The 61,747-nt window shown below is 47.8% G+C and overlaps 1 protein-coding gene across 1 annotated transcript; it reads right to left on the bottom strand.

The window, feature by feature from the left end:
- Window positions 1–6,664: 6,664 nt before the first annotated feature.
- LOC120024773 (b(0,+)-type amino acid transporter 1-like) lies at window positions 6,665–55,553 on the bottom strand. The gene is made up of 11 exons (XM_038969058.1): window positions 55,448–55,553; window positions 43,975–44,040; window positions 34,562–34,696; window positions 21,547–21,694; window positions 14,240–14,482; window positions 13,125–13,250; window positions 10,190–10,289; window positions 8,588–8,632; window positions 7,242–7,365; window positions 6,975–7,078; window positions 6,665–6,806 (listed from the first exon to the last, which is right to left on the bottom strand). The coding sequence occupies exons 3-11, from the start codon at window positions 34,688–34,690 to the stop codon at window positions 6,665–6,667; spliced, it is 1,161 nt and encodes a 386-aa protein (XP_038824986.1). The 5' UTR covers window positions 34,691–34,696; window positions 43,975–44,040; window positions 55,448–55,553.
- Window positions 55,554–61,747: the final 6,194 nt, after the last annotated feature.

Genomic DNA, 61,747 nt, shown 5'->3' with positions numbered 1-61,747 from the left:
AAGTTGAGTTGGAGGACAATGAGCTGGTAGAGTTGAGTTAGCAGGACAATGAGCTGGTAGAGTTGAGTTACAGTACAATGAGCTGGTAGAGTTGAGTTAGAGACAATGAGCTGGGTAGAGTTAGAGGACAATGAGCTGGGTAGAGTTGAGTTACAGTACAATGAGCTGGGTAGAGTAGAGTTAGAGAACAATGAGCTGGGTAAAGAGTTAGAGTACAATGAGCTGGGTAGAGTGAGTTACAGTACAATGAGCTGGGTAGAGTTGAGTTAGAGGTCAATGAGCTGGGTAGAGTAGAGTGCAATGACTGGTAGAGTTGAGGACAATGAGCTGGGTAGAGTTAGAGTACAATGAGCTGGGTAGAGTAGAGTTAGAGTACAATGAGCTGGTAGAGTTGAGTTACAGTACAATGAGCTGGGTAGAGTTGAGTTAGAGTACAATGAGCTGGGTAGAGTTGAGTTAGAGAACAATGCTGGGTAGAGTTGAGTTAGAGACAATGAGCTGCGTAGAGTTGAGTTACAGTACAATGAGCTGAGTAGAGTTAGAGGACAATGAGCTGAGTAGAGTTAGAGGTCAATGAGCTGGGTAGAGTAGAGTTAGAGGTCAATGAGCTGGGTAGAGTAGAGTTAGAGGACAATGGGCTGCGTAGAGTTGAGTTACAGTACAATGAGCTGGGTAGAGTTGAGTTAGAGGACAATGAGCTGGGTAGAGTTGAGGTAGAGGACAATGAGCTGAGTAGAGTTGAGTTAGAGTACAATGAGCTGGGTAGAGTTGAGTTACAGTACAATGAGCTGGGTAGAGTTGAGTTAGAGGACAATGAGCTGGGTAGAGTTGAGTTACAGTACAATGAGCTGGGTAGAGTTGAGTTAGTGTACATTGAGCTGGGTAGAGTTGAGTTGGAGGACAATGAGCTGGGTAGAGTTGAGTTAGAGGACAATGAGCTGGGTAGAGTTGAGTTACAGTACAATGAGCTGGGTAGAGTTGAGTTAGAGAACAATGAGCTGGGTAGAGTAGAGTTAGAGGACAATGAGCTGGGTAGAGTTGAGTTACAGTACAATGAGCTGGGTAGAGTTAGAGTACAATGAGCTGGGTAGAGTTGAGTTAGAGGACAATGAGCTGGGTAGAGTTGAGTTACAGGACAATGAGCTGGGTAGAGTTGAGTTACAGGACAATGAGCTGGGTAGAGTTGAGTTACAGTACAATGAGCTGGGTAGAGTTGAGTTACAGTACAATGAGCTGGGTAGAGTTGAGTTAGAGTACAATGAGCTGGGTAGAGTTGAGTTACAGTACAATGAGCTGGGTAGAGTTGAGTTAGAGAACAATGAGCTGCGTAGAGTTGAGTTACAGTACAATGAGCTGAGTAGAGTTAGAGGACAATGAGCTGAGTAGAGTTAGAGGACAATGAGCTGGGTAGAGTTGAGTTAGAGGACAATGAGCTGGGTAGAGTTGAGTTAGTGTACATTGAGCTGGGTAGAGTTGAGTTGGAGGACAATGAGCTGGGTAGAGTTGAGTTAGAGTACAATGAGCTGGGTAGAGTAGAGTTAGAGAACAATGAGCTGGGTAGAGTTACAGTACAATGAGCTGGGTAGAGTTGAGTTAGAGGACAATGAGCTGGGTAGAGTTGAGTTAGAGGTCAATGAGCTGGGTAGAGTAGAGTTAGAGTACAATGAGCTGGGTAGAGTAGAGTTAGAGGACAATGAGCTGAGTAGAGTTGAGTTACAGTACAATGAGCTGGGTAGAGTAGAGTTAGAGAACAATGAGCTGGGTAGAGTTAGAGTACAATGAGCTGGGTAGAGTTGAGTTAGAGTACAATGAGCTGGGTAGAGTTGAGTTAGAGTACAATGAGCTGGGTAGAGTAGAGTTAGAGGACAATGAGCTGAGTAGAGTTGAGTTACAGTACAATGAGCTGGGTAGAGTTGAGTTAGTGTACGTTGAGCTGGGTAGAGTTGAGTTGGAGGACAATGAGCTGGGTAGAGTTGAGTTAGAGTACAATGAGCTGGGTAGAGTTGAGTTAGAGAACAATGAGCTGGGTAGAGTAGAGTTAGAGGACAATGAGCTGCGTAGAGTTGAGTTACAGTACAATGAGCTGAGTAGAGTTAGAGGACAATGAGCTGAGTAGAGTTAGAGGACAATGAGCTGGGTAGAGTTGAGTTACAGTACAATGAGCTGGGTAGAGTTGAGTTAGAGGACAATGAGCTGGGTAGAGTTGAGTTAGAGGACAATGAGCTGGGTAGAGTTGAGTTAGAGGACAATGAGCTGGGTAGAGTAGAGTTAGAGTACAATGAGCTGGGTAGAGTAGAGTTAGAGGACAATGAGCTGAGTAGAGTTGAGTTACAGTACAATGAGCTGGGTAGAGTTGAGTTACAGTACAATGAGCTGGGTAGAGATGAGTTACAGTACAATGAGTTGAGTTACAGTACAATGAGCTGGGTAGAGTAGAGTTAGAGAACAATGAGCTGGGTAGAGTTGGAGTACAATGAGCTGGGTAGGGTTGAGTTACAGTACAATGAGCTGGGTAGAGTTGAGTTAGAGAACAATGAGCTGGGTAGAGTTACAGTACAATGAGCTGGGTAGAGTTACAGTACAATGAGCTGGGTAGAGTTGAGTTACAGTACAATGAGCTGGGTAGAGTAGAGTTAGAGAACAATGAGCTGGGTAGAGTTAGAGTACAATGAGCTGGGTAGAGTTAAGTTAGAGTACAATGAGCTGGGTAGAGTTGAGTTACAGTACAATGAGCTGGGTAGAGTTGAGTTAGAGGACAATGAGCTGGGTAGAGTTGAGTTAGAGTACAATGAGCTGGGTGAGTTGAGTTAGAGGACAATGAGCTGGGTAGAGTTGAGTTACAGTACAATGAGCTGGGTAGAGTAGAGTTAGAGAACAATGAGCTGGGTAGAGTTAGAGTACAATGAGCTGGGTAGAGTTGAGTTAGAGGACAATGAGCTGGGTAGAGCTGAGTTAGAGGACAATGAGCTGGGTAGAGTAGAGTTAGAGTACAATGAGCTGGGTAGAGTAGAGTTAGAGGACAATGAGCTGAGTAGAGTTGAGTTACAGTACAATGAGCTGGGTAGAGTTGAGTTAGTGTACATTGAGCTGGGTAGAGTTGAGTTGGAGGACAATGAGCTGGGTAGAGTTGAGTTAGAGTACAATGAGCTGGGTAGAGTTGAGTTAGAGTACAATGAGCTGGGTAGAGTAGAGTTAGAGGACAATGAGTGGCGTAGAGTTGAGTTACAGTACAATGAGCTGAGTAGAGTTAGAGGACAATGAGCTGGGTAGAGTTGAGTTACAGTTCAATGAGCTGGGTAGAGATGAGTTAGAGGACAATGAGCTGGGTAGAGTTTAGTTAGAGGACAATGAGCTGGGTAGAGTTGAGTTTGAGTACAATGAGCTGGGTAGAGTAGAGTTAGAGGACAATGAGCTGAGTAGAGTTGAGTTACAGTACAGTGAGCTGGGTAGAATTGAGTTAGTGTACAATGAGCTGGGTAGAGTAGAGTTAGAGTACAATGAGCTGGGTAGAGTAGAGTTAGAGAACAATGAGCTGGGTAGAGTTGAATTACAGTACAATGAGCTGGGTAGAGTAGAGTTAGAGGACAATGAGCTGGGTAGAGTAGAGTTAGAGGACAATGAGCTGGGTAGAGTAGAGTTAGAGTACAATGAGCTGGGTAGAGTTGAGTTACAGTACAATGAGCTGGGTAGAGTAGAGTTAGAGGACAATGAGCTGGGTAGAGTAGAGTTAGAGGACAATGAGCTGGGTAGAGTTGAGTTAGAGTACAATGAGCTGGGTAGAGTTGAATTACAGTACAATGAGCTGGGTAAAGTTGTAATGAGCTGGGTAGAGTTGAGTTAGAGGACAATGAGCTGGGTAGAGTTGAGTTACAGTACAATGAGCTGGGTAGAGTTGAGTTACAGTACAATGAGCTGGGTAGAGTAGAGTTAGAGGACAATGAGCTGGGTAGAGTTGAGTTACAGTACAATGAGCTGGGTAGAGGTAGAGTGCAATGAGCTGGGTAGAGTTGAGTTAGAGGACAATGAGCTGGGTAGAGTTGAGTTACAGTACAATGAGCTGGGTAGAGTTGAGTTACAGTACAATGAGCTGGGTAGAGTTGAGTTACAGTACAATGAGCTGCGTAGAGTTGAGTTACAGTACAATGAGCTGGGTAGAGTTGAGTTACAGTACAATGAGCTGGGTAGAGTTGAGTTACAGTACAATGAGCTGGGTAGAGTTGAGTTACAGTACAATGAGCTGGGTAGAGTAGAGTTAGAGGACAATGAGCTGGGTAGAGTTGAGTTACAGTACAATGAGCTGGGTAGAGTTAGAGTACAATGAGCTGGGTAGAGTTGAGTTAGAGAACAATGAGCTGGGTAGAGTTGAGTTACAGTACAATGAGCTGGGTAGAGTTGAGTTAGAGTACAATGAGCTGGGTAGAGTTGAGTTACAGTACAATGTGCTGGGTAGAGATGAGTTAGAGTACAATGAGCTGGGTAGAGATGAGTTAGAGTACAATGAGCTGGGTAGAGTTGAGTTACAGTACAATGAGCTGGGTAGAGTTGCGTTAGAGAACAATGAGCTGGGTAGAGTTGAGTTACAGTACAATGAGCTGGGTAGAGTTGAGTTAGAGGACAATGAGCTGGATATAGTTGAGTTACAGTACAATGAGCTGGGTAGAGTTGAGTTAGAGTACAATGAGCTGGGTAGAGATGAGTTAGAGTACAATGAGCTGGGTAGAGTTGAGTTACAGTACAATGAGCTGGGTAGAGTTGAGTTAGAGAACAATGAGCTGGGTAGAGTTGAGTTACAGTACAATGAGCTGGGTAGAGTTGAGTTAGAGGACAATGAGCTGGATATAGTTGAGTTACAGTACAATGAGCTGGGTAGAGTTGAGTTAGAGGACAATGAGCTGGGTAGAGTTGAGTTAGAGGACAATGAGCTGGGTAGAGTTGAGTTACAGTACAATGAGCTGGGTAGAGTTGAGTTACAGTACAATGAGCTGGGTAGAGTTGGAGGACAATGAGCTGGGTAGAGTTGAGTTAGAGTACAATGAGCTGGGTAGAGTTGAGTTACAGTACAATGTGCTGGGTAGAGATGAGTTAGAGTACAATGAGCTGGGTAGAGATGAGTTAGAGTACAATGAGCTGGGTAGAGTTGAGTTACAGTACAATGAGCTGGGTAGAGTTGCGTTAGAGAACAATGAGCTGGGTAGAGTTGAGTTACAGTACAATGAGCTGGGTAGAGTTGAGTTAGAGGACAATGAGCTGGATATAGTTGAGTTACAGTACAATGAGCTGGGTAGAGTTGAGTTAGAGTACAATGAGCTGGGTAGAGATGAGTTAGAGTACAATGAGCTGGGTAGAGTTGAGTTACAGTACAATGAGCTGGGTAGAGTTGAGTTAGAGAACAATGAGCTGGGTAGAGTTGAGTTACAGTACAATGAGCTGGGTAGAGTTGAGTTAGAGGACAATGAGCTGGATATAGTTGAGTTACAGTACAATGAGCTGGGTAGAGTTGAGTTAGAGGACAATGAGCTGGGTAGAGTTGAGTTAGAGGACAATGAGCTGGGTAGAGTTGAGTTACAGTACAATGAGCTGGGTAGAGTTGAGTTACAGTACAATGAGCTGGGTAGAGTTGGAGGACAATGAGCGGGGTAGAGTTGAGGTGAGGAGATCAACATAGAGACATCATGTAATACAGTGGCTTGCGAAGGTATTCATCCACCCCCTTGGCATTTTTCTAAAATGTTTTTCCTTACAACCTGGAATTAAAATAGATTTTTGTGGGATTAGTATCATTTGATTTACACAACATGCCGACCACTTTGAAGATGCTACATTTGTCTTTTTGTGAAACAAACAAGACATAAGACAAAAAAAACGGAAAACTTGAGCATGTATAACTATTCACCAACCCAAAGTCAATATATTGTAGAGCAAACGTTTGCAGCAATTACAGCTGCAAGTCTCTTGGGGCCCCAATAAGCTTGGCACTTCTAGTCACTGGGATTTCTGCCCGTTCTTCAAGGCAAAACTACTCCAGCTCCTTCAAGTTGGATGGGTTCCGCTGGTGTACAGCAATCTTTAAGTCATACCACAGATTCTCAATTGGATTGAGATCTGGGCTTTGACTAAGCCATTCCAAGACATTTAAATGTTTCCCCTTTAACCACTCAAGTGTTGCTTCAGCAGTATGTTTAGGGTCATTGTCCTGCTGGAAGGTGAACCTCCGTCCCAGTCTGAAATCTCTGGAAGACTGAAGCAGGTTTCCATCAAGAATGTCCCTGTGTTTAGCGCCATCCATCATTCCTTCAATTCTGACCAGTATCCCAGTCCCTGCCGATGAAAAACATCCCCACAGCATGATGCTGCCACCACCATGCTTATTTTTGGGGATGGTGTTCTCAGGGTGATGAAAGGTGTTGGGTTTGCGCATAGTGTTTTCCTAAAAAGCTCAATTTTAGTCTAATTTCTGCTATTTTTTTCTTGAATTTTTTGAAGCAAGTTATTTTTTCATTTCACTTCCCCAATTTAGACTATTTTGTGTTTGTCCATTACATGAAATCTAAATAATAAGCCATTTAAATTACAGGTTGTAATGCAACAAAATATGAAAAAACACCAAGAGGGATGAATACTTTTACAAGGCACTGTATCTCAGAGTACAATGAGCTGGGTAGAGTTACAGTACAATGAGCTGGATAGAGTTGTAATATCTCAGACTTACATTGAAGATGACAGCGGGGGAAGGAGTGAGACGTTTCAGACTGATATAGGACAAGATCTTTACCATGTGACCCTCTCTTCCTGCCACATAGGTCAGCCTGAGGTGGGACAGAGCACAAACACGTTAGTTCAACATAATATTGGCAATATGTTTTAACACTTTGTGACAACTGCTGATATATAAAAAACAGGCTTTATAAAATACATTTTGTTTGATTTAAATTTGATTAGCAAATAAAAACGTCTTCCTGAATTTGTCCCTTTACCTGCCGGCAGTGAAGCAGCTCCCATTGGCCGCCCCGAAGGTGGAGAAGACGACAAACACAGGGACTACCCACGACAGGGGGTACAGCACTCTGTCACCAAAAGTCTAAGGGGCACAAACAAGTCCCTCCGAGGAGACGGGGGGATACAATAAATAAAATAGAATTGTTTGTTGTTGAACGGCATCTTGTTCTTGTTAAGGGAGATATGATGAGCCAAACCAATGGCTTCCTCTGTCTCCGCCCCTATCTCCATGACGACACTCTTACCACAGCGACAGCAGGAGACTGCAGTAGTTCCGTAGCGGTCATGGCACTGAAGTAGGCAATGTTGACCAGCACATAGCACACAGACACCAAGGGAATACCAATGATAATGGCCAGGGGAAGGTTTCTGTTAGAGAGAGAGAGAGAGAGAGAGACAGGGAGAGAGACACAGAGAGACAGAGAGAGAGAGAGAGTGTTAGTGTGAGATAGAGAGACTACAACCAACACATGGTACACAGACACCAAGGGAATACCAATGATAATGGCCAGGGGAAGGTTTCTGTTAGAGAGAGAGAGAGAGAGAGAGAGTGTGAGATAGAGAGACTACAACCAACACATGGTACACAGACACCAGTGTTAGAGGATCATGTAGCACACAGATGGAGAGAGAGACAGAGAGTTGAGAAATCTCTTGTCATCGTCCAACCAGTAAAGGCAGTGGCGCGTGAATGCCAAGGGAAGCCAAGCTTCCACGAAAATCATACCAATAAAACAAATACAATTATTAAACAATTTATCTTTTGTCTCTGTGTTTTCATAATTTTCCTTCAATTCTCAAGTGGCTGAATCAATTGAAGTGACTGAATCAATTGAAGTGGCTGAATCAATTCTCAAGTGGCTGAATCAATTGAAGTGGCTGAATCAATTCTCCAGTGGCTGAATCAATTCTCAAGTGGCTGAATCAATTCTCCAGTGGCTGAATCAATTGAAGTGGCTGAATCAATTGAAGTGGCTGAATCAATTGAAGTGGCTGAATCAATTCTCAAGTGGCTGAATCAATCTCATCAGAGAAATCATATTAGCGAGGGAAACAGCGCCCCTCTGTCTCAGTATGTGTAGCAGATGTATCTGATGCTGTCTGGCCAAAATGAGTATGACATGTTGCCGCCGTAGCATTTGATTGACAGATGCCAGCGAGCATTTGACCTCCCTTGATATTTTTTTAAATAAAATAATTAGCCGATGAGCTCAACTGTGGGTAGTCCTGGTGCACCAAACCCACCCGCAAGGGAGGCCACTTTGAATTTGGCTTCACACCAATCAAATCACATCCTAGGCAAAACGTCATCATTGTCAGAAAAACTTGTCTGTTTCTGGTCTGCTTGTGTTGATGCAGTAGCTAGCTAGCTAAATCGGCCCTTTCCTAAACCATGGATGGATGGACACGGATATTCCCCAGTGATAAGACCCTAGTCTCTGATGAATGACAGTGGAAATCCAGTCTAAGTAAGACTGCGTCCCATATGGCACCCTGTTCCTTACATAGTGCACTACTGTTGACCAGGGCCCGTCGGGGAACAGGGAGCCATTTTGGACGCACCCTAAATGTCAGTTGTATGGACACTCACCTGTATGGGTTTTTCAGCTCCTCTGTTATAAAGTTCAGCTGATTCCTGAGAGACAAACACGTGTTTATAGAACCACGTTTTAACAGGTTGGGTCGACATTCAAAACAGGAATCTCAAAACCATAAAACTGTTTTATTGAGGAAGTGATAAGAACAGAGAGATAGGATACATCCCCAATGGTACCCGATCCCCTACTTAGTGGACTACTTTAGACTAGAGCACTACGGGCCCTGACTAGACCGCCACGGGCCCCCCTGACTAGAGTGCTACGGACCCCCCTGACTAGAGCGCCACGGACCCCCCTGACTAGAGCGCCACGGACCCCCCTGACTAGAGCGCTACGGGCCCCGCTGACTAGAGCGCTATGGGCCCCCCTGACTAGAGCGCTATGGGCCCCCCTGACTAGAGTGCTACGGGCCCCCCTGACTAGAGCACTATGGGCCCCCCTGACTAGAGCGCTACGGGCCCCCCTGACTAGAGCGCTACGCGCCCCGCTGACTAGAGCGCTATGGGCCCCCCAGACTAGAGCGCTACGGACCCCCCTGACTAGAGCGCCACGGACCCCCCTGACTAGAGCGCCACGGACCCCCCTGACTAGAGCGCTACGGGCCCCCCTTGACTAGAGCGCTACGGGCCCCCCTGACTAGAGCGCTACGGGCCCCCCAGACTAGAGCGCTACGGGCCCCCCTGACTAGAGCACTACGGGCCCCGCTGACTAGAGCACTACGGGCCCCGCTGACTAGAGCACTACGGGCCCCCCTGACTAGAGCGCTACGGGCCCCCCTGACTAGAGCACTATGGGCCCCCCTGACTAGAGCACTACGGGCCCCCCTGACTAGAGCGCTACGGGCCCCCCTGACTAGAGCGCTATGGGCCCCGCTGACTAGAGCACTACGGGCCCTGACTAGAGCGCTACGGGCCCCCCTGACTAGAGCGCCACGGGCCCTGACTAGAGCGCTATGGGCCCCCCTGACTAGAGCACTACGGGCCCCCCTGACTAGAGCGCTATGGGCCCCCCTGACTAGAGCGCTACGGGCCCCCCTGACTAGAGCGCTACGGGCCCCCCTGACTAGAGCGCTACGGGCCCCCTGACTAGAGCGCTACGGGCCCCCTGACTAGAGCATAAAAGTAGTGACCTATATAGGAAGTAGGGTGCCATTTGGGATGCAGGTGTAGTCTTACCACCCATCGTAGGCCTAACCCTAACCCTGACTAGAGCGCTACGGACCCTGACTAGAGCACTACAGGCCCCCCCTGACTAGAGCGCTACGGGCCCTGACTAGAGCGCTATGGGCCCCCCTGACTAGAGCGCTACGGGCCCTGACTAGAGCGCTATGGGCCCCCCTGACTAGAGCGCTACGGGCCCTGACTAGAGCGCTACGGGCCCTGACTAGAGCGCTACGGGCCCCCCTGACTAGAGCGCTACGGGCCCCCCTGACTAGAGCGCTACGGGCCCTGACTAGAGCGCTACGGGCCCTGACTAGAGCGCTACGGGCCCTGACTAGAGCGCTACGGGCCCTGACTAGAGCGCTACGGGCCCTGGTCAAAGTAGTGACCTATATAGGAAGTAGGGTGCCACCTGGGATGCAGGTGTAGTCTTACCACCCATCGTAGGCCCAGAGCCCGTTGTAAAACGCCAGTCCAATGGATCCAAAGGAGGTTGAGGCTCCTTCAAATGGGTTGGACAGATTCTCAGTGTTTCCTGGACACAAACGTGACAATATATACATTTTAATATTCATTATTTTGACCAGGGCAGCTGACCCACTGTTCCTAAGCTGTCATTGAAAATAAGAATTTGTTCTTAACTGACTTACCTAGTTAAATAAAGGTAAAATAAAAATAAATATACGGCTCTGAGGGATCTGTAGGGCTCTGCGGGATGTCTGGGTTCTGGGGAATCTTACTGGGATCTGTAGGGCTCTGAGGGATGTCTGGGTTCTGGGGAATCTTACTGGGATCTGTAGGGCTCTGAGGGATGTCTGGGTTCTGGGGAATCTTACTGGGATCTGTAGGGCTCTGAGGGATGTCTGGGCTCTGGGGAATCTTACTGGGATCTGTAGGGCTCTGAGGGATGTCTGGGTTCTGGGGAATCTTACTGGGATCTGTAGGGCTCTGAGGGATGTCTGGGGTCTGGGGAATCTTACTGGGATCTGTAGGGCTCTGAGGGATGTCTGGGTTCTGGGGAATCTTACTGGGATCTGTAGGGCTCTGAGGGATGTCTGGGTTCTGGGGAATCTTACAGGGCTCTGAGGGATGTCTGGGTTCTGGGGAATCTTACTGGGATCTGTAGGGCTCTGAGGGATGTCTGGGTTCTGGGGAATCTTACAGGGATCTGAGGGATGTCTGGGGTCTGGGGAATCTTACTGGGATCTGTAGGGCTCTGAGGGATGTCTGGGTTCTGGGGAATCTTACAGGGATCTGTAGGGCTCTGAGGGATGTCTGGGTTCTGGGGAATCTTACTGGGATCTGTAGGGCTCTGAGGGATGTCTGGGTTCTGGGGAATCTTACTGGGATCTGTAGGGCTCTGAGGGATGTCTGGGTTCTGGGGAATCTTACAGGGATCTGTAGGGCTCTGAGGGATGTCTGGGTTCTGGGGAATCTTACTGGGATCTGTAGGGCTCTGAGGGATGTCTGGGTTCTGGGGAATCTTACTGGGATCTGTAGGGCTCTGCGGGATGTCTGGGTTCTGGGGAATCTTACAGGGATCTGTAGGGCTCTGCGGGATGTCTGGGTTCTGGGGAATCTTACTGGGATCTGTAGGGCTCTGAGGGATGTCTGGGTTCTGGGGAATCTTACAGGGATCTGTAGGGCTCTGAGGGATGTCTGGGTTCTGGGGAATCTTACTGGGATCTGTAGGGCTCTGAGGGATGTCTGGGTTCTGGGGAATCTTACTGGGATCTGTAGGGCTCTGAGGGATGTCTGGGTTCTGGGGAATCTTACAGGGATCTGTAGGGCTCTGAGGGATGTCTGGGTTCTGGGGAATCTTACTGGGATCTGTAGGGCTCTGAGGGATGTCTGGGTTCTGGGGAATCTTACTGGGATCTGTAGGGCTCTGCGGGATGTCTGGGTTCTGGGGAATCTTACTGGGATCTGTAGGGCTCTGAGGGATGTCTGGGTTCTGGGGAATCTTACTGGGATCTGTAGGGCTCTGAGGGATGTCTGGGTTCTGGGGAATCTTACTGGGATCTGTAGGGCTCTGAGGGATGTCTGGGTTCTGGGGAATCTTACAGGGCTCTGAGGGATGTCTGGGTTCTGGGGAATCTTACCGGGATCAGGGGGATCTACAGGGCTCTGATAAATCTGAGGGATGTATAGGGCTCTGGGGGATCCGTTGGGATCTACAGGGCTCTGGGGGATCCGTTGGGATCTACAGGGCTCTGGGGGATCCGTTGGGATCTACAGGGCTCTGGGGGATCCGTTGGGATCTACAGGGCTCTGGGGGATCCGTTGGGATCTACAGGGCTCTGGGGGATCCGTTGGGATCTACAGGGCTCTGGGGGATCCGTAGGGCTCTGGGGGATCTGAGGGATGTATAGAGCTCTGATGGATTTATTGGGCTCTGATGGATCTATAGGGCTCAGAGATCTGAGGGAAGTATAGGGCTCTGAGGGATGTATAGGGGTCCGTAGGGCTCTGAGGGATGTATAGGGAAATAGAAATAATGGGGTGCAAAGGAGCAAAATAAATAAGTAAATAAATACAGTAGGGGAAGAGGTAGTTGTTTGGGCTAAATTATAGATGGGCTATGTACAGGTGCAGTAATCTGTGAGCTGCTCTGACAGCTGGTGCTTAAAGCTAGTGAGGGAGATAAGTGTTTCCAGTTTCAGAGATTTTTGTAGTTCGTTCCAGTCATTGGCAGCAGAGAACTGGAAGGAGAGGCGGCCAAAGGAGGAATTGGCTTTGGGAGTGACCAGTGAAATATACCTGCTGGAGCGCGTGCTACAGGTAGGTGCTGCTATGGTGACCAGTGAGCTGAGATAAGGGGGACTTTACCTAGCAGGGTCTTGTAGATGACCTGGAGCCAGTGGGTTTGGCGACGAGTATGAAGCGAGGGCCAGCCAACGAGAGCGTACAGGTCGCAGTGGTGGGTAGTATATGTGGCTTTGGTGACAAAACGGATGGCACTGTGATAGACTGCATCCAATTTGTTGAGTAGAGTGTTGGAGGCTATTTTGTAAATGACATCACCGAAGTCGAGGATCGGTAGGATGGTCAGTTTTACGAGGGTATGTTTGGCAGCATGAGTGAAGGATGCTTTGTTGCAAAATAGGAAGCCAATTCTAGATTTAACTTTGGATTGGAGATGTTTGATGTGAGTCTGGAAGGAGAGTTTACAGTCTAACCAGACACCTAGGTATTTGTAGTTGTCCACATATTCTAAGTCAGAACCGGGGAATAGGGTGTCATAGGGCTCTGGTCTAAAGTAGTGCACTATATAGGGAATAGAGTGCCATAGGGCTCTGGTCTAAAGTAGTGCACTATGTAGGGAATAGGGTGCCATTTGGCAGACAGACAGAATGTGTAAAGTACCAACCTTGTGCCAAGAGGACGATGCCCGCCACTATGATGACCAGGATGATGAGAAGCTTGGCTGCAGTGAAGAAGTTCTGGACATAGCTGGCTAGCTTCACACTGAGACAGTTCACCAACACTATCAGAACTGGAGGAGGAGGAAGGGGAGGAAGAGGAAGGAAGGAGAGGAGGAATATTTTTATTAATCCATACGAGACAGAAGTTGGTCCTCTGCTGTAGTCAACCCCTCCGATATACACACACACACAGAGACACACACACACACAGAGACACACACACACACAGAGACACACACACACGAGGCTGGAACAATGGGCAGCTACGAGTGTACTGCTAGTGTAGTGCCTGGTGAGCAGTTTAGGGGTTAAGAGTCTGGTGAGCAGTTTAGGGGTTAAGAGTCTGGTGAGCAGTTTAGGGGTTAAGAGTCTGGGGAACAGTTTAGGGGTTAAGAGTCTGGGGAACAGTTTAGGGGTTAAGAGTCTGGGGAACAGTTTAGGGGTTAAGAGTCTGGGGAACAGTTTAGGGGTTAAGAGTCTGGTGAGCAGTTTAGGGGTTAAGAGCTCAAGAGAACAACAACAGTTGATGGTATCTAGGATACTAGAGGAGCAGGAGGCGGGGGCAGGAGGTGGGAGGAAGAGAAGGAGGAGACGAGGAAGAGGAGAAGAAAAGAGGAAGAGGAGGAGGAGACGGGGAAGAGTAGAAGAAAAGAGGAAGAGGAGGAGGAGGAGAACACAAGGCAGGAAGAGGAGGAGGAGGAGAACACAATGCAGAGGAAGAGGAGGAGAACACAAGGCAGGAAGAGGAAGAGGAGGAGGAGGAGAACACAAGGCAGGAAGAGGAAGAGGAGGAGAACACAAGGCAGGAAGAGGACGGTGGGGGTCAAGTCATGGCTTTTTTTAATTCATCTTTACTCGATCCCAGGCATCCTCTCTTCTCAAAAGGCATTGGAGAAGAAGGTCAGAGGGGAGGGACCTTGGATCTTCTCCTCCAATATGATTGGATGCAAGGAAAGAACATTTAGATAGCGCCATGGTTTTAATTCAGTCCATTCAGGAAGTGCATGCCAATTTGTTTTCTATTACGATTTGTCATAATTCTACAAGTATTTACACTCACATATGCACGCTGCAGCCAGGCACTTGGTGACCACAATGGGAGGAGTGCATCCTGGGTAGAATGGCGTGGAGGCGTACTCTGCGAAGCTTAGGGCGATGATGGCGAAGGAGGAGGGCTTTAAGACCATGATTGTGCTCCATGAGTAGAGGTAGGCCATCACTGACCCAAAGGCCTCCATCAGGTACGGGTATTCCCCTCCAGACTTCGTGATCATGGTGCCCAGCTCCGCATAGCACAGCGCCCCTGCAGGCAGACAGGCAGGCTCAGAGACAGGCAGTTAGTTGACACTAGTCCTACTGTTGCTTCAGGGGATTTCCTTCAGGGGATTTCCTTTCACCTGGTTGTCTAGGTCTTAATTGACTAGTTAGGAACTCACCTGGTTGTCTAGGTCTTAATTGACTAGTTAGGAACTCACCTGGTTGTCTAGGTCTTAATTGACTAGTTAGGAACTCACCTGGTTGTCTAGGTCTTAATTGACTAGTTAGGAACTCACCTGGTTGTCTAGGTCTTAATTGATCAATCAAATCAAATGTTATTAGTCACAACTGCAGTGAAATCTTTACTTACGAGCCCCTAATCAACAGTGCAATTTCAAAAAATATGGATAAGAATAAGAGATAAAAGTAACAAGTAATTAAAGAGGAGCAGTAAAAAATAACAATATATACAGGGGGGTGCCGGTACAGAGTCAATGTGCGGGGGCACCGGTTAGTTGAGGTAGTATGTACATGTAGGTAGAGTTAATTAAAGTGACTATGCATAGATGATAACAGAGAGTGGCAGTGGTGGGGAGGGGGGGTCAATGTGAATAGTCTGGGTAGCCATTTGACTAGATGTTCAGGAGTCTTATGGCTAGGGGGTAGAAGCTGTTTAGAAGTCTCTTGGACCTAGACTTGGTGCTCCGGTACCGCTTGCCGTGCGGCAGCAGAGAGAACAGTCTATGACTAGGGTGGCTGGAGTCTGTGACAATTTTCAGGGCCTTCCTCTGACACCGCCTGGTATAGAGGTCCTGGATGGCACTACCCTCTGTAGCGCCTTGCGGTCGGAGGCCGAGCAGTTGCCATACCAGGCAGTGATGCAACCAGTCAGGATGCTCTCGATGGTGCAGATGTAGAACTTTTTGAGGATCTGAGGACCCATGCCAAATCTTTTCAGTCCACTGAGGGGGAATGGATTTTGTCATGCCCGCTTCACGACTGTCATGGTGTACTTGGACCATGTTAGTTTGTTGGCAATGTGGACGCCAAGGAACTTGAAGCTCTCAACCTGCTCAACTGCAGCCCCGTCGATGAGAATGGGGGCATGCTCGGCCCTCTTTTTCCTGTAGTCCACAATCATCTCCATCTCCTTGATCACGTTGAGGGAGAGGTTGTTGTCCTGGCACCACACGGCCAGGTCTCTGACCTCCTCCCTATAGGCTGTCTCGTTGTTGTCGGTGATCAGGCCTACCACTGTTGTGTCATCGGCAAATGTAATGATGGTATTGGAGTTGTGCCTGGCCATGCAGTCATGAGTGAACAGGGAGTACAGGAGGGTACCCTGTGTTGAGGATCAGCGTGGCGGATGTGTTGTTACCTACCCTTACCACCTGGGTGGCGGCCCGTCAGGAAGTCCAAGATCCAGTTGCAAAGGGAGGTGTTTAGTCCCAGGGTCCTTAGCTTATTGATGAGCTTTGAGGGCACTATGGTGTTGAACGCTGAGCTGTAGTCAATGAATAGCATTCTCACATAGGTGTTCCTTTTGTCCAGGTGGGAAAGGGCAGTGTGGAGTGCAATAGAGACTGCATCATCTGTGGATCTGTTGGGGCGGTATGCAAATTGGAGTGGGTCTAGGGTTTCTGGGATGATGGTATTGATGTGAGCCATGACCAGACTTTCAAAGAACTTCATGGCTACAGACGTAAGTGCTACGGGTCGGTAGTCATTTAGGCAGGTTACCTTAGTGTTCTTGGGCACAGGCACTATGGTGGTCTACTTAAAACATGTTGGTATTACAGACTCGGACAGGGAGAGGTTGAACATGTCAGTGAAGACACTTGCTAGTTGATCAGCACATGCTCGCAGTACATGTCCTGGTAGTCCATCTGGCCCTGCGGCCAAGTGAATGTTGACCTGTCTAAAGGTCTTACTCACATCAGCTGCGAAGAGTGTGATCACAGAGTCTTCCGGTACAGCTGGTGCTCTCATGCATGTTTCAGTGTTATTTGCCTCGAAGCGAGCATAGAAGTAGTTTAGCTCGTCCGGTAGGCTTGTGTCACTGTCTCGGCTGTGCTTCCCTTTGTAGTCTGTAATGGTTTGCAGGCCCTGCCACATCCGACGAGCGTCAGAGCCGATGTAGTAGGACTCAATCTTAGTACTGTATTGACGCTTTGCCTGTTTGATGGTTCTTTGGAGGGTATAGCAGGATTTCTTATAAGCTTCCGGGTTAGAGTCCCGCTCCTTGAAAGCGGCAGCTCTACCCTTTAGCTCAATGCGGATGCTGCCTGTAATTCTTGGTTTCTGGTTGGGGTATGTACGTACTGTCACTGTGGGGACGACGTCATCGATGCACTTATTGATGAAGCCAATGATGTAGCCAATTGCACATTTAACATGTTGTTAGAAATGAGGTAAAATTGATTTAAGTTTCCCTGCATTAAAGCCTCTGACTGTGGTGATAAACAGCTACAAAGAATATAGACGAAAACTCTCTCAGTAGGTAGTGTGGTCTGCAGCTTATCATGAGAAACTCCACCTCAGGTGAGCAATGGCTCGAGACGTCCTTAGATATCGTGCACCAGCTGTTGTTTACAAAAATACATAGACCGCCGCCCCTTGTTTTACCAGACGCCGCTGGTCTATCCTGCCGGTGCAGCGTATAACCAGCCAGCTGTATGTTGATATGGTCGTCGTTCAGCCACGACTCCGTGAAGCATAAGATGTTACAGTTTTTAATGTCCTGTTGGTAGTTTAATCTTCCCAATAACTCGTCCATTTTATTGGCCAAAGATTGCATGTTAGCGAGCAGAATTGAGAGGAGTGGGGGTTTATTCAATCGCCTCCTACTCCTCAGAAGGCAGCCCGCCCTCCGGCCTCTCTCCGCCTCCTCTTCATGTGGGTCGGGGCCTGTTCCCGAGGGAGCCGTATATCCTCCGCCTCGTCAGAGTCGTGAAAGAAGAAAAAGGATTCTGCTAGTCCTTGGTGAGTAATCACAGTTCTGATGTCTAGAAGTTATTTTCGGTCATAAGAGACGGTAGCGGCAACATTATGTACAAAAATAAGTTACAAACAACGCAGATAAACAAACAAGAAAACTATCAGTTTGGGGCACGTAAAACATCTGCCTTCAGTTCGGGTGCCATTTTTGGCACATGGAAAGAATGAAAACCCATAGACACTGCGCTCTGGGAATTGGGAATAACAGCCCTGCACTAGTGACAGACGTTAACCAGTAGCTGGTCAGAGCCCTGCACTAGTGACAGACGTTAACCAGTAGCTGGTCAGAACCCTGCACTAGTGACAGACGTTAACCAGTAGCTGGTCAGAGCCCTGCACTAGTGACAGACGTTAACCAGTAGCTGGTCAGAGCCCTGCACTAGTGACAGACGTTAACCAGTAGCTGGTCAGAGCCCTGCACTAGTGACAGACGTTAACCAGTAGCTGGTCAGAGCCCTGCACTAGTGACAGACGTTAACCAGTAGCTGGTCAGAGCCCTGCACTAGTGACAGACGTTAACCAGTAGCTGGTCAGAGCCCTGCACTAGTGACAGACGTTAACCAGTAGCTGGTCAGAGCCCTGCACTAGTGACAGACGTTAACCAGTAGCTGGTCAGAAATTTGTTTCTGGCTGCTGAGATTAGCTGACCCAGACTGGGAGAGGAATTCCCTCCAAGCCTCTTAATAAATCAGCAGGGTTCATGTTGGGAGAGGAATTCCCTCCTAGACTCTTAATAACTCAGCAGGGTTCATGTTGGGAGAGGAATTCCCTCCTAGACTCTTAATAACTCAGCAGGGTTCATGTTGGGAGAGGAATTCCCTCCTAGACTCTTAATAAATCAGCAGGGTTCATGTTGGGAGAGGAATTCCCTCCTAGACTCTTAATAAATCAGCAGGGTTCATGTTGGGAGAGGAATTCCCTCCTAGTCTCTTAATAACTCAGCAGGGTTCATGTTGGGAGAGGAATTCCCTCCTAGACTCTTAATAAATCAGCAGGGTTCATGTTGGGAGAGGAATTCCCTCCTAGACTCTTAATAAATCAGCAGGGTTCATGTCGGGAGAGGAATTCCCTCCTAGACTCTTAATAAATCAGCAGGATTCATGTCGGGAGAGGAATTCCCTCCTAGACTCTTAATAAATCAGCAGGATTCATGTTGGGAGAGGAATTCCCTCCTAGACTCTTAATAAATGAGCAGGGTTCATGTTGGGAGAGGCATTCCCTCCTAGACTCTTAATAAATCAGCAGGGTTCATGTTGGGAGAGGAATTCCCTCCTAGACTCTTAATAAATCAGCAGGGTTCATGTTAGGAGAGGAATTCCCTCCTAGACTCTTAATAACTCAGCAGGGTTCATGTTAGGAGAGGAATTCCCTCCTAGACTCTTAATAAATCAGCAGGGTTCATGTTGGGAGAGGAATTCCCTCCTAGACTCTTAATAAATCAGCAGGGTTCATGTTGGGAGAGGAATTCCCTCCTAGACTCTTAATAAATCAGCAGGGTTCATGTTGGGAGAGGAATTCCCTCCTAGACTCTTAATAAATCAGCAGGGTTCATGTTGGGAGAGGAATTCCCTCCTAGACTTAATAAATCAGGAGGGTTCATGTTAGGTGCACTATGTCCATGTTCCTGTTTCCTGGTGTGGGGGGATTGAACACACCGACACAATCCTTCTCACAGTCAGCATGCCTCCCAAATGGAACCCTATTCCCTAATAGTGCACTACTTTAGACCAGAGCCCTATAGAACCCTATTCTCTATATATAGTGCACTACTATAGACCAGAGCCCTATGGAACCCTATTCCCTATTTATAGTGCACTACTTTAGACCAGAGCCCTATGGAACCCTATTCCCTATATAGTGCACTACTTTAGACCAGAGCCCTATGGGGTAGTAGGACCAGACCCATAGGATTAGGGTGCCATCTGGGATGAAGCTCCAGTCCTTCTCACACGGAGCCCTTCTCACACGGAGCCCTTCTCACACGGAGCCCTTCTCACACGGGGCCCTTCTCACACGGGGCCCTTCTCACACGGGGCCCTTCTCACACGGGGCCCTTCTCACACGGGGCCCTTCTCACACGGAGCCCTTCTCACACAGAGCCCTTCTCACACAGAGCCCTTCTCACACAGAGCCCTTCTCACACCGAGTCCTTCTCACACAGAGCCCTTCTCACACAGAGTCCTTCTCACACGGAGCCCTTCTCACACGGAGCCCTTCTCACACCGAGCCCTTCTCAAACCGAGCCCTTCTCACACAGAGCCCTTCTCACACAGAGCCCTTCTCACACCGAGCCCTTCTCACACGGAGCCCTTCTCACACAGAGCCCTTCTCACACCGAGCCCTTCTCACACGGAGCCCTTCTCACACCGAGCCCTTCTCACACAGAGCCCTTCTCACACAGAGCCCTTCTCACACCGAGCCCTTCTCACACGGAGCCCTTCTCACACAGAGCCCTTCTCACACAGAGCCCTTCTCACACAGAGCCCTTCTCACACAGAGCCCTTCTCACACAGAGCCCTTCTCACACCGAGCCCTTCTCACACGGAGCCCTTCTCACACGGAGTCCTTCTCACACGGAGCCCTTCTCACACCGAGCCCTTCTCACACCGAGCCCTTCTCAAACCGAGCCCTTCTCACACGGAGCCCTTCTCACACCGAGCCCTTCTCACACAGAGCCCTTCTCACACAGAGCCCTTCTCACACCGAGCCCTTCTCACACGGAGCCCTTCTCACACGGAGCCCTTCTCACACGGAGTCCTTCTCACACAGAGCCCTTCTCACACCGAGCCCTTCTCACACAGAGCCCTTCTCACACCGAGCCCTTCTCACACCGAGCCCTTCTCACACGGAGCCCTTCTCACACGGAGCCCTTCTCACACGGAGCCCTTCTCACACGGAGCCCTTCTCACACCGAGCCCTTCTCACACCGAGCCCTTCTCACACCGAGCCCTTCTCACACGGAGCCCTTCTCACACGGAGCCCTTCTCACACGGAGCCCTTCTCACACGGAGCCCTTCTCACACAGAGCCCTTCTCACACGGAGCCCTTCTCACACAGAGCCCTTCTCACACCGAGCCCTTCTCACACCGAGCCCTTCTCACACAGAGCCCTTCTCACACAGAGCCCTTCTCACACGGAGCCCTTCTCACACGGAGCCCTTCTCACACGGAGCCCTTCTCACACAGAGTCCTTCTCACACAGGGCCCTTCTCACACGGAGCCCTTCTCACACGGGGCCCTTCTCACACAGAGTCCTTCTCACACGGAGCCCTTCTCACACGGAGCCCTTCTCACACGGGGCCCTTCTCACACGGGGCCCTTCTCACACAGGGCCCTTCTCACACAGAGCCCTTCTCACACAGGGCCCTTCTCACACAGAGCCCTTCTCACACAGGGCCCTTCTCACACGGGGCCCTTCTCACACGGGGCCCTTCTCACACCGAGCCCTTCTCACACCGAGCCCTTCTCACACCGAGCCCTTCTCACACGGAGCCCTTCTCACTTTGATCATTCCTGATTTAAGAGATTCCTATCATTCTTTCCCACCACTAGTGACTGGTTAGAGATTACCCAGGACAGGGTTAGTCAGGTAATCTATCTCAGTTTATGGTGTCATTTAGTGTCTGGTTAGAGATTACCCAGGACAGGTCAGGTCAGGTAATGTGTGCGTGTGTGTGTGTGTGTGTGTGTGTGTGTGTGTGTGTGTGTGTGTGTGTGTGTGTGTGTGTGTGTGTGTGTGTGTGTGTGTGTGTGTGTGTGTGTGTGTGTGTGTGTCTGTGTGTGTGTGTCTGTGTGTGTCTGTGTGTGTGTGTCTGTGTCCTCACCCAGTGTAGCCTGTGTGTGTGTGTGTGTGTGTGTGTGTGTGTGTGTGTGTGTGTGTGTGTGTGTGTGTGTGTGTGTGTGTGTGTGTGTGTGTGTGTGTGTGTGTGTGTGTGTGTGTCCTCACCCAGTGTAGCCTGTGTGTGTGTGTGTGTGTGTGTGTGTGTGTGTGTGTGTGTGTGTGTGTGTGTGTGTGTGTGTGTGTGTGTGTGTGTGTGTGTGTGTGTGTGTGTGTGTGTGTGTGTGTGTGTCCTCACCCAGTGTAGCCTGTGTGTGTGTGTGTGTGTGTCCTCACCCAGTGTAGCCAGCACCCCGCAGGCGGCCCAGACACACAGACATGGTCCTACGGCTCCCGTTTCCAGCAGCACTGCCTTCGGGGAGATGAAGATGCCAGAGCCGATCATGGTTCCTACGATCAGACAGATCCCACTCAAAAGGCCCACCTGCAGAGAGAGACAGGAAGTGGTTATGACAACTTCCTGAGAGGGTGATACAGGCGGTAGAACCAGCGAATAAACCCTCGTCTCCTGTTGGGGAGCTTTGTATATGTGAATGTTTTACCACTCAACCACGTCTCTTAATGTGTACAGTTTGTTTTGACATGTAATTCCCCTGTCTACATTACGTTTATGTAGTCGTCTGTTTATTGCATTTTGTGTTATTGATTGATAGAGATATATATATTATTTTTCTGGAATAAAATATGTCCTGTGTCACCACTCAATCAATGACAGACTGGCACATGACAGTGTTGAAACACAGTGTAGTGTGAGTTAATGAGTAGTTAACCCAATGAGTCCCACTGTCACACCGGCGTGATTTCGGACTTCTAAACCTGGTGTGTTTCTTCTGCGTCCGTAGATACCAACCAGTTGTCTGTGTGGTTAACGGGGAAGGAGCTAGAGCGGGGTTTGTAAGAAAAGCACAGATCCCTAAATGGCTCAGGGGACGTATTTCTTTCAGAATCGTCTGTAGAGTCAGAATGACGCACACAAGCAACAAAAAAAGGGGAAAATGTGACAATTAATCTACATATCACTGGAAAATTCCTCAATAAACTACAGAATGAAGCAGTAGTTGTATTGAGAGGTACCGACCCTGGTTTCCTGAGAGCCTCACGGTGTAAACTACAGAATGAAGCAGTAGTTCTATTGAGAGGTACCGACCCGGGTTTCCTGAGAGCCTCACGGTGTAAACTACAGAATGATGCAGTAGTTCTATTGAGAGGTACCGACCCGGGTTTCCTGAGAGCCTCACGGTGTAAACTACAGAATGAAGCAGTAGTTCTATTGAGAGGTACCGACCCTGGTTTCCTGAGAGCCTCACGATGTAAACTACAGAATGATTCAGTAGTTCTATTGAGAGGTACCGACCCGTAAACAGCTTTCTAACATTCCTCAGTCAGTCAGCTACTGTTGTCAGAGTCACTCAGTAACCCTGTGCACTGTACAGGACTATTCATTTACAGCTACCATACAGAGGCCTTGTACACAAGCCAGGATGATTGATGTTGGTCACTCGAGTAGCTTATGTACTTGTAGCAAGCGAGAACATGAATGGAACAAGAATGCCATGTCATACTTGGTCAGATATCACATGAATGGAACCAGAATACCATGTCATACTTGGTCAGATATCACATGAATGGAACCAGAATACCACGTCATACTTGGTCAGTTATCACACGAATGGAACCAGAATACCATGTCATACTTGGTCAGTTATCACACGAATGGAACCAGAATGCAGAGTCATACTTGGTCAGTTATCACACGAATGGAACCAGAATACCATGTCATACTTGGTCAGTTATCACACGAATGGAACCAGAATGCAAAGTCATACTTGGTCAGTTATCACAGGAATGGAACCAGAATGCAGAGTCATACTTGGTCAGTTATCACACGAATGGAACCAGAATGCCATGTCATACTTGGTCAGTTATCACACGAATGGAACCAGAATGCAGAGTCATACTTGGTCAGTTATCACACGAATGGAACCAGAATACCATGTCATACTTGGTCAGTTATCACACGAATGGAACCAGAATGCCATGTCATACTTGGTCAGTTATCACACGAATGGAACCAGAATGCCATGTCATACTTGGTCAGTTATCACACGAATGGAACCAGAATGCAGTGTCATACTTGGTCAGTTATCACACGAATGGAACCAGAATACCATGTCATACTTGGTCAGTTATCACACGAATGGAACCAGAATGCAGAGTCATACTTGGTCAGTTATCACACGAATGGAACCAGAATGCCATGTCATACTTGGTCAGTTATCACACGAATGGAACCAGAATGCCATGTCATACTTGGTCAGTTATCACACGAATGGAACCAGAATACCGTGTCATACTTGGTCAGTTATCACACGAATGGAACCAGAATGCAGAGTCATACTTGGTCAGTTATCACACGAATGGAACCAGAATGCCATGTCATACTTGGTCAGTTATCACACGAATGGAACCAGAATGCCATGTCATACTTGGTCAGTTATCACACGAATGGAACCAGAATGCAGTGTCATACTTGGTCAGTTATCACACGAATGGAACCAGAATACCATGTCATACTTGGTCAGTTATCACACGAATGGAACCAGAATGCAGAGTCATACTTGGTCAGTTATCACACGAATGGAACCAGAATGCAGAGTCATACTTGGTCAGTTATCACACGAATGGAACCAGAATGCCATGTCATACTTGGTCAGTTATCACACGAATGGAACCAGAATACCGTGTCATACTTGGTCAGTTATCACACGAATGGAACCAGAATGCAGAGTCATACTTGGTCAGTTATCACACGAATGGAACCAGAATGCCATGTCATACTTGGTCAGTTATCACACGAATGGAACCAGAATGCAATGTCATACTTGGTCAGTTATCACACGAATGGAACCAGAATGCAGAGTCATACTTGGTCAGTTATCACCCGAATGGAACCAGAATGCAATGTCATACTTGGTCAGTTATCACACGAATGGAACCAGAATGCAGTGTCATACTTGGTCAGTTATCACACGAATGGAACCAGAATGCAATGTCATACTTGGTCAGTTATCACACGAATGGAACCAGAATGCAAAGTCATACTTGGTCAGTTATCACACGAATGGAACCAGAATGCAATGTCATACTTGGTCAGTTATCACACGAATGGAACCAGAATGCCATGTCATACTTGGTCAGTTATCACACGAATGGAACCAGAATGCAGAGTCATACTTGGTCAGTTATCACACGAATGGAACCAGAATGCAATGTCATACTTGGTCAGTTATCACACGAATGGAACCAGAATGCAGAGTCATACTTGGTCAGTTATCACACGAATGGAACCAGAATGCAATGTCATACTTGGTCAGTTATCACACGAATGGAACCAGAATGCAGAGTCATACTTGCTCAGTTATCACACGAATGGAACCAGAATGCAGAGTCATACTTGGTCAGTTATCACATGAATGGAACCAGAATGCCATGTCATACTTGGTCAGTTATCACATGAATGGAACCAGAATGCAAAGTCATACTTGGTCAGTTATCACACGAATGGAACCAGAATGCAAAGTCATACTTGGTCAGTTATCACACGAATGGAACCAGAATGCCATGTCATACTTGGTCAGTTATCACACGAATGGAACCAGAATGCAAAGTCATACTTGGTCAGTTATCACACGAATGGAACCAGAATGCCATGTCATACTTGGTCAGTTATCACACGAATGGAACCAGAATGCAAAGTCATACTTGGTCAGTTATCACACGAATGGAACCAGAATGCAGAGTCATACTTGGTCAGTTATCACAAGAATGGAACCAGAATGCAAAGTCATACTTGGTCAGTTATCACACGAATGGAACCAGAATGCCACGTCATACTTCATTTGTAGTATTGTTATATTTGAAGAGCAAAATAATGGTTCTACTTCACGTCCAAAGATTTATCAAACAGACAATTGGGATACATGGTCCCAGATTGATCTAGTCTGGTTTATTATTATCTGATGTGGTAAAGGTCCCAGATTGATCTTGTCTGGTGTACTATTATCCCAAATTGCAGTTCTGAGAGGAATAATTTTGATAGAGAGAGCCAGTGAGACAGAGTCTGCGTATGAAATGGCACCCTATTTTTTTATACAGGGATTAGGGTACCATTTGGGACACACTGGGAACAGTGAGTGTGGAACAGACTACAGCAGGGTTAATACAGGGATTAGGGTACCATTTGGGACACACTGGGAACAGTGAGTTCAGTGAGAGTGGAGCAGACTACAGCAGGGTTAATACAGGGGGGGGATAGAGGTTGGTTCCGGCTGACACCGTAGTAAAAGCTGTCTGCTCTGGGCTGGCTGGCTGGCTGGCTGGCTGGCTGGCGGGCGGATTACATTAATGATCGTGAGAGCCACTGGAGATCCTATGCTGTGAACATCCACTCAGGCTCTCTCTCTCAGACATTAGGGTGAACACGTAAAAATAAATTACAATGTTGAAGTTCATTTACTGTGTTTCTATACAATTTAAAATCTCTAAAATGCTATTTGGAGAACAGCAGAAAAAGACAAAATGACCCCGGCCCTTATCACCTCAGTCCTTCTACTAACACATAGCCTGTTAGCTGTACAATGACCCCAGCCATTATCACCTCAGTCCTTCTACTAACACATAGCCTGTTAGCTGTACAATGACCCCAGCCATTATCACCTCAGTCCATCTACTAACACATAGCCTGTTAGCTGTACAATGACCCCAGCCATTATCACCTCAGTCCTTCTACTAACACATAGCCTGTTAGCCTGTTAGCTGTACAATGACCCCAGCCATTATCACCTCAGTCCTTCTACTAACACATAGCCTGTTAGCTGTACAATGACCCCAGCCATTATCACCTCAGTCCTTCTACTAACACATAGCCTGTTAGCTGTACAATGACCCCAGCCATTATCACCTCAGTCCTTCTACTAACACATAGCCTGTTAGCTGTACAATGACCCCAGCCATTATTACCTCAGTCCTTCTACTAACACATAGCCTGTTAGCTGTACAATGACCCCAGCCATTATCACCTTGGCTGCTGTAGGTTCATTCACGTAGCCTATTAGTTATATACAGCGCATTCGAAGTGTTCCGACCCCTTTGACTTTTTTCTACGTGATGTAGAAACCACCGTGTTGCTGGAGCAGGACGTGATGTAGAAACCACCGTGTTGCTGGAGCAGGACGTGATGTAGAAACCACCGTGTTGCTGGAGCAGGACGTGATGTAGAAACCACCGTGTTGCTGGAGAGTGGCGTGATGTAAAAACCACCGGGTTGCTGGAGCAGGACGTGATGTAGAAACCACCGTGTTGCTGGAGAAGGACGTGATGTAGAAACCACCGTGTTGCTGGAGCAGGACGTGATGTAGAAACCACCGTGTTGCTGGAGCAGGACGTGATGTAGAAACCACTGTGTTGCTGGAGCAGGACGTGATGTAGAAACCACTGTGTTGCTGGAGCAGGACGTGATGTAGAAACCACCGTGTTGCTGGAGAAGGACGTGATGTAGAAACCACCGTGTTGCTGGAGCAAGACGTGATGTAGAAACCACCGTGTTGCTGGAGCAGGACGTGATGTAGAAACCACTGTGTTGCTGGAGCAGGACGTGATGTAGAAACCACTGTGTTGCTGGAGAAGGACGTGATGTAGAAACCACCGTGTTGCTGGAGCAGGACGTGAAGTAGAAACCACCGTGTTGCTGGAGAAGGACGTGAAGTAGAAACCACTGTGTTGCTGGAGCAGGACGTGAAGTAGAAACCACCGTGTTGCTGGAGAAGGACGTGAAGTAGAAACCACCGTGTTGCTGGAAGAGGACGTGATGTAGAAACCACCCTGTTGCTGGAGCAGGACGTGATGTAGAAACCACCGTGTTGCTGGAGCAGGACGTGAAGTAGAAACAACCGTGTTGCTGGAGAAGGACGTGATGTAGAAACCACTGTGTTGCTCTTCAAACATAAAAATACGACATATTTACAGCAACACCACGACACAGACGCCGGGTATAGTTTAAAGACGTGGGCTTTTCTCTATCGTGTTAAATGTCACTAAAGCCTGGTTTACAAACCACTGTGGTACTCTGAAAAAACTGTCTCTTTAAACTACTTCACTTTATTTTGTTCCCGGTCACCTCTTGAAAAAACATTTATACTTTGTCGTTCAGGGATATTAAAACAAGTGTGTGACTGTGGCCCAGATTGACCTAGTCTGGTTTATTGTTATCTGATGTGGTAAAGGTCCCAGATTGATCTAGTCTGGTTTATTATTATCTGATGTGGTAAAGGTCCCAGATTGATCTAGTCTGGTTTATTATTATCTGATGTGGTAAAGGTCCCAGATTGATCTAGTCTGGTTTATTATTATCTGATGTGGTAAAGGTCCCAGATTGATCTAGTCTGGTTTATTATTATCTGATGTGGTAAAGGTCCCAGATTGATCTAGTCTGGTTTATTATTATCTGATGTGGTAAGGTCCCAGATACAGTGGTTGTATTTCAATGTCAGTCTATAGGGAGGATAGGTCCTGTAGAGATGTTCATATTGAAACATACAGTGGTTGTATTTTAATGTAGGTCTATAGGGAGGATAGGTCCTGTGGAGATGTTACAGTGGGGCAAAAAAGTATTTAGTCAGCCACCAATTGTGCATGTTCTCCCACTTAAAAAGATGAGAGAGGCCTGTAATTTTCATCATAGGTACACTTCAACTATGACAGACAAAATGAGAAAAAAAAATCCAGAAAATCACATTGTAGGATTTTTAATGAATTTATTTGCAAATTATGGTGGAAAATAAGTATTTGGTCACCTACAAACAAGCAAGATTTCTGTCTCTCACAGACCTGTAACTTCTTCTTTAAGAGGCTCCTCTGTCCTCCACTCGTTACCTGTATTAATGGCACCTGTTTGAACTTGTTAACAGTATAAAAGACACCTGTCCACAACCTCAAACAGTCACACTCCAAACTCCACTATGGCCAAAACCAAAGAGCTGTCAAAGGACACCAGAAACAAAATTGTAGACCTGCACCAGGCTGGGAAGACTGAATCTGCAATAGGTAAGCAGCTTGGTTTGAAGAAATCAACTATGGGAGCAATTATTAGGAAATGGAAGACATACAAGACCACTGATAATCTCCCTCGATCTGGGGCTCCACGCAAGATCTCACCCCGTGGGGTCAAAATGATCACAAGAACAGTGAGCAAAAATCCCAGAACCACACGGGGGGACCTAGTGAATGACCTGCAGAGAGCTGGGACCAAAGTAACAAAGCCTACCATCAGTAACACACTACGCCGCCAGGGACTCAAACCCTGCAGTGGCAGACGTGTCCCCCTGCTTAAGCCAGTACATGTCCAGGCCCGTCTGAAGTTTGCTAGAGAGCATTTGGATGATCCAGAAGAAGATTGGGAGAATGTCATATGGTCAGATGAAACCAAAATATAACTTTTTGGTAAAAACTCAACTCGTCGTGTTTGGAGGACAAAGAATGCTGAGTTGCATCCAAAGAACACCATACCTACTGTGAAGCATGGGGGTGGAAACATCATGCTTTGAGGCTGTTTTTCTGCAAAGGGACCAGGACGACTGATCCGTGTTAAGGAAAGAATGAATGGGGCCATGTATCGTGAGATTTTGAGTGAAAACCTCCTTCCATCAGCAAGGGCATTGAAGATGAAACGTGGCTGGGTCTTTCAGCATGACAATGATCCCAAACACACCACCCGGGCAACGAAGGAGTGGCTTCGTAAGAAGCATTTCAAGGTCCTGGAGTGGCCTAGCCAGTCTCCAGATCTCAACCCCATAGAAAATCTTTGGAGGGAGTTGAAAGTCCGTGATGCCCAGCAACAGCCCCAAAACATCACTGCTCTAGAGGAGATCTGCATGGAGGAATGGGCCAAAATACCAGCAACAGTGTGTGAAAACCTTGTGAAGACTTACAGAAAATGTTTGACCTCTGTCATTGCCCACAAAGGGTATATAACAAAGTATTGAGATAAACTTTTGTTATTGACCAAATACTTATTTTCCACCATAATTTGCAAATAAATTAATAAAAAATCCTACAATGTGATTTTCTGGATTTTTTTTCTCATTTTGTCTGTCATAGTTGAAGTGTACCTATGATGAAAATTACAGGCCTCTCTCATCTTTTTAAGTGGGAGAACTTGCACAATTGGTGGCTGACTAAATACTTTTTTGCCCCACAATATATATAAACATACAGTGGTTGTATTTTAATGTAGGTCTATAGGGAGGATAGGTCCTGTTGAGATGTTCATATTGAAACATACAGTGGTTGTATTTTAATGTAGGTCTATAGGGAGGATAGGTCCTGTTGAGATGTTCATATTGAAACATACAGTGGTTGTATTTTAATGTTGGTCTATAGGGAGGATAGGTCCTGTAGAGATGTTCATATTGAAACATACAGTGGTTGTATTTTAATGTAGGTCTATAGGGAGGATAGGTCCTGTGGAGATGTTATATTGAAACATACAGTGGTTGTATTTTAATGTAGGTCTATAGGGAGGATAGGTCCTGTTGAGATGTTTATATTGAAACATACAGTGGTTGTATTTTAATGTAGGTGTAACGGGTGTCCTCCTCCTCTTCGGAAGAAGAGGAGGAGTAGGGATTGGACCAAAGCGCAGCGTGATAATTTGACATAATGAAGTTTATTAAAGTAAGGACGAAAACCGAAATAACACTTCAACAAACTACAAAATAACAAACGAACGTAGACTGACCTAAAACATGTGAACTTACATATAACGAAGAACGCACGAACAGGTACAGACTACAAACAAACGATACAGTCCCGTGTGGTAACATATACGGACACAGGAGACAATCACCCACAAACAAACAGTGTGAACAGCCTACCTTTATATGGTTCTCAATCAGAGGAAACGTCAAACACCTGTCCCTGATTGAGAACCATATAAGGCTAATTACACCTGACCTAAACATAGAAACACTGTACTAACCTCTCTCTGTCTCCTCTGCTTCCTCCTGTATTACAGTCTGCCTCAGCCTCACCACTGTATGAACCTCTCTCTGTCTCCTCTGCTTCCTCCTGCATGCATTACAGTCTGCCTCAGCCTCACCACTGTATGAACCTCTCTCTGTCTCCTCTGCTTCCTCCTGCATGCATTACAGTCTGCCTCAGCCTCACCACTGTATGAACCTCTCTCTGTCTCCTCTGCTTCCTCCTGTATGCATTACAGTCTGCCTCAGCCTCACCACTGTATGAACCTCTCTCTGTCTCCTCTGCTTCCTCCTGCATTACAGTCTGCCTCAGCCTCACCACTGTACTAACCTCTCTCTGTCTCCTCTGCTTCCTCCTGTATGCATTACAGTCTGCCTCAGCCTCACCACTGTACTAACCTCTCTCTGTCTCCTCTGCTTCCTCCTGTATGCATTACAGTCTGCCTCAGCCTCACCACTGTACTAACCTCTCTCTGTCTCCTCTGCTTCCTCCTGTATGCATTACAGTCTGCCTCAGCCTCACCACTGTATGAACCTCTCTCTGTCTCCTCTGCTTCCTCCTGCATTACAGTCTGCCTCAGCCTCACCACTGTACTAACCTCTCTCTGTCTCCTCTGCTTCCTCCTGTATGCATTACAGTCTACCTCACCCTCACCACTGTACTAACCTCTCTCTGTCTCCTCTGCTTCCTCCTGTATGCATTACAGTCTGCCTCAGCCTCACCACTGTACTAACCTCTCTCGGTCTCCTCTGCTTCCTCCTGTATGCATTACAGTCTGCCTCAGCCTCACCACTGTACTAACCTCTCTCGGTCTCCTCTGCTTCCTCCTGTATGCATTACAGTCTGCCTCAGCCTCACCACTGTACTAACCTCTCTCTGTCTCCTCTGCTTCCTCCTGTATGCATTACAGTCTGCCTCAGCCTCACCACTGTACTAACCTCTCTCGGTCTCCTCTGCTTCCTCCTGTATGCATTACAGTCTGCCTCAGCCTCACCACTGTACTAACCTCTCTCGGTCTCCTCTGCTTCCTCCTGCATTACAGTCTGCCTCAGCCTCACCACTGTACTAACCTCTCTCTGTCTCCTCTGCTTCCTCCTGTATGCATTACAGTCTACCTCACCCTCACCACTGTACTAACCTCTCTCTGTCTCCTCTGCTTCCTCCTGTATGCATTACAGTCTGCCTCAGCCTCACCACTGTACTAACCTCTCTCTGTCTCCTCTGCTTCCTCCTGTATGCATTACAGTCTGCCTCAGCCTCACCACTGTACTAACCTCTCTCTGTCTCCTCTGCTTCCTCCTGTATGCATTACAGTCTGCCTCAGCCTCACCACTGTACTAACCTCTCTCGGTCTCCTCTGCTTCCTCCTGTATGCATTACAGTCTGCCTCAGCCTCACCACTGTACTAACCTCTCTCGGTCTCCTCTGCTTCCTCCTGTATGCATTACAGTCTGCCTCAGCCTCACCACTGTACTAACCTCTCTCTGTCTTCTCTGCTTCCTCCTGTATGCATTACAGTCTGCCTCAGCCTCACCACTGTACTAACCTCTCTCGGTCTCCTCTGCTTCCTCCTGTATGCATTACAGTCTGCCTCAGCCTCACCACTGTACTAACCTCTCTCGGTCTCCTCTGCTTCCTCCTGCATGCATTACAGTCTGCCTCAGCCTCACCACTGTACTAACCTCTCTCGGTCTCCTCTGCTTCCTCCTGTATGCATTACAGTCTGCCTCAGCCTCACCACTGAGCACCACATCACTGTCTGTCAAAGTAGCCTACTTTCTGTAAAGTCAGTGGTGGAAAGAACTTAAGTAAAAATACTTTAAAAGTACTACCTAAGTGGTTTTTGGGGTATCTGTAATTTTTGACTACTTTTACATCACTACATTCCTAAAGAAAATAATGTACTTTTTACCCCATATATTTTCCCTGACACCCAGAAGTAATCGTTACATTTTGAATGCTTAGCAGGACAGGAAAATGGTCCAATTCACACACATATCAAGAGAACATCCCTGGTCATCCCTACTGTCTCTGATCTGGTGGACTCACTAAACAGAGAACATCCCTGGTCATCCCTACTGCCTCTGATCTGGAGGACTCACTAAACAGAGAACATCCCTGGTCATCCCTACTGCCTCTGATCTGGAGGACTCACTAAACAGAGAACATCCCTGGTCATCCCTACTGCCTCTGATCTGGAGGACTCACTAAACAGAGAACATCCCTGGTCATCCCTACTGCCTCTGATCTGGAGGACACACTAAACAGAGAACATCCCTGGTCATCTCTACTGTCTCTGATCTGGAGGACTCACTAAACAGAGAACATCCCTGGTCATCCCTACTGCCTCTGATCTGGAGGACTCACTAAACAGAGAACATCCCTGGTCATCACTACTGCCTCTGATCTGGAGGACTCACTAAACAGAGAACATCCCTGGTCATCTCTACTGTCTCTGATCTGGAGGACTCACTAAACAGAGAACATCCCTGGTCATCTCTACTGTCTCTGATCTGGAGGACTCACTAAACAGAGAACATCCCTGGTCATCACTACTGCCTCTGATCTGGAGGACTCACTAAACAGAGAACATCCCTGGTCATCTCTACTGTCTCTGATCTGGAGGACTCACTAAACAGAGAACATCCCTGGTCATCACTACTGCCTCTGATCTGGAGGACACACTAAACAGAGAACATCCCTGGTCATCTCTACTGTCTCTGATCTGGAGGACTCACTAAACAGAGAACATCCCTGGTCATCACTACTGCCTCTGATCTGGAGGACTCACTAAACAGAGAACATCCCTGGTCATCTCTACTGTCTCTGATCTGGAGGACTCACTAAACAGAGAACATCCCTGGTCATCCCTACTGCCTCTGATCTGGAGGACTCACTAAACAGAGAACATCCCTGGTCATCCCTACTGCCTCTGATCTGGAGGACTCACTAAACAGAGAACATCCCTGGTCCATCCCTACTACCTCTGATCTGGTGGACTCACTAAACAGAGAACATCCCTGGTCATCCCTACTGCCTCTGATCTGGAGGACTCACTAAACAGAGAACATCCCTGGTCATCCCTACTGCCTCTGATCTGGAGGACTCACTAAACAGAGAACATCCCTGGTCATCCCTACTGCCTCTGATCTGGAGGACTCACTAAACAGAGAACATCCCTGGTCATCACTACTGCCTCTGATCTGGAGGACTCACTAAACAGAGAACATCCCTGGTCATCCCTACTGCCTCTGATCTGGAGGACTCACTAAACAGAGAACATCCCTGGTCATCCCTACTGTCTCTGATCTGGAGGACTCACTAAACAGAGAACATCCCTGGTCCATCCCTACTACCTCTGATCTGGTGGACTCACTAAACAGAGAACATCCCTGGTCATCCCTACTGCCTCTGATCTGGAGGACTCACTAAACAGAGAACATCCCTGGTCATCCCTACTGCCTCTGATCTGGTGGACTCACTAAACAGAGAACATCCCTGGTCATCCCTTCTGCCTCTGATCTGGAGGACTCACTAAACAGAGAACATCCCTGGTCATCCCTACTGCCTCTGATCTGGAGGACTCACTAAACAGAGAACATCCCTGGTCATCCCTACTGCCTCTGATCTGGAGGACTCACTAAACAGAGAATATCCCTGGTCATCCCTACTGTCTCTGATCTGGAGGACTCACTAAACAGAGAACATCCCTGGTCATCCCTACTGCCTCTGATCTGGAGGACTCACTAAACAGAGAACATCCCTGGTCATCCCTTCTGCCTCTGATCTGGAGGACTCACTAAACACAAATATTTAGTTTGTGAATAATGTCTGAGTGTTGGCGTGTGCCCCTGGCTATCCGTATAAAGATTTTTTTTTTTTTAAATGATGCAATCTGTTTTGTATAAGTTTAATATATAAAATACGGTTTATAAGGAATTTGAAATTATTTATAGTTTGACCTTTTTGATCCTTAAGTATATTTTAGCAATTACATTTACTTTTGATACTTAAGTATATTTAGAAGTAAATACTTTTAGACTTTTATTCAAGTAGTATTTTACTGGGTGACTTTTACTTGAGTCATTTTCTATAAAGGTATCTTTACTTTGTATGACAATTGGGAACTTTTTCAACCACTAAAGTTATTATGAGAACTTTTTAGTAACGTATATTTTTGCTCCTGCTGAGGTAGACAGTTTTAAAATTGACTTTTGTCCGGCATTACACACATACTGTCCTCTACATTACTCACATCCTTCTGTAGCACGGTAGCCTTCACGTCCTCCTCAGCAGGCTTGGAGTGGGAGGCAGACATATTGGAGGTTGGGCCGGGGCCTCCATTAAACATGTCCCTCCTCTTCCTCACACTGCCCTCGTCCATGTCACCCTGCTCTCACACACAAACACACACACACACACGTAAGAGGACAGACTCAGTTCTCATCAACTCATCTTCATTCAAAGACTCAATCTTGGACACTCTTACCTTCTTGCCCTTTGTGTTGTTGTCTGTGCCCAATGTTTGTACCCTGTTTTGTGTTGCTACCATGCTGTGTTGCTACCATGTTGTGTTGTTGTCATGTTGTGTTGCTGCCATGCTGTGTTGCTGCCATGCTGTGTTTTCATGTGTTGCTGCCATGCTGTGTTGCTGTCTCAGGTCTCTCTTTATTTATGTGGTGTGATGTACAGTACCAGTCAAACGTTTGGACACACCAACTCATTCAAGGGTTTTAATTTTTTTACTATTTTCTACAATGTAGAATAATAGTGAAGACACCAAAACTATGAAATAACACGTATGGAATCATGTAGTAACCAAAAAAGTGTTAAACAAGTCAAAGTATATTTTATATTTGAGATTTTTCAAGGTAACCACCATTTGCCTTGACAGCTTTGCACACTCTTGGCATTCTCTCAACCAGCTTTATTTAGAAAGCTTTTCCAACAGTCTTGAAGGAGTTCCCACATATGCTGAGCACTTGTTGACTGCTTTTCCTTCACTCTGCGGTTCAACTCATCCCAAACCATCTCAAATGGGTTGAGGTTGGGTGATTGTGGAGGCCAGGTCATCTGATGCAGCACTCCATCACTCTCCTTCTTGGTCAAATAGCCCTTACACAGCCTGGAGGTGTGTTGGGTCATTGTCCTGTTGAAAAACACCACTAAGCGCAAACCAGATGGGATGGCGTATCGCTGCAGAATGCTGTGGTAGCCATGCTGGTTAAGTGTGTCTTGAATTCTAAATAAATCACTGACAGTGTCACCAGCAAAGCACCCCCACACCATCACACCTCCTCCTCCATGCTTCACGGTGGGAACCACACATGCGGAGATCATCCGTTCACCTACTCTGCGTCTCACAAAGACACGGCGGTTGGAACCAAACATGTCAAATTTGGACTCATTAGACCAAAGGACAGATTTCCACCGGTCTAATGTTCATTGCTCATGTTTCTTGGCCCAAGCAAGTGTCTTCTTTTTATTGGTGTCCTTTAGTAGTGGTTTCTTTGCAGCAATTCAACCATGAAGGCCTGATTCACACAGTCTCCTCTGAACGGTTGATGTTGAGATGTGTCTGTTACTTGAACTCTGTGAAGCGTTTATTTGGGCTGCGATTTCTGAGGCTGGTAACTCTAATGAACTTATCCTCTGCAGCAGAGGTAACTCTGGGTCTTCCTTTCCTGTGGCGGTCCTCATGAGAGCCAGTGTCATCATAGCGTTTGATGGTTTTTGCGACTGCACTTAAAGAAACTTTCAAAGTTCTTGAAATGTTCCGTATTGACTGACCTTCATGTCTTACAGTAATGTTGGACTGTTGTTTCTCTTTGCTAATTTGAGCTGTTCTTGCCATAATAAGGATTTGGTCTATTACCAAACAGGGCTATCTTCTGTATACCACCCCTACCTTGTCACAACACAACTGATTGGCTCAAACGCATTAAGAAGGAAAAAATTACACAAATTAACATTTTAACAAGGCACACCTGTTAATTGAAATGGATTCCAGGTGACTACCTCATGAAGCTGGTTGAGAGGATCAGGATGTCACCTTACTATCTGTCTGTCTCTCTATCTGACTGTCTGATGTCACCCTACTGTCTGTCCTGGTAACTGTAGCCAAAACTGAGGGTCTGTATCCCAACAAGCACCCCATTCCCTATAGGCCCTGGTCTAAAGACTGAGGGTCTGTATCCTAACAGACACCCTATAGGCCCTGGTCTAAAGACTGAGGGTCTGTATCCTAACAGACACCCTATTCCCTATAGGCCCTGGTCTAAAGACTGAGGGTCTGTATCCTAACAGACACCCTATAGGCCCTGGTCTAAAGACTGAGGGTCTGTATCCTAACAGACACCCTATTCCCTATAGGCCCTGGTCTAAAGACTGAGGGTCTGTATCCTAACAGACACCCTATAGGCCCTGGTCTAAAGACTGAGGGTCTGTATCCTAACAGACACCCTATTCCCTATAGGCCCTGGTCTAAAGACTGAGGGTCTGTATCCTAACAGACACCCTATTCCCTATAGGCCCTGGTCTAAAGACTGAGGGTCTGTATCCTAACAGACACCCTATAGGCCCTGGTCTAAAGACTGAGGGTCTGTATCCTAACAGACACCCTATTCCCTATAGGCCCTGGTCTAAAGACTGAGGGTCTGTATCCTAACAGACACCCTATAGGCCCTGGTCTAAAGACTGAGGGTCTGTATCCTAACAGACACCCTATAGGCCCTGGTCTAAAGACTGAGGGTCTGTATCCTAACAGACACCCTATAGGCCCTGGTCTAAAGACTGAGGGTCTGTATCCTAACAGACACCCTATAGGCCCTGGTCTAAAGACTGAGGGTCTGTATCCTAACAGACACCCTATTCCCTATAGGCCCTGGTCTAAAAACTGAGGGTCTGTATCCTAACAGACACCCTATAGGCCCTGGTCTAAAGACTGAGGGTCTGTATCCTAACAGACACCCTATTCCCTATAGGCCCTGGTCTAAAGACTGAGGGTCTGTATCCTAACAGACACCCTATTCCCTATAGGCCCTGGTCTAAAGACTGAGGGTCTGTATCCTAACAGACACCCTATAGGCCCTGGTCTAAAGACTGAGGGTCTGTATCCTAACAGACACCCTATTCCCTATAGGCCCTGGTCTAAAGACTGAGGGTCTGTATCCCAACAAGCACCCTATTCCCTATAGGCCCTGGTCTAAAGACTGAGGGTCTGTATCCTAACAGACACCCTATAGGCCCTGGTCTAAAGACTTGGGGTCTGTATCCCAACAAGCACCCTATTCCCTATAGGCCCTGGTCTAAAGACTGAGGGTCTGTATCCTAACAGACACCCTATAGGCCCTGGTCTAAAGACTGAGGGTCTGTATCCTAACAGACACCCTATTCCCTATAGGCCCTGGTCTAAAGTAGTGAACTATATATAGAATAGGAAGCCAAGTGACCGTGATAATGAGTCTGAACAGTGTTGGTACACACGGATTCATCCTGTTTCAGTGTTTTAGTATATTGACTATGTGGCTGTGCGTTAGCAACAGGCGGGCTGGCGCCAGGGGCAGTAAACACAGCTTCCGTACTAAATGGAACCCTATTCACTACACAGTGCACTACTTTTGACCAGGGCCCTATGGAACCAGGGTCAACAGTAGTGAACTACGTAGGGAATAGGGTGCTATTTATGACTCTTGCCACAGTAAACACAGTACTGAGTGGGCGTCAATGAGTCACTCGTCCTCTCGTCCTCTCGTCTGTCTCTCAGCAGATTAGTGATATCACTGAAATCAAATGGGATGTAAAGATTTACAGATAAAAGGTTGTTCCTGGATCACACGTTTCAGATACCAGTGCATCTGTCAACGGGAGGCCAAACTGATGCAAATGAAGCATCGTTCAGAAAAAAACAATTCCAACGTTACGAAATCCCTTTGACTCGTATGGTTTTATTCCTAAAATACCTGTTATCTGTTGTGACTGAACAGATGTGACCTGTCCTTCAGTAGTCTATCAAACTATTATGTACCTGTTATGTGACCTGTCCTTCAGTAGTCTATCAAACTGTTATGTACCTGTTATGTGGCCTGTCCTTCAGTAGTCTATCAAACTGTTATGTACCTGTTATGTGGCCTGTCCTTCAGTAGTCTATCAAACTGTTATGTACCTGTTATGTGGCCTGTCCTTCAGTAGTCTATCAAACTGTTATGTACCTGTTATGTGGCCTGTCCTTCAGTAGTCTATCAAACTGTTATGTACCTGTTATGTGGCCTGTCCTTCAGTAGTCTATCAAACTGGTATGTACCTGTTATCTGTTGTGACTGATGTGGCCTGTCCTTCAGTAGTCTATCAAACTGTTATGTACCTGTTATGTGGCCTGTCCTTCAGTAGTCTATCAAACTGTTATGTACCTGTTATGTGACCTGTCCTTCAGTAGCCTATCAAACTGTTATGTACTTGTTATGTGACCTGTCCTTCAGTAGCCTATCAAACTGTTATGTACCTGTTATGTGACCTGTCCTTCAGTAGTCTATCAAACTGTTATGTACCTGTTATGTGACCTGTCCTTCAGTAGTCTATCAAACTGTTATGTACCTGTTATGTGACCTGTCCTTCAGTAGCCTATCAAACTGTTATGTACCTGTTATGTGGCCTGTCCTTCAGTAGCCTATCAAACTGTTATGTACCTGTTATGTGGCCTGTCCTTCAGTAGTCTATCAAACTGTTATGTACCTGTTATGTGGCCTGTCCTTCAGTAGTCTATCAAACTGTTATGTACCTGTTATGTGGCCTGTCCTTCAGTAGTCTATCAAACTGTTATGTACCTGTTATGTGGCCTGTCCTTCAGTAGTCTATCAAACTGTTATGTACCTGTTATGTGGCCTGTCCTTCAGTAGCCTATCAAACTGTTATGTACCTGTTATGTGGCCTGTCCTTCAGTAGTCTATCAAACTGTTATGTACCTGTTATGTGACCTGTCCTTCAGTAGTCTATCAAACTGTTATGTACCTGTTATGTGACCTGTCCTTCAGTAGTCTATCAAACTGTTATGTACCTGTTATGTGACCTGTCCTTCAGTAGTCTATCAAACTGTTATGTACCTGTTGTTTATCAAAATTTCTGCCCTGCTAGAGCTGCCCCGGTCAACTGCTAGAGCTGCCCCCGGTCAACTGCTAGAGCTGCCCCCGGTCAACTGCTAGAGCTGCCCCCGGTCAACTGCTAGAGCTGCCCCCGGTCAACTGCTAGAGCTGCCCCCGGTCAACTGCTAGAGCTGCCCCCGGTCAACTGCTAGAGCTGCCCCCGGTCAACTGCTAGAGCTGCCCCGGTCAACTGCTAGAGCTGCCCCCGGTCAACTGCTAGAGCTGCCCCCGGTCAACTGCTAGAGCTGCCCCCGGTCAACTGTTAGAGCTGCCCCCGGTCAACTGTTAGAGGGCCGCCCGGTGGTAGTCCACACAAGCTCACAGAATGGGGCCGCCCGGTGGTAGTCCACACAAGCTCACAGAATGGGGCCGCCCGGTGGTAGTCCACACAGGCTCACAGAATGGGGCCGCACAGTGGTAGTCCACACAAGCTCACAGAATGGGGCCGCGCGGTGGTAGTCCACACAAGCTCACAGAATGGGGCCGCCCAGTGGTAGGCCACACAAGCTCACAGAATGGGACCGCACGGTGGTAGTCCACACAAGCTCACAGAATGGGGCCGCGCGGTGGTAGTCCACACAAGCTCACAGAATGGGGCCGCCCAGTGGTAGTCCACACAAGCTCACAGAATGGGGCCGCGCGGTGGTAGTCCACACAAGCTCACAGAATGGGGCCGCCCAGTGGTAGTCCACACAAGCTCACAGAATGGGGCCGCACGGTGGTAGTCCACACAACCTCACAGAATGGGGCCGCCCAGTGGTAGTCCACACAAGCTCACAGAATGGGGCCGCCCAGTGGTAGTCCACAAAAGCTCACAGAATGGGGCTGCCCGGTGGTAGTCCACACAAGCTCACAGAATGGGGGCGCCCAGTTGTAGTCCACACAAGCTCACAGAATGGGGCTGCCCTGTGGTAGTCCACACAAGCTCACAGAATTGGGCCGCGTGGTGGTAGTCCACACAAGCTCACAGAATGGAGCCGCCCAGTGGTAGATCACACAAGCTCACAGAATGGGGCCGCCCAGTGGTAGTCCACACAAGCTCACAGAATGGGGCCGCCCAGTGGTAGATCACACAAGCTCACAGAATGGGGCCGGCCCGGTGGTAGTCCACACAAGCTCACAGAATGGGGCCGCCCAGTGCTGAAGTGCGTAAAAATGAATTTGAACGCCGACTGCGAGCCAGGCCTAATCGCCCAACCTCACTAATGCTCATGTGGCTGAATTGAAGCAAGTCCACGCAGCAATGTACCAACATCTAGTGGAAAGCCTTCCCAGAAGAGTGGAGGTTGTAGCAGCAAAGTGGGGGACCAACTCCATATTAATGCCCATAATTTTGGAATGAGATGTTGGACGAGCAGGTGTCCACATAGTTTTGATAATTTAGTGTAATTGTTTGTGTTCAGGCCGGACTCATCTGGAAAAGAGACCGTGGTCTCAGCATGACTCCCTGGCTAAATAAAAGGTTCAATATATTGTGACAAATGAAGCGGGAGACAGTCACCAAAATCACCCCAGACTGAGAGTTCTTTCAAACAGGACAGTACCTGTATGTTGGTTTCTCTGTCCTGGTCTGTCCAGGCCGCAGGCGTCATCAAGGATAACAGGGTCCGGTACACGAATCGGGTTCACCAGGTCCAAACACCAACAGGTAAATCCAAACAGTCCAGGTCGTACACGGTAAATCCAGCCAATATATATTGTCTCTTTCTCAATGGTTCACAGCTCCCCCAGCCCCTTCCTCTCTCTCTTCTTGGTTTGTCTTGACCCCTTATCTGTGGGTCAGCCCCATCTTCCGAGTGTTCCCCTTGCTTCTGGGAATTGGAGTTTTTGGCGGTCGGTCATTTTGTGATCTGTAGTTCTGGTCAGGGTGGCCATTTTAGTGAGAGGGCAGAGCCCGTTTATTAGTTCTGCCCTCTCACATATCTGCCATTTATCACTCGACCCCCTTCTTTGCCACACATCCCCCCCCTAGATCCGACCCCCTAGGTCGGGCTACCGCAGCAAAATAGGCATGCATGCGGGATAACCCATCCACATTTCCCATTTCGTCAAAGTGAAACGTTTGGAGACTCAAAAAAACACTGCTTCACCCAAGCGTTCTTCTCTTTTGCTCTATGCATCCAGGTGAGTGGGGCTTGGTCATTGATGAGGGTGAAGTGGCGCCCCAGCAGGTAGTATTTCACGCTTTCTAGAGCCCACTTTACTTCCAGCGCATCTCAACGACTGAGTAGTTGGCGTCCCGTGGTTCCAGTTTCCTGCTTAAAAACAGGATGGGGCGTTCCACCCCCTCTACTTCTTGGGAGAGCACGGCTCCCAAGCCGACCTCTGAGGCATCCGTCTGAACAACTCTCTCTCTCTCAAAGTCTGGTATCACCAGCACTGGATTACAGCAGAGAGCCTCCTGTAACGTTATAAATGCTTTGGTGTCCCTTTCATCCCATTTGACCATGTTTGGCCCTCTGGCTCTAGTCATGTCGGTGAGTGGGGGCGGCCACTGTGGCATAACTTGGGATGAACTTCCGGTAGTAACCGGTCAGCCCTAGGAAGGCTCAAACCTGCTTCTTATTTACTGGTTTCGGCCATCCTCTAATTGCCTCCACCTTCTTACGTTGGGATTTGATTAACTCTCTTCCCACGGTGTATCCCAGATACTCGGTTTCCTCTAACCCCACGTAACACTTGGCAGGGTTCGCCGTGAGCTCTGCCTTTCTAAGGGCGTCTAGCGCTGCCTGTATCTGGGGTAAGTGAGATTCCCAATCTGGGCTGTAGATTCCCACGTCATCTGAATACGCTACAGCGTAAACTCGGTGCGGTTTTAGGACTTGGTCCATTAGCCGTTGAAAGGTGGGTCCCTGCGTAAGACGAATGGCATGACGGTGTATTGAAACAAACCGTCAGGGGTTGCAAAGGCTGTCTTTTCTTTGGCTCTGAGGGGTCAAAGGAATTTGCCAGTAACCTTTGGCCTGGTCCAGGGTCGTAATGTACCGAGCGTTACCAGTTTTCTCCAGCAGTTCATCTACTCGGGGCATGGGGTAGGCATCACACTTGGAGATTTAATTTACCTTCTGAAAATCCTTTCAAAACCCCCAAAACCCATCAGGCTTGGAGACCATCACTACCATTCCCTACGTGACTCTTCAACCACTACATCTGTCAGCATTTTTCTCTGCTCTAATCGCGGCTCGTCGAGCCTCGGGTACCCGATACGGCCTCATGCTTAATTTTCTCCCTGGTAGGGAAACAATATCATGAGCCGTAACCTCAGTTCGGGCCTGGTATCCCTGAAAACACATCTTTGTTTTTATGAACCTGGGTTTTTACTTCCTGTACTTGTTCTGGGGACAGAGTAGGTGAAACATGCACGTCGGCTGCCTCCTGAGGGGGTATGGGGTACGTGACAATGTGTTTCTCTCTCTCGCCATGTTTTTAACTGGTTAATGTGATAGATGTGTTCCGGGGGCCGACGACCTGGCTGTCGGATCCGATAATTAACTTCTATTCTTATATTCTCTCCAGCACTTCATACGGTCCTTTCCATGTGGCTAGTAGTTTACACTCTACCGTGGGGACCAGCACTAACAGCTTATCTCCCGGTTGAAATTCCCTCAGGGTAGCCTGCTGGTTATAAGTGTGCCGGTGGTGCTCTTGTGCTTGCCTCATGTGCTCACTGACGATGGGCGTGACTGTGGCTATCATGTCTTGCATTGCCGTGATGTGCTCTATAACAGTAGTATAAGAGGTGGATTGGTGCTCCCAGGTTTCTCGGGCGATGTCTAAGATTCCCCGGGAGTGCCTCCCATATACCAGCTCAAAGGGTGAAAACCCCAGCGAGGCTTGGGGAACATCTCTAATAGCAAACAGAATGGGGCCGCGAGGTGGTAGTCCATACGTCAGATACGGCAACATGCAATCCGAGTTTATTCCATCCTTATCGATTACCTTCCTGAGCATTGACTTACCTCAGGCAGCATTGACTTCAGGTTGCGGTTGAATCTCACAACCAGCCCGTCCGTCTGAGGATGGTAAACCGATGTCTTCAACTGTTTCACCTGCCACATCTTACAAAGGTCCGCCATAAGGCGGGACATAAAGCGGGTCCCCTGGTCAGTAATGTTCTCCTTTAGAATCCCTACCCTGGTGAACAGGAGCACTAATTCGTTGCCGATATTTTTGGAAGCCATCGTCCGCAGGGGAATGTGTTCCGGGTAGCGAGTGGCATAATTTAGGATGACCAGAATGTATTGGTGCCCTATTGCGGATTTGGGTAGCGGGCCCATTATATCCTTCCCTATCCTCTCAAATGGCATTTAGATTACGGGGAGGGGCACTAACAGGCTTCTAACAGCTGGTCGGGGAGCTGTTAACTGGCACTCGGGGCACTCTCCACAATGTCGAGCCACCTCAGCCTGAATTCCTGGCAGTAAAACCTACCCACCTCCTGTGTAAGAATGATACCCACCTCCTGTGTAGGAATGATACCCACCTCCTGTGTAGGAATGATACCCACCTCCTGTGTAGAAATGATACCCACCTCCTGTGTAGAAATGTTTGTAGTTGTGTTTGATGCAGGAACCCAGGAATGTCTTCAGATAACTCTCTGGAAGATGAAACAAAGATGCACACATTGGAAATGGTTACACACACACACACACACACACACACACACACACGCACACGCACACGCACACGCACACACACGCGCGCGTGTCCTGCTAAACTGTACATTCAAAACATAACGACTACTTTTGGGTGTCAGGGAAAATGTATGGAGTAAAAAGTACATCATTTTCTTTAGGAATGTAGTGAAGTAAAATTAAAAATATTCTAAAATAAAAATAGTTAAGTAGAGTAAAAGTTGTCAAAAATCTAAATAGTAAAGTACAGATACCCAACAAATCGACTTAAGTAGTACTTTCAAGTATTTTTACTTGCATTGCCTTGCAAAAGTATTTTTCCCTCTTGGCGTTTTTCCTATTTAGTTGCATGACAACCTGTAATTTACATTTAGTTTTATTTGGATTTCATGTAATGGACAAACACAAAATAGTCGAAATTGGTGAAATTAAATGGAAAAAAATTACTTGTTTTCAAAAAAATACAAAAATACGGAAAATAAAAAAAATTAAAATGGAAAAGTGGTGCGTGCATATGTATTCACCCCCTTTGCTATGAAGCCCCTAAATAAGATCTGGTGCAACCAATTACCTTCACAAGTCACATAATTGGTTAGATTGCACACAGGTGGACTTTATATAAGTGTCACATGATCTCAGTATATATACACCTGTTCTGAAAGGCCCCAAAGTCTGCAACACCACTAAGCAAGCGGCACCACCAAGCAAGCGGCACCATGAAGACCAAGGAGCTCTCCCAACAGGTCAGGGACAAAGTTGTGGAGAAGTACAGATCAGGGTTGGGTTATAAAAAAATATCAGAAACTTTGAACATCCCACAGAGCACCATTAAATCCATTATTAAAAAATGGAAAGAATATGGCACCACAACAAACCTGCCAAGAGAGGGCCGCCCACAAAACTCACGGACCAGGCAAGGAGGGCATTAATCAGAGAGGCAACAAAGGGAACAAAGATAACCCTGAAAGGAGCTGCAAAGCTCCACAGCGGAGATTGGAGTATCTGTCCATAGGACCACTCTAAGCCGTACACTCCACAGAGCTGGGCTTTTACATTTTTAATTTCACCTTTATTTAACCAGGTAGGCCAGCTGAGAACAAGTTCTCATTTACAACTGGGACCTGGCCAAGATAAAGCAAAGCAGTGCGACATAAACAACACAGAGTTACACATAAACAAACGTACAGTCAATAACACAATAGAAAAATCTATGTACAGTGTGCACATGTAGTAAGATTAGGGAGGTAAGGCAATAAATAGGCCATAGTGGCGAAATAATTACAATATAGCAATCAAACACTGGAGTGATTGATGTGCAGAAGATGAGTGTGCAAGTAGAGGTACTGGTGTGCAAAGGAGCAAAACTAAATAATAATATGGGGATGAGGTAGTTGGGTGGGCTATTTACAGATGGGCTGTGTACAGGTGCAATGATTGGTAAGCTGCTCTGACAGCTGATGCATAAAGTTAGTGAGGGAGATATAAGACTCGAGTTTCAGTGATTTTTGCAATTTGTTCCAGTCCTTGGCAGCAGAGAACTGGAAGGAAAGGCAGCCAAAGGAGGTGTTGGCTTTGGGGATGACCAGTGAAATATACCTGCTGGAGCGCGTGCTGCGGGTGGGTGCTGCTATCGTGACCAGTGAGCTGAGATAAGACGGGGATTTACCAAACAAAGATTTATACAGTTGTGGAAAACGTTTTGAGAATGACACAAATATTAATTTCGACAAAGTTTGCTGCTTCAGTGTCTTTAGATATTTTTGTCAGATGTTACTATGGATTACTGAAGTATAAATATAAGCATTTCATAAGTGTCAACTACAATTACATGAAGTTGATGCAGAGTCAAAATTTGCAGTGTTGACCCTTCTTTTTCAAGAACTCTGCAATCTGCCCTGGCATGCTGTCAATTAACTTCTGGGCCACATCCTGACTGATGGCAGCCCATTCTTGTATAAACAATGCTTGGAGTTTGTCAGAAATTGTGGGTTTTTGTTTGTCCACCCGCCTCTTGAGGATTGACCACAAGTTCTCAATGGGATTAAGGTCTGGGGAGTTTCCTGGCCATGGACCCAAAATATCGATGTTTTGTTCCCCGAGCCACTTAGTTATCACGTTTGCCTTATGGCAAGGTGCTCCATCATTCTGGAAAAGGCATTGTTCCTCATCAAACTGTTCCTGGCTGGTTGGGAGAAGTTGCTCTCGGAGGATGTGTTGGTACCATTCTTTATTCATGGCCGTGTTCTTAGGCAAAATTGTGAGTGAGCCCACTCCCTTGGCTGAGAAGCAACCCCACACATGAATGGTCTCAGGATGCTTTACTGTTGGCATGACACAGGACTGATGGTAGCGCTCACCTTGTCTTCTCCGGACAAGCTTTTTTCCGGATGCCCCAAACAATTGGAGAGGGGATTCATCAGAGAAAATGACTTTACCCCAGTCCTCAGCAGTCCAATCCCTGTACCTTTTGCAGAATATCAGCCTGTCCCTGATGTTTTTCCTGGAGAGAAGTGGCTTCTTTGCTGCCCTTCTTGACACCAGGCCATCCTCCAAAAGTCTTCGCCTCACTGTGCGTGCAGATGCACTCACACCTGCCTGCTGCCATTCCTGAGCAAGCTCTGTACTGGTGGTGCCCCGATCCCGCAGCTGAATCAACTTTAGGAGACGGTCCTGGCGCTTGCTGGACTTTCTTGGGCGCCTTGAAGCCTTCTTCACAACAATTGAACCGCTCTCCTTGAAGTTCTTGATGATCTGATAAATGGTTGATTTAGGTGCAATCTTACTGGCAGCAATATCCTTGCCTGTGAAGCCCTTTTTGTGCAGTGCAATGATGACGGCATGTGTTTCCTTGCATGTAACCATGGTTGACAGAGGAAGAACAATGATTCGAAGCACCACTCTCCTTTTGAAGCTTCCAGTCTCGAACTCAATCAGCACGACAGAGTGATCTCCAGCCTTGTCTTCGTCAACACTCACACCTGTGTTAATGAGAGAATCACTGACATGATATCAGCTGGTCCTTTTGTGGCAGGGCTGAAATGCAGTGGAAATGTTTTTTTTTGTGGGGATTCAGTTCATTTGCATGGCAAAGAGGGACTTTGCAATTAATTGCAATTTATCTGATCACTGTTCATAACCTTCTGGAGCATATGCAAATTGCCATCATACAAACTAAGGCAGCAGACTTTGTGAAAATTAATATTCGTGTCATTCTCAAAACTTTTGGCCACGACTGTAGATGACCTGGAGCCAGTGGGTTTGGCGACGAATATGAAGTGAGGACCAGCCAATGAGAGCATACAGGTCGCAGTGGTGGGTAGTATATGGGGCTTTAGTGACAAAACGGATGGCACTGTGATAGACTACATCCAATTTGGATTGGAGGCTATTTTGTAAATGACATCGCCGAAGTCAAGGATCAGTAGGATGGTCAGTTTTAAGAGGGTATGTTTGGCAGCATGAGTGAAGGAGAGTTTTTTTTGCAAAATAGGAAGCCGATTCTATAATTCATTTTGGATTGGAGATGCTTAATGTGAGTCTGGAAGGAGAGTTTACAGTCTAACCAGACACCTAGGTATTTGTAGTTGTCCACATATTCTAAGTCAGAGCCGTCCAGAGTAGTGATGCTAGACGGGCAGGTGGGTGCGGGCAGCGATCGGTTGAAGAGCATGCATTTATTTTTACAAGCATTTAAGAGTAGTTGGAGGCCACGGAAGGAGTGTTGTATGGCATTGAAGCTCGTCTGGAGGTTTATTAACACAGTGTCCAAAGAAGGGCCAGAAGTATACAGAATGGTGTCATCTGCATAGAGGTGGATCAAAGAATCACCAGCAGCAAGAGCGACATCATTGATATATACAGAGAAAAGAGTCGGCCTGAGAATTGAACCCTGTGGCACCCCCACAGAAACTGCCAGAGGTCCAGACAACAGGCCATCCTATTTGACACACTGAACTCTATCTGAGAAGCAGTTGGTGAACCAGGCGAGGCAGTCATTTGAGAAACCGATGCTGTTGACTCTGCCGATAAGAATGTAGTGATTGACAGCGTCGAATGCCTTGGTTGATGAAGACGGCTGCACAGTACTGTCTTTTATTGATAGCGGTTATGATATCGTTTAGGACCTTGAGCGTGGCTGAGGTGCACCCATGACCAGCTCGGAAACCAGATTGCATAGCGGAGAAGGTACGGTGGGATTCGAAATGGTCGGTGATCTGTTTGTTAACTTGGCTTTCGAAGACCTAAGAAAGGCAGGGTAGGATGGATATAGGTCTGTAGCAGTTTGGGTCTAGAGTGGCTCCCCCTTTGAAGAGGGGGATGACCGCGGCAGCATTCCAATCTTTAGGGATCTTAGATGATACGAAAGAGAGGTTAAACAGGCTAGTAATAGGGGCTGCAACAATTGCAGCGTATAATTTTAGAAAGAGAGGGTCCAGATTGTCTAGCTCGGCTGATTTGTAGGGGTCCAGATTTTGCAACTCTTTCAGAACATCAGCTGATAGAATGAGGTCAATATCCTTCCAGGATACCTGGTCGATTAGAAAGGCCTGCTCGCTGAAGTGTTTTAGGGAGCGTTTGACAGTGATGAGGGGTGGTCGTTTGACCGCGAACCCATTACGGACGCAGGCAATGAGGCCGTGATCACTGAGTCCCTGGTTGAAGACAGCAGAGGTGTATTTAGAGGGCAGGTTGGTCAGGATGATATCTATGAGGGTGCCCGTGTTTACGGATTTAGGGTTGTACCTGGTAGGTTACTTGATAATTTATGTGAGATTGAGGGAATCTAGCTTAGATTGTAGGACAGCTTGGGTGTTAAGCATATCCCAGTTTAGGTCACCTAACAGTATGAACTCTGAAGATAAATGGGGGGCAATTAATCCACATATGGTGTCCAGGGCACAGCTGGGGGCAAAGGGGGTCTATAACAAATGGCAACAGTGAGAGACTTATTTCTGGGAAGGTGGATTTTTAAAAGTAGAAGCTCAAACTGTTTGGGCACAGACCTGGCTTTACGGAAGAGTGGCCAGAAAAAAGCCATTGCTTAAAGACAAAAATAAGAACACACGTTTGGTGTTCGCCAAAAGATATGTGGGAGACTCCCCAAACATATGGAAGAAGGTACTCTGGTCAGATGAGACTAAAATGTAGCTTTTTGGCCATCAAGGAAAACGCTATGTCTGGTGCAAACCCAACACCTCCCTCAATCCAATTGAGAATCTGTGGTTTGACTTAAAATTGCTGTACATCAGCGGAACCCATCCAACTTGAAGGAGCTGGAGCAGTTTTGTCTTGAAGAATGGGCGAAAATCCCAGTGGCTAGATGTGCCAAGCTTATAGAGACATACCCCAAGATACTGGCAGCTGTAATCGCTGCAAAAGGTGGCTCTACAAAGTACTGACTTGGGGGGTGAATAGTTATGCACGCTCAAGTTTTCCGTGTTTTTTATGGTCTTATTTCTTGTTTGTTTCGCAAGAAAAAATATTTTGCATCTTCAAAGTGGTCGGCATGTTGTGTAAATCAAATGATACAAACCCCCCAAAAATCTATTTTAATTACAGGTTGTAAGGCAACAAAATAGTTAAAATGCCAAGGGGGGTGAATACTTTTGCAAGCCGCTGTAAGTGCTTGACAACACCGCACACTGTAACAACTCTCCTGATGGTCAGCCTGACAGCTACGAGGGTTAATGTCTACTGGGGTGAAGCAGACACACTGTAACAACTCTCCTGATGGTCAGCCTGACAGCTACGAGGGTTAATGTCTACACACAACACACACACTGTAACAACTCTCCTGATGGTCAGCCTGACAGCTACGAGGGTTAATGTCTACACACAACACACACACTGTAACAACTCTCCTGATGGTCAGCCTGACAGCTACGAGGGTTAATGTCTACACACAACACACACACTGTAACAACTCTCCTGATGGTCAGCCTGACAGCTACGAGGGTTAATGTCTACACACAACACACACACTGTAACAACTCTCCTGATGGTCAGCCTGACAGCTACGAGGGTTAATGTCTACACACAACACACACACTGTAACAACTCTCCTGATGGTCAGTCAGCCTGACAGCTACGAGGGTTAATGTCTCCTGATGGTCAGCCTGACAGCTACGAGGGTTAATGTCTACACACAACACACACACTGTAACAACTCTCCTGATGGTCAGCCTGACAGCTACGAGGGTTAATGTCTACACACAACACACACACTGTAACAACTCTCCTGATGGCCAGCCTGACAGCTACGAGGGTTAATGTCTACACACAACACACACACTGTAACAACTCTCCTGATGGTCAGCCTGACAGCTACGAGGGTTAATGTCTACACACAACACACACACTGTAACAACTCTGCTGATGGTCAGCCTGACAGCTACGAGGGTTAATGTCTACACACAACACACACACTGTAACAACTCTCCTGATGGTCAGCCTGACAGCTACGAGGGTTAATGTCTACACACAACACACACACTGTAACAACTCTCCTGATGGTCAGCCTGACAGCTACGAGGGTTAATGTCTACACACAACACACACACTGTAACAACTCTCCTGATGGTCAGCCTGACAGCTACGAGGGTTAATGTCTACACACAACACACACACTGTAACAACTCTCCTGATGGTCAGCCTGACAGCTACGAGGGTTAATGTCTCCTGATGGTCAGCCTGACAGCTACGAGGGTTAATGTCTCCTGATGGTCAGCCTGACAGCTACGAGGGTTAATGTCTACACACAACACACACACACTGTAACAACTCTCCTGATGGTCAGCCTGACAGCTACGAGGGTTAATGTCTACTGGGGTGAAGCAGACACACTGTAACAACTCTCCTGATGGTCAGCCTGACAGCTACGAGGGTTAATGTCTACTGGGGTGAAGCAGACACACTGTAACAACTCTCCTGATGGTCAGCCTGACAGCTACGAGGGTTAATGTCTACACACAACACACACACTGTAACAACTCTCCTGATGGTCAGCCTGACAGCTACGAGGGTTAATGTCTACACACAACACACACACTGTAACAACTCTCCTGATGGTCAGCCTGACAGCTACGAGGGTTAATGTCTACACACAACACACACACTGTAACAACTCTCCTGATGGTCAGCCTGACAGCTACGAGGGTTAATGTCTACACACAACACACACACTGTAACAACTCTCCTGATGGTCAGCCTGACAGCTACGAGGGTTAATGTCTACACACAACACACACACTGTAACAACTCTCCTGATGGTCAGCCTGACAGCTACGAGGGTTAATGTCTACACACAACACACACACTGTAACAACTCTCCTGATGGTCAGCCTGACAGCTACGAGGGTTAATGTCTACACACAACACACACACTGTAACAACTCTCCTGATGGCCAGCCTGACAGCTACGAGGGTTAATGTCTACACACAACACACACACACTGTAACAACTCTCCTGATGGTCAGCCTGACAGCTACGAGGGTTAATGTCTACACACAACACACACACTGTAACAACTCTGCTGATGGTCAGCCTGACAGCTACGAGGGTTAATGTCTACACACAACACACACACTGTAACAACTCTCCTGATGGTCAGCCTGACAGCTACGAGGGTTAATGTCTACACACAACACACACACTGTAACAACTCTCCTGATGGTCAGCCTGACAGCTACGAGGGTTAATGTCTACACACAACACACACACTGTAACAACTCTCCTGATGGTCAGCCTGACAGCTACGAGGGTTAATGTCTACACACAACACACACACTGTAACAACTCTCCTGATGGTCAGCCTGACAGCTACGAGGGTTAATGTCTCCTGATGGTCAGCCTGACAGCTACGAGGGTTAATGTCTCCTGATGGTCAGCCTGACAGCTACGAGGGTTAATGTCTACACACAACACACACACACTGTAACAACTCTCCTGATGGTCAGCCTGACAGCTACGAGGGTTAATGTCTACTGGGGTGAAGCAGACACACTGTAACAACTCTCCTGATGGTCAGCCTGACAGCTACGAGGGTTAATGTCTACTGGGGTGAAGCAGACACACTGTAACAACTCTCCTGATGGTCAGCCTGACAGCTACGAGGGTTAATGTCTACACACAACACACACACTGTAACAACTCTCCTGATGGTCAGCCTGACAGCTACGAGGGTTAATGTCTACACACAACACACACACTGTAACAACTCTCCTGATGGTCAGCCTGACAGCTACGAGGGTTAATGTCTACACACAACACACACACTGTAACAACTCTCCTGATGGTCAGCCTGACAGCTACGAGGGTTAATGTCTACACACAACACACACACTGTAACAACTCTCCTGATGGTCAGCCTGACAGCTACGAGGGTTAATGTCTCCTGATGGTCAGCCTGACAGCTACGAGGGTTAATGTCTACACACAACACACACACTGTAACAACTCTCCTGATGGTCAGCCTGACAGCTACGAGGGTTAATGTCTACACACAACACACACACTGTAACAACTCTCCTGATGGTCAGCCTGACAGCTACGAGGGTTAATGTCTACACACAACACACACACTGTAACAACTCTGCTGATGGTCAGCCTGACAGCTACGAGGGTTAATGTCTACACACAACACACACACTGTAACAACTCTCCTGATGGTCAGCCTGACAGCTACGAGGGTTAATGTCTACACACAACACACACACTGTAACAACTCTCCTGATGGTCAGCCTGACAGCTACGAGGGTTAATGTCTACACACAACACACACACACTGTAACAACTCTCCTGATGGTCAGCCTGACAGCTACGAGGGTTAATGTCTACACACAACACACACACTGTAACAACTCTCCTGATGGTCAGCCTGACAGCTACGAGGGTTAATGTCTCCTGATGGTCAGCCTGACAGCTACGAGGGTTAATGTCTCCTGATGGTCAGCCTGACAGCTACGAGGGTTAATGTCTACTGGGGTGAAACAGAGTGAACACTTTGTACTACTGTCATTGGTTTATAACTCTATATGACCTGGTTCTGTTAATGCTTGATCTGTTACATCCTCTATGATTGACTGACAGACAGGAGGACAGACAGACAGACAGGAGGACAGACAGACAGACAGGAGGACAGACAGACAGACAGACAGACAGACAGACAGACAGACAGACAGACAGACAGACAGACAGACAGACAGACAGGAAGAAAGACACTGACGGACGGACGGACAGACAGGCAGACATGAGAACAGGCAGACAGACAGACAGACAGACAGGCATATACGTAATGACAGACAGACAGGCATATACGTAAGGACAGACAGACAGACAGACAGACAGACAGACAGACAGACACAGACAGACAGACAGACAGACAGACAGACAGACAGACAGACAGACAGACAGACAGACAGACAGATACATAAGGACAGACAGAGATAGACATGAAGACACAGACAGAAAGATACATAAGGACAGACGGACGGACGGACAGAAAGACACAAACAGACAGAGACAGACAGACAGATACATAATGACAGACAGACAGAGACAAACACAGACAGACAGATACAAACACAGACAGACACAGACAGACAGACAGACAGACAGACAGACAGACAGACAGACAGACAGACAGACAGACAGACAGACAGACAGACAGACAGACAGGCATATACGTAATGACAGACAGACAGGCATATACGTAAGGACAGACAGACAGACAGACACAGACAGACAGACACAGACAGACAGACAGACAGACAGACAGACAGACAGACAGACAGACAGACAGACAGATACATAAGGACAGACAGAGATAGACATGAAGACACAGACAGAAAGATACATAAGGACAGACGGACGGACGGACAGAAAGACACAAACAGACAGAGACAGACAGACAGATACATAATGACAGACAGACAGAGACAAACACAGACAGACAGATACAAACACAGACAGACACAGACAGACAGACAGACAGACAGACAGACAGACAGACAGACAGACAGACAGACAGACAGACAGACAGACAGACAGACAGGCATATACGTAATGACAGACAGACAGGCATATACGTAAGGACAGACAGACAGACAGACAGACAGACAGACAGACAGACAGACAGACAGACAGACAGACACAGGCAGGCAGACAGACAGACAGACAGACAGACAGACAGACAGACAGACAGACAGACAGACAGACAGATACAAAAGGATGGACGGACAGACAGACAGACCACAGGGCTCTGTCCCAAATGACACCCTATTCCCTATATAGTGCACTACATGACACCCTATTCCCTATCTAATTCACGACATGACACCCTATTCCCTATCTAATTCACTACATGACACCCTATTCCCTATCTAATTCACTACATGACACCCTATTCCCTATCTAATTCACTACATGACACCCTATTCCCTGTCAGTGCAACAAACACACACCTGTCCTGTTCTGTTCTACTGTCCTAATGTCCTCTTCTGTTCTCTACTGTTCTACTGTTCTACTGTCCTACTGTCTTCTTCTGTTCTGTTCTCTACTGTTCTACTGTTCTACTGTCCTACTGTCCTCTTCTGTTCTGTTCTCTACTGTTCTGTTCTAATGTCCTACTGTTCTCTTCTGTTCTGTTCTACTGTCCTCTTCTGTTCTGTTCTCTACTGTTCTGTTCTACTGTTCTACTGTCCTCTTCTGTTCTGTTCTACTGTCCTCTTCTGTTCTGTTCTACTGTTCTGTTCTACTGTTCTACTGTCCTCTTCTGTTCTGTTCTACTGTCCTCTACTGTTCTGTTCTCTACTGTTCTGTTCTACTGTTCTACTGTCCTCTTCTGTTCTGTTCTACTGTTCTACTGTTCTACTGTTCTACTGTCCTCTTCTGTTCTGTTCTACTGTCCTACTGTCCTCTTCTGTTTTGTTCTACTGTTCTACTGTCCTACTGTCCTCTTCTGTTCTGTTCTACTGTTCTACTGTCCTCTTCTGTTCTGTTCTACTGTTCTACTGTCCTCTTCTGTTCTACTGTTCTGTTCTAATGTCCTACTGTCCTCTTCTGTTCTACTGTTCTGTTCTAATGTCCTACTGTCCTCTTCTGTTCTACTGTTCTGTTCTAATGTCCTACTGTCCTCTTCTGTTCTACTGTTCTGTTCTAATGTCCTACTGTTCTCTTCTGTTCTGTTCTACTGTCCTACTGTCCTCTTCTGTTCTACTGTTCTACTGTTCTACTGTCCTCTACTGTTCTGTTCTACTGTTCTACCGCCTCTCATAATAACACACCATTTCCAGACCCACTGACTAAACTTGAAACCCTCAGACATAAATTCCTCTCCTCTGACACAGCTGTCGTCAACAACGCAGACTCACCTGATAGCAGCAGAAATCATCAACTAGAGATAGATCTACTACGATGCACAACACATTCCTCTGTGGGTCTCAACTACTCCTGGCTGTCTCCCTGAGACAAAGAACACATTATGGGAGGAGAAACAGACACTTAACACTCCATCTGATTGGAGGAGGCAGGGGCTGGAGAACAGGGAGGTACAGGGAGGTAGGGACTGGAGAATAGGGAGGTAGGAGGAGGCAGGGCTGGAGAACAGGGAGGTAGGAGGAGGCAGGGCTGGAGAACAGGGAGGTAGGAGGAGGCAGGGCTGGAGAACAGGGAGGTAGGAGGAGGCAGAGGAGGCAGGGCTGGAGAACAGGGAGGTAGGAGGAGGCAGAGGAGGCAGGGCTGGAGAACAGGGAGGTAGGAGGAGGCAGAGGAGGCAGGGCTGGAGAACAGGGAGGTAGGAGGAGGCAGGGCTGGAGAACAGGGAGGTAGGAGGAGGCAGGGCTGGAGAACCGGGAGGTAGGAGGAGGCAGGGCTGGAGAACAGGGAGGTAGGAGGAGGCAGGGCTGGAGAACAGGGAGGTAGGAGGAGGCAGGGCTGGAGAACAGGGAGGTAGGAGGAGGCAGGGACTGGAGAACAGGGAGGTAGGAGGAGGCAGGGACTGGAGAACAGGGAGGTAGGAGGAGGCAGGGACTGGAGAACAGGGAGGTAGGAGGAGGCAGGGCTGGAGAACAGGGAGGTAGGAGGAGGCAGAGCAGGAGAACAGGGAGGTAGGAGGAGGCAGGGCTGGAGAACAGGGAGGTAGGAGGAGGCAGAGCAGGAGAACAGGGAGGTAGGAGGAGGCAGGGCTGGAGAACAGGGAGGTAGGAGGAGGCAGGGCTGGAGAACAGGGAGGTAAGAGGAGGCAGGGCTGGAGAAACAGGGAGGTAGGAGGAGGCAGGGCTGGAGAACAGGGAGGTAGGAGAGGCAGGGCTGGAGAACAGGGAGGTAGGAGGAGCAGGGACTGGAGAACAGGGAGGTAGGAGGAGGCAGGGCTGGAGAACAGGGAGGTAGGAGGAGGCAGGCTGGAACAGGGAGGAGGAGGAGGCGGGACTGGAGAACATGGAGGTAGGAGGAGGCAGGACTGTGAGAACAGGGAGGTAGGAGGAGGCAGGGACTGGAGAACAGGGAGGTAGGAGGAGGCAGGGCTGGAGAACAGGGAGGTAGGAGGAGGCAGGGCTGGAGAACAGGGAGGTAGGAGGAGGCAGAGCAGGAGAACAGGGAGGTAGGAGGAGGCAGGGACTGGAGAACAGGGAGGTAGGAGGAGGCAGAGCAGGAGAACAGGGAGGAAGGAGGAGGCAGAGGAGGCAGAGCAGGAGAACAGGGAGGTAGGAGGAGGCAGAGGAGGCAGAGGAGGAGAACAGGGAGGAAGGAGGAGGCAGAGGAGGCAGAGCAGGAGAACAGGGAGGTAGGAGGAGGCAGAGGAGGCAGAGGAGGAGAACAGGGAGGTAGGAGGAGGCAGAGGAGGCAGAGGAGGAGAACAGGGAGGTAGGAGGAGGCAGAGGAGGCAGAGGAGGAGAACAGGGAGGAAGGAGGAGGCAGGGCTGGTCATCCCTGGTTAGGAGAACAGGGAGGTAGGAGGAGGCAGAGGAGGCAGAGGAGGAGAACAGGGAGGAAGGAGGAGGCAGGGCTGGTCATCCCTGGCCAGGAGAACAGGAAGGTAGGAGGAGGCAGAGGAGGCAGAGGAGGAGAACAGGGAGGTAGGAGGAGGCAGGGCTGGTCATCCCTGGCCAGGAGAACAGGGAGGTAGGAGGAGGCAGAGGAGGCAGAGGAGGAGAACAGGGAGGTAGGAGGAGGCAGGGCTGGAGAACAGGGAGGTAGATTCATCCCTGGCCAGGAGAACAGGGAGGTAGAGTCATCCCTGGCCAGGAGAACAGGGAGGTAGAGTCATCCCTGGCCAGGAGAACAGGGAGGTATGCAGGTAGAACGGTGTCTGGTGGAAGAGGTGATGGGTAGAACTGTGTCAGGTAGAAGAGGTGATAGGTGGGGTCTATAGTGCAGGTAGAACTGTGTCAGGTAGAAGAGGTGATGGGTGGGGTCTATAGTGCAGGTAGAACTGTGTCAGGTAGAAGAGGTGATGGGTGGGGTCTATAGTGCAGGTAGAACTGTGTCAGGTAGAAGAGGTGATGGGTGGGGTCTATAGTGCAGGTAGAACTGTGTCAGGTAGAAGAAGGTGATGGGTGGGGTCTATAGTGCAGGTAGAACTGTGTCAGGTAGAAGAGGTGATGGGTGGGGTCTATAGTGCAGGTAGAACTGTGTCAGGTAGAAGAGGTGATAGGTGGGGTCTATAGTGCAGGTAGAACTGTGTCAGGTAGAAGAGGTGATAGGTGGGGTCTATAGTGCAGGTAGAACTGTGTCAGGTAGAAGAGGTGATGGGTGGGGTCTATAGTGCAGGTAGAACTGTGTCAGGTAGAAGAGGTGATGGGTGGGGTCTATAGTGCAGGTAGAACTGTGTCAGGTAGAAGAGGTGATGGGTGGGGTCTATAGTGCAGGTAGAACTGTGTCTGGTAGAAGAGGTGATGGGTGGGGTCTATAGTGCAGGTAGAACTGTGTCAGGTAGAAGAGGTGATGGGTGGGGTCTATAGTGCAGTTAGAACTGTGTCAGGTAGAAGAGGTGATGGGTGGGGTCTATAGTGCAGGTAGAACTGTGTCAGGTAGAAGAGGTGATGGGTGGGGTCTATAGTGCAGGTAGAACTGTGTCTGGTAGAAGAGGTGATGGGTGGGGTCTATAGTGCAGGTAGAACTGTGTCAGGTAGAAGAGGTGATAGGTAGAACTGTGTCTGGTAGAAGAGGTGATGGGTGGGGTCTATAGTGCAGGTAGAACTGTGTCAGGTAGAAGAGGTGATAGGTGGGGTCTATAGTGCAGGTAGAACTGTGTCAGGTAGAAGAGGTGATAGGTGGGGTCTATAGTGCAGGTAGAACTGTGTCTGGTAGAAGAGGTGATGGGTGGGGTCTATAGTGCAGGTAGAACTGTGTCAGGTAGAAGAGGTGATGGGTGGGGTCTATAGTGCAGGTAGAACTGTGTCAGGTAGAAGAGGTGATGGGTGGGGTCTATAGTGCAGGTAGAACTGTGTCAGGTAGAAGAGGTGATGGGTAGAACTGTGTCAGGTAGAAGAGGTGATGGGTGGGGTCTATAGTGCAGGTAGAACTGTGTCAGGTAGAAGAGGTGATGGGTGGGGTCTATAGTGCAGGTAGAACTGTGTCAGGTAGAAGAGGTGATAGGTGGGGTCTATAGTGCAGGTAGAACTGTGTCAGGTAGAAGAGGTGATAGGTGGGGTCTATAGTGCAGGTAGAACTGTGTCAGGTAGAAGAGGTGATGGGTGGGGTCTATAGTGCAGGTAGAACTGTGTCAGGTAGAAGAGGTGATGGTGGGGTCTATAGTGCAGGTAGAACTGTGTCAGGTAGAAGAGGTGATGGGTGGGGTCTATAGTGCAGGTAGAACTGTGTCTGGTAGAAGAGGTGATGGGTGGGGTCTATAGTGCAGGTAGAACTGTGTCAGGTAGAAGAGGTGATGGGTGGGGTCTATAGTGCAGGTAGAACTGTGTCAGGTAGAAGAGGTGATGGGTGGGGTCTATAGTGCAGGTAGAACTGTGTCAGGTAGAAAGGTGATGGGTGGGGTCTATAGTGCAGGTAGAACTGTGTCTGTAGAAGAGGTGATGGGTGGGGTCTATAGTGCAGGTAAACTGTGTCTGGTAGAGAGGTGATAGGTAGAACTGTGTCTGGTAGAGAGGTGAGGGTGGGGTCTATAGTGCAGGTAGAACTGTGTCAGGTAGAAGAGGTGATAGGTGGGTCTATAGTGCAGGTAGAACTGTGTCAGGTAGAAGAGGTGATAGGTGGGGTCTATAGTGCAGGTAGAACTGTGTCTGGTAGAAGAGGTGATGGGTGGGGTCTATAGTGCAGGTAGAACTGTGTCAGGTAGAAGAGGTGATGGGTGGGGTCTATAGTGCAGGTAGAACTGTGTCAGGTAGAAGAGGTGATGGGTGGGGTCTATAGTGCAGGTAGAACTGTGTCAGGTAGTAGAGGTGATGGGTAGAACTGTGTCAGGTAGAAGAGGTGATAGGTAGAACTGTGTCAGGTAGAAGAGGTGATAGGTGGGGTCTATAGTGCAGTAGACTGTGTCAGGTAGAAGAGGTGATAGGTGGGGTCTATAGTGCAGGTAGAACTGTGTCAGGTAGAAGAGGTGATGGGTGGGGTCTATAGTGCAGGTAGAACTGTGTCTGGTAGAAGAGGTGGTAGGTGGGGTCTATAGTGCAGGTAGAACTGTGTCAGGTAGAAGAGGTGGTAGGTGGGGTCTATAGTGCAGGTAGAACTGTGTCTGGTAGAAGAGGTGGTAGGTAGGGTCTATAGTGCAGGTAGAACTGTGTCAGGTAGAAGAGGTGATAGGTGGGGTCTATAGTGCAGGTAGAACTGTGTCAGGTAGAAGAGGTGGTAGGTGGGGTCTATAGTGCAGGTAGAACTGTGTCAGGTAGAAGAGGTGATAGGTGGGGTCTATAGTGCAGGTAGAACTGTGTCAGGTAGAAGAGGTGATGGGTGGGGTCTATAGTACAGTTAGAACTGTGTCAGGTAGAAAAGGTGATGGGTAGAACTGTGTCAGGTAGAAGAGGTGATGGGTGGGGTCTATAGTGCAGGTAGAACTGAGTCTGGTAGAATAGGTGTAGGTGGGGTCTATAGTGCAGGTAGAACTGTGTCAGGTAGAAGATGTGAGAGGTAGAACTGTGCCAGGTAGAATAGGTGATGGGTGGGGTCTATAGTGCAGGTAGAACTGTGTCAGGTAGAAGAGGTGATAGGTGGGGTCTATAGTGCAGGTAGAACTGTGTCAGGTAGAAGAGGTGATGGGTGGGGTCTATAGTGCAGGTAGAACTGTGTCAGGTAGAAGAGGTGATGGTGGGGTCTATAGTGCAGGTAGAACTGTGTCGGTAGAGAGGTGATGGGTGGGGTCTATAGTGCAGGTAGAACTGTGTCAGGTAGAAGAGGTGATAGGTGGGGTCTATAGTGCAGGTAGAACGTGTCAGTTAGAAGAGGTGATAGGTGGGGTCCATAGTGCAGGTAGAACTGTGTCAGGTAGAAGAGGTGATGGTGGGGTCTATAGTGCAGGTAAGAACTGTGTCAGGTAGAAGAGGTGATAGGTGGGTATATAGTGCAGTAGAACTTGTCAGGTAGAGGAGTGATGGGTGGGGTCTATAGTGCAGGTAGAACTGTGTCAGGTAGAAGAGGTGATGGGTGGGGTCTATAGTGCAGGTAGAACTGTGTCTGGTAGAAGAGGTGATGGGTGGGGTCTATAGTGCAGGTAGAACTGTGTCAGGTAGTAGAGGTGATAGGTGGGGTCTATAGTGCAGGTAGAACTGTGTCAGGTAGAAGAGGTGATGGGTGGGGTCTATAGTGCAGGTAGAACTGTGTCTGGTAGAAGAGGTGATGGGTGGGGTCTATAGTGCAGGTAGAACTGTGTCTGGTAGAAGAGGTGATAGGTGGGGTCTATAGTGCAGGTAGAACTGTGTCAGGTAGAAGAGGTGATAGGTGCGGTCTATAGTGCAGGTAGAACTGTGTCAGGTAGAAGAGGTGATAGGTGGGGTCTATAGTGCAGGTAGAACTGTGTCAGGTAGAAGAGGTGAGGGTGGGGTCTATAGTGCAGGTAGAACTGTGTCAGGTAGAAGAGGTGATGGGTGGGGTCTATAGTGCAGGTAGAACTGTGTCAGGTAGAATAGGTGATGGGTGGGGTCTATAGTGCAGGTAGAACTGTGTCAGGTAGAAGAGGTGATAGGTGGGGTCTATAGTGCAGGTAGAACTGTGTCTGGTAGAAGAGGTGATAGGTGGGGTCTATAGTGCAGGTAGAACTGTGTCAGGTAGAAGAGGTGATAGGTGGGGTCTATAGTGCAGGTAGAACTGTGTCAGGTAGAAGAGGTGATAGGTGGGGTCTATAGTGCAGGTAGAACTGTGTCAGGTAGAAGAGGTGATAGGTAGAACTGTGTCAGGTAGAAGAGGTGATAGGTAGAACTGTGTCAGGTAGAAGAGGTGATGGGTAGAACTGTGTCAGGTAGAAGAGGTGATAGGTAGAACTGTGTCAGGTAGAAGAGGTGATGGGTGGGGTCTATAGTGCAGGTAGAACTGTGTCTGGTAGAAGAGGTGATGGGTGGGGTCTATAGTGCAGGTAGAACTGTGTCAGGTAGAAGAGGTGATAGGTAGAACTGTGTCTGGCAGAAGAGGTGATAGGTGGGGTCTATAGTGCAGGTAGAACTGTGTCAGGTAGAAGAGGTGATGGGTGGGGTCTATAGTGCAGGTAGAACTGTGTCTGGCAGAAG

This window comes from Salvelinus namaycush, chromosome 30, assembly GCF_016432855.1.
Source record: "Salvelinus namaycush isolate Seneca chromosome 30, SaNama_1.0, whole genome shotgun sequence".
NCBI classification, from domain to species: domain Eukaryota; kingdom Metazoa; phylum Chordata; class Actinopteri; order Salmoniformes; family Salmonidae; genus Salvelinus; species Salvelinus namaycush.
The sequence above is the reverse complement of the archived record's forward strand: the minus strand, read 5'-3'. Positions and strand labels throughout refer to the sequence as shown.

What these genes read in the sequence shown, in the direction of transcription:
- LOC120024773 (XM_038969058.1), bottom strand. Translation starts at nt 34,690, where the DNA reads ATGGACGAGGGCAGTGTGAGGAAGAGGAGGGACATGTTTAATGGAGGC. An exon ending in CTACCGTGCTACAGAAGGAT is followed by an intron (nt 21,695 to 34,561) that starts GTGAGTAATGTA and finishes CTCTCTCTGCAG; the next exon opens with GTGGGCCTTTTGAGTGGGAT. An exon ending in GAGCTGAAAAACCCATACAG is followed by an intron (nt 7,366 to 8,587) that starts GTGAGTGTCCAT and finishes TCTCTCTAACAG; the next exon opens with AAACCTTCCCCTGGCCATTA.